This window comes from Panicum virgatum, chromosome 7N (genome assembly GCF_016808335.1).
Source record: "Panicum virgatum strain AP13 chromosome 7N, P.virgatum_v5, whole genome shotgun sequence".
Lineage (NCBI taxonomy): Eukaryota > Viridiplantae > Streptophyta > Magnoliopsida > Poales > Poaceae > Panicum > Panicum virgatum.
Genome location: NC_053151.1, coordinates 466,733 through 538,821, shown reverse-complemented (window position 1 = coordinate 538,821; position 72,089 = coordinate 466,733). Strand labels below are relative to the sequence as shown.

The window sequence follows — 72,089 nt, the reverse complement described above, 5'->3', positions numbered from 1 at the left end:
ATAAATTCATCTAAACTAACGAAAATAGCAAATCAGTTCCAGAAATTCTGGAACTCCAACACAGCACCATATAAGTAGGATACTGCACCATATCACTCAGGAATATAAATACTCAGTACAATACAAGTCATATGTTGGTCAAATAGCAAATCAGTTCCAGCATGCAAATAGTACAAATGTTGCAACATGTTACAAATACAAACCGTTCAATGGTACAACATCTTACAAATGGTACAACATCTTGGTGTGTCGGAACTACTCATCATCACTATCAACAACAAGGTTCTCTTCACCTCCACTACAATACGCCAATAGAGTGTCGTCTGCCTCGTCTTCGCTGCCATCGACCGCTATCGTAGTTTGTTCTCTCTCCATGCTAGCAAGCTCAGCAGTTTCAAACACACTTTCCACTTCGTGATCCATAGCTAAAGGCTATACAGATATATTGTCTGAAACTCCCTGCCGCATACGCACATCTTCGAAACACTCGTCATCTTGATAAGCAGGTGCCTCAAGTTCAGGAACATCGTACAAATGTCTATGGTCAAAATTCTGGACAATTCACCAATTTTCACCATACTTTGTATCTAGTAGATAGAAGACCTTTCTAGCTTGAGTAGCTAGAATGAAAGAATCATTCTTGTACCACAAATTTTGGATATTGATGCTCGTAAAATAGCCATCATTTTTTAGTTCTGTCCTCCTTCCATCCAACTTGAACCAATCACACTTAAACAACACTATTGTCCTCTCTGCACAGTTGTACTCTAACTCAATGATTTCCTTCAGGACTCCATAAAAGTGATGGCTCAAATTATTAGATGTGGCTTCTGACATTATCCCATAGTTTTGTGTCCTTTTATTGTTCTCACGATCGACAGTGTTGAAACGAACGCCATTGACTATGCATGAAGAGTATTTCTTGACTCTGAAATCTGGACCACATGCCAAGGAAAATAGATCATCATCTATCTCTTCTCCTTCAGGTGTGCGCAGCCTCATCACCTGTTAACAAAAACATATCATCATCAATTGTTACAGAATGTAAAACTAAAAACATATATGAAAGAAAACTGACATTGCTCCTGAACCAGTGGTGAAATTGTTGTCGAAGCAACCGTTCTGTTACAACCGTTCTGTTACAGGCACATGCTCAGACTCTAACTCCTCTTTGAACATCCTGAAAAAAAATAGAACAAGAAAATAGTACCTTTAATCGGCAATACAAAGTATGAGAGTAGGTATAGAAGTCAGAACGTACTTGACATATTCCTCAACTTGGCTGCAGTTGTTCAGCACGTACCACACCATTTGATCATAGCCGTCGTCATATACATATTTAGATGCGGACGTAAAATTAACGCCATGTCCAAAAACGTCCACAGTATAGGCATCTTCATTTGAGAATCCCATGTTTCTTGGTTTCCGATTGAACCTTGTTTCAACATCATCCATGTACTTTGAGCAAAATGTCAGACATTTGGACGCAACATATGCTTCAGCTATCGAACCCTCTGGACGTGCTATGTTTCTCACATAGTTTTTCAGAGTACACAGTCTCCTTTCAATTGGGTACATCCACCCATATTGCACAGGACCTCGAAGCAATGCCTCATCAGGCAAATGTACTGAAAGGTGGACCATCACATCGAAAAAGGCCGGAGGGAAAATTCTCTCAAGCTTCACAAGGATTATAGGTATTTCTTTCTTCATATCAGTCAACACATCCTTGTTAACAGTTCTGCTGCATAGTTGTCGAAAAAACTTTCCCACATCAGCTACGGCCTCGTAAATGTCCTAATCCACTACTCCTCTTATGACAGCTGCTAAAAGTCTTTGTAAAATAATGTGGCAATCCTGAGTTTTCAGACCGTGCAACTTTGTTCCATCGTCACTTAAACATCTTGAGATATTCGAAGCATATCCATCTGGAAACTTAACTTCTTCCAAAAAGGCCATAAATTTAGCCTTCTGTTCTTTTGTTAGGGTATATCGAGCATGAGGCATTCTAATTGAGTTTCCTTCTTCAATGAGATGCAGCTCTTTCTTGACTCCCAAATCCTTTAAATCAAGCCTGGCTTTTACCGTGTCCTTTGTCTTTCCTGGAATATTGAGAATAGTCCCAATCAAGTTCTCACAAATGTTCTTCTCAATGTGCATAACATCAGGATTATGTCTCAGCTTGAGGTTTTCCCAATATTCTAGGTTCCACAAACAGACCCTCCTCTTCCAAATTTTTTTCTCCTCCTGATCCAACTGCGAACGCTTCCTTTTCCCTGCAAGTTGTTGCTTCCCTGGTCTAACATCTCTAACCTTTTCCAATTCTGCTTGTAACTCCTCTTTGCTAAAACTTTCCGGTGGATCGTTGCTGTCATAAAGACCGGTATATTCATTGTTCCTTCGCAGATGATGTCCACTTGGAAGGAAGCGACAGTGTCCAAAATACCCAATCTTGTTTCTCAGTGAATACGACAAAGGCTTCTTGTCACAATGAGTACATGCAAAAAAACCTCTTGTTGTACGACCAGAAATAGTACCTAGAGCTGGGTAGTCATGAATACACCACAATACTACAGTGCGAAGGTTAAACATCTTACCAGCTAGAGCATCATATGTTCGAACCCCCTTCCAAAGCTGAAGTAAATCTTCTACCAGAGGCTCTAGAAATACATCGAAGTCCTTGCTAGGTGCTGAAGGGCCTGGAATTAGCAATGTCATTAAGAAATTTGACTCCTCCATGCATGCCCATGGTGGTAGGTTGTATGGCACGACAATTACAGGCCACATGCTGTATTTCGTGTTCATATTTCCAAAAGGATTGAACCCATCAGTAGCTAGGCCAAGTCTAATGTTTTTGGCATCTTCTGCAAAATCAGGATATTGTCTATCAAAATCTTGCCAGGCCTCACCATCAGCTGGATGACTCATCTCCTTCTCCTGAGGCTGCCGTTTCAATTTGTGCCACTGTGTTTCCTCTGCAGCTTCTTTAGAAACAAACATTCTTTGTAGCCTAGGTACCAATGAAAAATGTCGCAACACTTTCTGGGGAATTCTCTTCCTCTCAGGGTCTTTCCATCTTGACGTTTCACAGAACGGACAATGGTCAAGCTCAGCATATTGCTTCCTAAATAAAACACAATTATTCAAGCACACATGTATCGACTCATATCCAAGGCCTAAACGCCGTAGAAGCTTCTTAGCATCATCATATGATTTTGGAACCGTATTTACGGCTGGGAATGCTTTTCCCAGTAGCTTCAGTATCGCTGAGAATGCAGTATTGCTGATCCTATAAAAAGACTTCATATGCAGCAGCTTTACCACAAAGGAGAACTTTGAGAATTTGGTACAGCCAGGATACAGTTCACGCTTAGCCTCTGCCATCAAATTGGTAAGAAATGAATCATCGGCAATTCTACCTTCTTCTACTGCTGCGGTTTGTAGGCCTTCTAAAAGCTCTTCAAAACGAACAACGTCGATATCTCCATCATGACCAGCACCATCATCTGTCACATGCATCTCTACAACATCTACGTCCAATTCCTCTCCATGATGTATCCATTTGGTATAACTACTTTGCATTCCATTCATCAAAAGGTGCCTCTGTACCATGGTCTGATGCCGGTACATTTGATTAAGGCATATCCTACATGGGCATAATATTTCTTCATCTTCACTGAATTTTCCTCTCACAAATTGCATAAATTCTTCGACCCCTTTCATGTATTCATCTGAGAAAAGTCTACCATGGACCCATCTTCTGTCCATCTAACAGAACATTGCAGAAATACGAATCAGCAAATGTAGCTACCCATGGATTGAAATCGTGTTTGGAACAAGAACATGTGAGCGGAACACTAACCTTGGCTGCAGCTTGCTTGGACTGCAACCAGCGGCAGCGCCTTGCTCGGGTCACCCGGATCTGAGAAGCAGGATGTTCGCTAATCTCGGCTCACCAGCTTCTCTCTACAGCTTGCTCGGGTCACCAGCTTCTCGCGGCCGGCACTGTGAACTAAGGAGGTGAGCAGGATGTTCACTAAGGTCGTCGGCACCTCCCGCAACCCGACCGGTGAGGACCCTGCCACCGTGTCGGCGGTCCTGAAGCTAGTGAGCACCCTGTCGCTAAGCTGGGCTACTGGATTGACCAAGTACAGAATCGGTTGCATCTGGTTTGTGACTTAAAGATTCCTATGCAGCATATCTTAAGCAAATACTACCCATGTCCAACACAAAACAATCGGTTAGCGCAGTGGTGAAAACCGCAACAGGCAACTGCCGAGGTCGCAGGTTCGAAACCTCGCTAAGATGATTTAATTTTTTGGCACTTGCCCCGTTAATCGCTGCAGTAAATTGTACAAATGTCTATGGGCAAAACGAACAACAATTCGCCAGTCACAAATGCTCAAAATTCTGTACAACTCAGAAACTTTGTACAAATTCAGTTCAAACATGTCCAACTTTACGGAATGTTGCATTCAGTTCAAACATGTCCTACAAACGCCATCCAACCTTACAGAATGTCTATGGACCAAACATGTCCAACAAAAGCCGTCCAACCTAAATGACATGTCTATGAACCAAACATGTCCAACAAAAGCCATCCAACCTAAATGACATGTCTATGAACCAAACATGTCCAAACTTACACACATTACAGAATGTTGCATTGAGTTCCATACGTTGCAACCATAGGAGCAGGAGGAGCAGCTCTTGTGCCCCTTTTAGTTGGCCGTGCAGTGTGACACCCTAGGTGTCTGCACAGTAGTTGTGTATTTATTGTGTGCATCATGTGCTTGAATTGCTTGAAAAAGGATCTTTTTGTAAATATAAAGGTTATATGTGTAATTATAATTTGTTTCAAGGTCCTTTCTGCAGTTATATTTGAATAGGTTGTGAAATTATAGATTTTGTGGAGGGTGTTTTTGTAAAATGTAGTGTAATCATTACATGGCAGGAATATTTTCAATTCAGCCTAAGTTTGAAGTGAAATTGCTTTGAAAAAGACAAAATTCCTAGAATTCAAAATCCCTCTTATGTTTTCAAAATTAGCTCTTGAATCTTTGATCAAATAAATTTTTGCACAACATCAAAGTTGTAGATCTTGAAAAGTTGAACAACTTTCATGTTGGGCACTTTTTCTTTTGATCCCTATTTTAAAAGTTATCTCTACTTTACAGTTTGGTCCCTGGAAATTTCAGAAATTACATTTGGGTCCTTTTCCCCTTCCTCCAGCTCCTCTGCTCTGTTTCTCGCCGCCGCTGTGCAGTGTCGCCGCCGGCGCCGTGGAGAGCCAGCCCGGCCACGTCCTGCTTCGCGCTGGCGCCCACGCGTCGCGCTGCTCCTCCTCCACCGCCCTTTGCCTCGCGCTGGTGCCCCCTCCCTTCGCCACGTCGCCCAGAGCCGCCGCACGGTCGCCACCTCGCCGTCGCCGTGGCCCGGCCAAGGCTGAGGCCGCCGCCCTCTCCTAGCGCGCGCACGAGCCTTACAAAAGCCCCAACAAGCCATTCTACTCGCTCTTTCGCTTGCTCCGCATTTCCACGCCCCAAAACACGCCGCCGCTCCACCTTGAACGCCGGCGAGCTCAAGCCACCGTCGAACCCACCTCTCCGCAGCTCCTCCGCCCGCGTTGACACCCTAGCGAGCTCCGCCGTGAGCCCGCGCAGCTCCCAGACCACCTCCCCTCGCCCAACCCTCACCGGAGAACCCTAGCCGCCGTTCTCCTCCGCCGCCGACCCGCCTGCTCCGTCGAGCCGCCGCCTCCGAGCCCCTCCCCGCACCCCAAGACCACCCAGAGGTGCGCCTTGGACTGCTGTACCTCCCACACCCCTCTACCCTCGCCGCCGGTGACCCCTCTCGCCGGATTTGGTCGAACAACCACCGCCCCCCAGACCCGGCCAAGGACCCCGTGTTAAAAGGAACAAAAGTTCCAGGGGGCTGTCAGCAAACCCCGTGACACATATGAATAGTATCTCTAGGGACTTCTTTGTTATTTTTTGCTGAGAACTTTGAAATTTGATAGAAATTCGTAGAAAATTCGTAAAATAGCAAATCCAGTTGATCTGGAATCCTTGAGAGTAGCTCTGTGCAATAGAATCATAATAAGCTGGGTGTTTGTTGCAAGTTTTTGCTGTACAAGTTGATTTGTGTCACTAGGTAAATAAAGACTAGTAGTTTTATCTTTTTCTTAACTGATTATTGAAGCCATGTATTGCAGTGAATTTTTTTATGGTGATTTGTCCACATAACTCTAGTATTTATATAAAAATGTCATAGTCAGTTCTCATGTGTAGCTATTTCTTTGATTTAATCCATGTTTAGTAGACTTTAATTGTGATAAATAGTTTATGCTGATGATAAATCATGAAAATATTTCTGAGTGATCTTTTTGAATAGTTTATCTTGTCCATGAAGTTTGAGTCCCATGACCAGTCAGACCGGTCCAGAGCGGTCAGACCGGTCCGAAACGCCCAGTCCGGGTTAGGACTTGTATTTTGACATGGGATTTGATAGGGTTCCGACTCCTAACGGGTATAGACCTCCAAACCCTATATATATGAAGGGCCATGGCCGATTGAGGGGGATCCCAATCAATTCACACACTTATCATTTACTTTTCACCTCCAAATCCTAACTTTTCCAATCTCATCTGCTGTTCTTCGCTCATCTCTACGGCGTTCGAGGATGTTCTGAGTGGTCTGCTGACCTCAGAGCTACCCTAGATCCACGAGCTCCAACGGGGTCCCTCCCGAGCTCGAGATTCTAGGTTTTTGCCGTCTCCCTGGAGTACCGGTCTGACCGGTCTGCATATCCGGTCTGACCGGTCTGCGCGGGGAGGCTGCTGGTGTTGATCGTGTCGACGATCTTGCTGCGCGTTCTAGCGCATTCGAGTGTGTTTGGCGCAAATTAGTGTCAACAGTTTAAAGATAAGATGTCTTGGTGATTTGGTAATATAGACACTACACATGAATACAATGGGTTGTTATCCTGAGATCACAAATTTCCAACATTCTCCCACTTGATCGAACGGTTAACAACTTATGTTCGCTTTAAACTTATGTTCACACTCAGTACAACAGTAAGACCGGACCAATGCGTCGTCAGTAGTATTTAATTCACTACCGGGACTCCATTACCCACAGTTCACTGCAATACCTCGATAGAACGCTTATTACTTATTTGGGAATGATCATGTATCTAGAATCAGGTCCAAGATCGTTCACGAACATGGTTTTCATGGATTATCTGGATGTCTTTGTTGTGATCTTCATTGATGATATTCTGATCTTGTCCAAGACAGAGGAAGAGCTTGAAGAGCATCTGAGGCTCGTGTTGCAGAGATTGAGGGAGCACCAGCTGTATGCTAAGTTCAGCAAGTGCGAGTTCTGGATTGACGAGGTTCCATTCCTCGGTCATGTCATCTCCAAGGGAGGTATTGCAGTTGATCCGAGCAAGGTGAAGGATGTGCTCGAGTGGGAGACACCGCAGACGGTGAAGGAAGTCCGGTCATTCTCGGGCTTAGCAGGATATTATCGGAGGTTCATTGAGAATTTCTCCAAGATCGCAAAGCCTTTGACTTCCTTGCTAGAGAAGAATGCGGCATTTATATGGACTGATGAGCGTCAGATGGCCTTTAATGAGTTGAAGAAGAGGCTTACTACGGCGCCAGTCCTTACTCTGCCAGACCAGAACAAGAGGTTAACGGTGTACTGTGATGCTTCGAAGGATGGTCTTGGTTGTATTCTGATGCAGGAGGGCAGAGTGATTGCTTATGCTTCACGGCAGTTACGTCGGCATGAGCTGAACTATCCCACTCATGATCTTGAGTTAGCCGCAGTCGTGCATGCTCTGAACTTGTATGGGCAGCAGTGTGATATCTACACTGATCACAAGAGCCTCAAGTATATTTTCACGCAGAATGAGCTGAACATGCAGCAGAGGAGATGGTTAGAGTTGGTCAAGGATTATGACCTAGAGATTCACTATCATCCGGGTAAGGCCAATGTTGTGGCAGATGCTCTGAGCAGAAGAAGCTATGTCAACATGGCTGTTGCGCTTTCCAGATGCCTTAGGAGTTATGTGAGGAGTTTGAGCAGTTGAGTCTGGGTTTCTTGCATCATACTTCGAGTGCAGCATTCGAGGCAGTGCCCACTCTAGAGGCAGAGATCCGGCACCATCAGAAGGAAGATGAGAAGCTGCAGGAGATCCGTGAGTTACTCAAGAAAGGCAAGGCTCCTCATTTCAGAGAGGATGATCAGGGTACCTTGTGGTACAAGAACCGGATCTGTGTGCTAGATGTGAAGGATCTCCGGAAGTTGATTCTGAGTGAGGCTCATGATACAGCTTATTCTATTCATCCGGGCAGCACGAAGATGTATTATGATCTCAAGGAACGCTTTTGGTGGTATGGGATGAAGCGTTCAGTGGCAGAGTACGTGGCTATTTGTGACACCTGTCAGCGTGTCAAGGCTGAGCATCAGAGGCCAGCAGGTCTGTTACAGCCTTTGAAGATTCCAGAGTGGAAATGGGAGGAAATCACTATGGACTTCATCGTTGGATTGCCTCGTACTCAGAAAGGGTACAACTCCATATGGGTAGTAGTGGATCGTCTGACAAAGGTTGCTCACTTCATTCCAGTGAACACTACTTACTCCGGTGCTAGACTTGCAGAGTTGTACATCTCTCAAATTGTCTGCTTGCATGGTGTGCCCAAGAAAATCATATCTGACAGAGGATCTTAGTTCACTTCACGGTTCTGGGAGCAGCTTCATGATTCTTTGGATACGAAGCTACGATTCAGCACCGCCTATCATCCTCAGATGGATGGGCAGACAGAGAGAACCAACCAGGTGTTGGAAGATATGCTGAGAGCCTGTGCTATTCAGTATGGTACTAGTTAGGATAAGTGCCTGTCGTATGCTGAGTTCTCCTACAACAACAGCTACCAAGCCAGTTTGAAGAAGTCCCAATTTGAGGCATTGTATGGCAGAAAGTGTAGGACTCCTCTCTATTGGGATCAGATTGGTGAGAAGCAGCTCTTTGGCCCTGATATTATAGAAGATGCGGAGCAGATGGTACAAGCTGTGCGATAGAATCTGAGGATTGCACAGAGTAGGCAAAAGAGCTATGCAGATGGCAAACGGAGGGACCTGACTTTCAGTGTTGATGATTATGTATACCTGAAGGTGTCTCCGATGAGAGGAATCCGCAGGTTTCATATCAAGGGGAAGCTAGCACCTCGGTATATTGATCCATTCAAGGTGCTAGAAAGGAAAGGCGAAGTTGCTTACCGCCTGGAGTTGCCCACCAGCCTCTCAGGAGTTCATGATGTCTTCCATATTTCTCAGCTGAAGAAGTGTCTGCGAGTACCCGAGGAGCAGGCACCACTGGATGGGTTAGATGAGCAGGAAGATCTGACCTATATTGAGCATCCGGTGAAGATTCTGGAGACATCAGAGAGGGTTACACGGAACAAGTGCATCAAGATGTGCAGAGTTCAGTGGAGTTACCACAGTGAAGCTGAGGCTACATGGGAGCGAGAAGATGAGCTGAGAAAGACATATTCAGATCTCTTTGCTAGCCAGCCTAGCTGAATCTCGGGGACGAGATTCCTATAAAGGGGTAGGGTCTGTAACACCCTAATTTAAATTCCAGCATTTAATAAATTTAATTGGCTTTATTTAATTTTCTAAGGTTTATTATGTTTAGACTTGTATTTAATCTAATTTTTGTTCCACAAGTAATTAAAAATTTGCCTAAGTTTAACATTTGTTGTTGCATTCATGCTGGTGCATTGTTCTTTTTTTGTTTGAGTGTTAGAGTTGAATTCAAACTTGAATTTGAATTCAAATAGGTTTGAGTTGTTTAGAAATAGAAATAGAAAAGGAGAAAGAAAACCAGAAAATAGAAACCCTGAAACCAACCCAACCCAGCAAAACAGCCCAAACCCAGCCGGCCTGTTTCCCCTCTTCCTCTCCATCGTGCGGCCCACACCCGCGGCCCCGTTTTCATCCCCCGCGCTGCGCGCACTCCGGCCCACCCTCTCCCACGCGCTCAGCCCGCTGCAGCCGCTCAGCCCGCGTCGCCCGCGTTCCCCCTGACGGCCCGGCCCCGCACACCAGCGACTCCGCCCGCGCCGAGCGCGCTCCGCCCGCTGACCCGTGGGCCCCGCATGGCAGCTCTTTCCCCTTCGCAGCGCAACAGACCCGCCAGCACGGCCGAGATCTCCGGCCGCAATCTCGCCGGCTTTCCATCCCGGGTGCGCACGCCAAGACCCCCCCCCCCCGCCGCCCTATAAGTACAGCCGCGATCCCTCTGCTCCCCATCCTCACCCCTGCAGCCGTCGTAACCCTAGCGCCGCTCACCTTGCTCCGCCGCGCAGGCTCCTCTGCACCGCCGCGGACCGGCCCCGCCACAGCCCTCCAGCCCCTGCCAACCACCTCGACGCTAGGAGTCTTCCCGAGCATGTTTCCCTCGGCCTCCGCCACGACCACGCCGGAATTGCCCCAGGAACCGACACCGGTGAGTAGCTCCATCGTTCGATTTCTCGCCGCCGGTGGTCCCTGACCCGTCCTGACCCCCGGTTCTCGTTCGTAGCGCGACCCCGCATCGATTCGAGGAGATCCGAGGCCGGAGCAAGCCCTGCAGCACCACTTCCCCGAGCTCTGCACCATCCTCGCCGCCGGAGCTCGCCGCCAACCCTGCCGCGTCACGCCTCCGGCCGTTTCAAGCCTCGGTGAGCACCCCCTAGTCCCCGCCATGCTTTTACGCTAGTTGCTTTAGCCGTATCGCACCCCAGCCACCTGCACGCCACGCGCCGGCAAGCGCCGCCGCACAAACTCGCCGCCGCCGGTGCGCACGCCGCCATGGACCTCCCCGAGGCCCGCAAAAGCCCCAGGTGGACTACGCATGGCGCGTAGTCCATCCTAGACCCAGATCCGGGTCTATTCGACCCCCGGAGCATCGGTTTTGGTGAACTCCGGTGAACTCCAGCCGCGCGCCGCCGCGGGAACTCACTCCCGGCGACCCAGCGCCGCCGCCTGCGCCCCCAATCTTCTAGAGCCGCCCGATCTGAAACGTGCGTCCAAGATTAGATCTAGGATCCTTTAGATCTGAGCCGCCGGATCAAGATCCAATGGATCAGATCCGTAGATACCGGTTCGCCTGGCGCTTTTGTTAAAGACCCCCTAGGTTTTTCTGAAATCAACCCGCACTCCAGATGTATTCAAAAGTATTTACAGTTTAGCCCATATTTTATCGTTTTAACCCCTGAGCTTTCCCAAATTAGTACCCGCCGTCCAGTTAGGTCCTTTTTGCGAGTTCGCCCTCGGACCTTTCTAGTTTTTACATTTAGGCCCTCGGTTTTTGCCCAGAAATCCCCTGGAACTCCAGTTTTCTTACAAATAGGTCCCTGGACCTTGTTTTAGGCCTAGTTTTCACGTTTTAGCTCCGTTTTAAGCGTTCTTTATGTCCACACGATTGTTGTAACGCGTAGAATAGTTCTAACCTAGTTTTGTTTGCTGTTTTTATATATTGTTGTACTATTTCTATGTTTATGTTGTGTATTGTTTTTGGCCATGTGTTCATGAGTAGACGTTGAGCTACCGGAGGAGCCCTAGTACCAGTACCCAGAGCAGCCATCTTCTGAGCAGTTCGAGCAGTAGGAACAGTTTGAAGAAGGCAAGTATAACATGAACAACCTATCACTTTTAAATACATTTTCATAATGCATTTTAATATTGTATGCCTATAAGGACTTTCCTAGCCACTTTATATCCTTTATATATATATATCCCTTGGGTTGCATTTTGGTTAGTTGTGCTAGGTGCCGCGCTATAACACACTTGGTCCTTTTTAATTAATTTGATTAATGGTATATGCAACTTAATTCTGAGAGTGGCCCTCTGTGTTGGCTTGAGTGGCTCACGTCTCGTTAAAATATGTTTTGTTAGAAACATGGTTTAGGAGGCTAGCACGGTGCTTAGTGCTTGGTTGGCCACTCTCCATAAGGACCGGTTCATAGAACGACAACCTGGGACAACAGCGCTACCACAAGACTGGAATGGGACGATCTTGGCTTACTAATTAGGTCTTTTTGGTTTGGAGTAACTTACCTGCGGGGCAAAAGGGTGGTAAGCTTCAATGGTCCCTGCTCCTCCGGCTTGGTCTGTGCTTGGTTTGCACACCTGTGCTTGTACCCCCGTGAGGTGGGCCCCATCGTCGCCGATCCAACTCTTCGCGGTTACGCCTTACCAACGAGATTCTTTGTAACGGCCTCGTAGTGAGTTTGCTAGTCATCTCACCTAAGGAAGTGTGATGAACAACAGGCGTAGCTCACGACTTGTGGGTAAAGATGTGCAACATCTACAGAGTGTAAAACTGGTATACTAGCCGTGCTCACGGTCATGAGCGGCCCAGATCCTCCTTTTGATTAGTGGGGTTATCTTCCTTTGACGAGGCAGGTTTCCTCGGGTGGCTTGGTTCGGTTTGGTTCTCAGTAGTAACATGATTAATTTTGATTAATTACTATGTAACTGGGTTTATGGTAATTCATCAACTTGTAGTAATTAGCTTTAATAAAATTTTGCCAAGACTTAAAAGCTAATGCAGTCAGTCAGCCAACCTTAGAGCCTCATAGTTTGTGTTATACTTGTTGAGTACAAGTTGTGTACTCACTCTTGCCTACTCTACTCTTTTTCCTCTTGGGGATACTCTACTGCTGCTCAGTTCCTGCCGACGCGAGGGAGTTCACTCAGCGCTACCAGGAGTACGAGGACTTCTAGGCGTTCGTCTCCCAGTCGACGTCCCTGTGGTGCCCAGCTTCCGAGAGGCTTCGTTTATGTTTTACGCTTCCGCATACTCTGTACCAGATTTTTGTCATTAATGTAATAAATAGCATTCGTACTCGCTTTATTATATCTTTTACGTGATATGTGCTGTGATATACTGTTCATTCTGTTGTATATACGTGTGACTTGATCCTGGCACGTATATGATTGCTCGGTTTATGTCCTTTTATAAACCGGGTGTTACAAAAACCCAGGGCGCGAGCCTGGGCGGAGCGGCCGTCGGTGCAGATCTTGGTGGTAGTAGAAAATATTGTTCCATAAATAAGGGTCTTCGGTGCCTTCTAGCGTGCGGAGCCTGCAGGCCTCTGGCCTTGCCATAGATGCGACGATAAATGGGCCTTCCCACTTGCTGTGCATCTTGCCCTTTTGCTTGGCATTCGGTATTCTTCGAAGCACCAAGTCGCCTTCTTTGATGTTTCTGGGCTTCACTTTCTTATTCTTCCACCTTCGTGTTTCCTCTTGATATTTTCCCAAGTTGATTGCTGCTTGTATTTTGCCAGCTTCGATTGTGTCAATTGAGGGCTTGATGTCTTCTTCGATGTTCTCTGCCCCTTCGGCTGTTCTCCAGGATTTGAGTTTGATTTCCTCGGGTGTTATGGCTTCTTCGCCATATAGGAGCTTGAAAGGGGTGAACTTCGTGGTCCTCGACTCTATTGTGTTATGAGACCATATGACCCTCGGCAGCTCATCCGCCCATTTCCCCTTCGGCAGCTCAGTGATGTTTTTCTTGATGCCTGCGAAGATGATGCCATTGGCCCTTTCCACCGCGCCGTTGGACTGCGGGTGGTAGACCGACGTGAAGTATAAGTTGGTACCAAGCTGAGTGGTGAACTTCCTGAAAGTTGCACAGTCGAACTGCTTGCCATTGTCCACTGTAACCTCCTTCGGGACCCCGAAGCGGCAGACGATGTTCTGCCAAAAGAATTTTTGCAAGGCTCCTGCTGTGATGTCCCTGAGTGCTTTGGCCTCAACCCATTTGGAGAAGTACTCTACGGCCACAGCGGCGTACTTGTAGTTTCCTGCCCGCCGCTCGCCCCGACCCACATTAGGGCGTTCGCGCCCCAAGGGCTCGTGTCATTGGCTCAGCCTACCCGGCCGATGTGCCGTGGCAGGCCGCCTCGAAGCTCCCTTCCTCACGGGCGACGGGCTGAATCCTTTGCAGACGATTTAAATATGCGACGGGGCATTGTAAGTGGCAGAGTGGCCTTGCTGCCACGATCCACTGAGATCCAGCCCCGCGTCGCACGGATTCGTCCCTCCTTATGCACCATGAATTGCAGTGCTAGGTTTACAAATTTTGGCTACTATACTGATTCAGTGGTGTGTCAATTGGTTAACCAGTATATACCCTCGAATATTTGGACGGTGAATGAAATTGGTAGGTTTTAGTTTGAAGAACCAGCTTTTGCAAACAGTCAAATTTATGTTGTACGCGGATTCATTACTTAATTAATGGCTCAAAAAGCTACCATATTCAATTCCTGCAATGTGAAGTCGGCAATTATTTAATTATCCGTTAGGAGTATATATTCTTGCATTGGTGTAATATCAATGATGGAGATTAATTAAATCAGTTGATTTTTAGAATGCTACAGATGAGAATACAAAGTTTCAATATTAGAACCACTGTTCTTGATTCCAAATATATAGGCAGTTTTGCCTGTCTCTTCTGGAGGAATCCCGAATTTGGTGGTTAAACTCTACTGCGGTACTTGACTAGACGAGCAGAGCAGTAACTAGCTAGCTTACTTTAACCAGCCAGGGGGTGCCCCGCCTGCTAAGTCAACCACTTAATTTCCTGTAATTCATAGCACCTAACAGAACGTAGCAGCAAGATTAGTCTTGCTACTATAAGCATGGTAAATAAATATTAACATTGAAGCTTTATAGTCTTGCTACTATAAATATTTGGGTGCTAACAATAACTATTATAGCTTTGTGAGATTAAATTTGCGTCATGTGTTGGCTAATATATAACTGTACTATGGGCGCCCCAAATAAATAAGAAGACTTTTTAATGCCTGCTTTATTTAAAGTGCTTTTACATGAGATGTGCCCTTTTTTTTTTGGAAAACTAAGTATGGCTAGAATTTGGAAAGATGGACAATTTATATTAGCAGTTTGCCTTTATGTCATTATAGAAAAAAATATAATTACAGACATAACAGTATAGAATAAACATAGGAATATATATCGTGTCAAAAGCAACCAAAATTTATGTGTTGGTAGCACTATGCTACGCAACATATGTAAGTCAACGCTTTTTCCCTTCAATATCTGATGTTGATCATTTGCTCCAAATAAAAAATCAATCCCTTTTTGAAATCTATGCAACAAACAACTGTGACGCAAAGTTACAAACTATTTTCCAGTTATTAGTATATTTGTGGCGGTAAAATGGACTAGCCATACATACATGTGTAAAAAATCCTAGCAAATTTGTAGGGCTTTTAGGATATAATATCACATATCATCTTGGACTGTAACTTTTGAGTTCATGTAACATCCTTGGAGTGAGCTTGTGGTGGCGTGTTGTACATAAACTCACTCGATCGTCATGAACAATTGACAGGGATGTTGGGCCGCTGCATGGATTTGTATATGTGATCGCGTCGTTAAGCGAGTGAAGTCCGCGTCAAGGATGGAACGTTGTGGTGTGTGGCTTGATCACGGCCGGGCTCCTGGAAGGGACGATTGGGTCAGAGACAGAACCAGCGAAAGCTGTATAGGTGCTATGGGCAAAATGCAAGTTCAAATGCATTTCGATAAAACTAAAAAATTTCAAAGATTTTAACGAAGATGCGCACCTATGTTCTTTATCATGATTAGCGTGTGCCTCAAAACAAGATCATGACGACTGTAGTATTTGGTCATAGCAAAACATCATGCTTTTTCATACCTCTTGTGACGTTAAAAATTTGTGTCTTCCGTAGCACCACACATATGCACAGCTACTAAGAGAAATAAATAAAGCATTTCTTTTAACAGAAAATCATGGCACTAACTTGCACAATTTCAACCACAGAAACAAGGATTGTAACACGAAGAATTTGATGCTGTTGGCTACAAACTCCGTCAAAATCACAAATGGAGTCGATGACTCGGGAAAAAAATCATGGAGCATCATTATCATTTGAAAGCTGCTATTTCCTCCTTTAAACGTGTGATGATGCCATCAACGCTCATTGTGGATAGGTTGGCACTGTCTCTTACCCTAACACATACCTGCAATACACAAGGGAGCCACGTAATTCAGTATCTCACATGAACCAGCAAGAGCGCTTGCATCAATATCTGAGGATTGATATATACAGATTGTGCAAAGAAAAATGGCACAAGGAAAAGAAAACGTACATTACCAGTCTCTGCCTCTTGTGCACCTACAACAAGAATGTAGTTGAATTGGGCTAGCTGGGCTTCCCGTACCTGTAAGAAATCGGTGCATTAAGATATATATGAGCCCCGTTGCTTAAACATCAAAGACAACTTTGCTCACTGTATAGACAAGAAAAATGACATGGATAGTCCTTAATGTTATAAATGCCATTACTTAACTAACCATCTTTTAGTGCAACACATGAAAAAACATACTTGCTACATGTAATTTCTTACCTTGTGACACAGAATTTTCGTTCAATAAGGATGAGGAAACAAATATGAAAAACCAAAAGAAACTGGTAAAAGAGAATGGCTACAGGGAAGTACCTTCTTTTGGATTGTTCTGTCACAATGTCAACATGAAAATCAGCTTCATGTAGCCTGGCAAGGACCTGGTATCAGAAAACCAAAAGATCAATTAGCAAGTTTGTAAAATAAGCACAGTCAAGTTTGCCTAAGTCTGTAAAAGGGAATGTATTGGGAACATATATTACATGAAACCCACAATTATGTACCACAGCAAGTTAAACGAGCAAATGTTTGAGTTCTATTAAACAAACATAAGTCATAATCCTCATCAACCAACTCAAAGTTAGTAAATATATTTGTTGTTTGAATTAGAGACAAAAACTAAGCAATTTCACACCAGTAACCACAAAGAACCATCTAAAATACCATTTCACTGGGGAGGACCACCAAATGGAATAACTAAAGCAGTTTTTTTTTTGGTAGCATCAGCTACCACAGAGAACTATGTAGCTTAACTCAGTTTGCAGATACGAGGACCATTTACCTGTTTTCCATATTCCGCTGAACCAGAAGATACTGAGCAAACAATGACCTGGCGAGGGCTTAGCCACAAGGGCCATTTACCGTTGTAATGCTCCAAAAGAATGGCAAACATCCTTTCAACGGATCCTAAGATTGCTCTGTGTATCATCACAGGTCTTTCAAGTTTGGCTTCATCCTCGGCAGAGTAAGTCAGCTTGAAGCGAAGGGGGAGCTGAAAATCCAGCTGTAACATATAATATATAAGTTAGATACATGAGACTATTTTTAAAAATCTACAGTTAATGGCAGAATAATATTCAGGTAAACCTGTAGGGTTGCACATTGAAATTTCCTCTTGAGGGCATCAAACACACCAATATCAATTTTTGGACCGTAGAAAGCACCATCTCCTTCATTAAACTGCATTAGAACATCTACATAAGTCCTATGAATACAAGCAATGGCTAAACAATTTTGCAAAATGTATATGCGCTTCCTCGTTGTAGGACCGAGAAAGGCGACCAGAGAGGGGGGGGTGAATGGGAGCCTATAAAAAATTCCCGCAAATGAAAGCTCGGCTTAGTCCCAAAGAGCACACCCAACCCTAGAGTCCTAGGCACAGCGTGGAGTAGCTATGGAGGAGCTACACCAACACAAGAAAGCCCTACGAACGAACAAGAACCAACGGAGAAGCAAACACCGAAAAGCAGCACAAGAATCCAACGCACGGTATACACACCGGTTGAACCGACGAGCACAGGGGCACCCCGTCGGTTTAACCGGTGAGCAGAGCCTGCAGCAGAGAAACAAGAGCACCGGTTGAACCGGTGTGGATGAAATCCTACCCGTCGGTGCAACGCAATACAAAAGCGATGAAACGTCAAGCACCGGATGATCCGATGATAACAGCGCCGGAGCAATTGGGAAACACCGGTGCAGTTCACCCGAGAGACCACCAGGACAGAAAATCAAGCACCGGTTGAACCGACGCAAACACCGGCAAGCACCGGTTGAACCGACGCATATGCACCGGTGCATTGAAGAAGCGCCGGTGCAGTTGTCCAGAGAGGTACCAAAACGGCTAGGACAAGATCACCGGTTGATCCGATGCTCAACGGATTCTAAGCACCGGTGCAACGAGCCAAAGGGCCAAAACCCAACCACAGAACAGCCTACTCACCGGTTGATCCGACGCATGCAACTTGAAAGCGTCGGTTCATCCGGTGCTAGTAAAAGCAGAGTCCAGAAACCCTTTCCAGCTCGCGCCCTTTAGAAAATTCGATGATTGAGTGCCCAAATCATATTCAAACCTGGCCAAACTTTGCAGGCACCATCATAAAGACCTTATGAACGTACGCACAAAAGGAATCGACGATTCACTCCATGGTTTGAGAGGAATCAACAAAATCCCGAGCAAGAACGGGGTTTTCTCAAAACGTGAAATGCTCAAGAACTTCGATCCTAAGGAGCTCGTGAATCCTAGGAGTTTTGCACTAGGCAAGAGGACATGAATTCACCACAAAAAGCTCTAAGAACCACTACGATCTCGTGCAACAAAAGGATCCATCGCGGAATTGAAATTCAACTCAAACACGAGAACACGAAGTATTGAATTCACAAGAAATCGAAAAGCCCAGAGGGCACAAAGAGGATGGGGCCTCCTTTCCCAATCGAATTCAATACATGGTCTCAAAAATCCATCCCTAAAACCTTACCCTAAAGAAAGAGAGGAAGGAACAGAGAGGAAAAAGAGAAGACAGGGAGGGGCGCCGTGTCTGTCTTGTGCGCCAGCAGAGATACTCAGGGCGCTCCAACTCTGCCTCCCTTTATCCATCCGTGTGCTGCTGCCCTCCCTTTCTTTCTTCTCCTCCAAGTCTCCCTCTAAAGACTAGAATACCCCTAAGTGCTGAAATTAAACTAGAATGACCTTAGGGGCAAAACCGGAAAAGATACATTGAAGACCATCCGACGGCTGCGACGACTTGGAGATATTTGCTTCGACCCGACGCAATCGCCCTGACGTCGCCACGCGTCCTTCTGGAATCTTCAGGGGGGCAGTTTTGGGAAAACTACCGAAACCGAGTTCGGGGGCGGTTTTGGAGGAACCGCCAAACCTTCCCGCGCGATGTTTCCGGGCACATCCGCCAAGCACGATGTCGCCACGTGTCCGACCTCCCGCCGGAGCCCTAGCGCCTTCATCATCCAGACGCCATCGCCATCCCTCTCCGACTTGGCCGACATCGACGCATCCCAGCCGTTGGTTTTTCCCGAGCTACCAACAAACTCCACGTTGTCCCGCCTTGGCGCCAGGAGTGGATCGCAACACAGCCTAGCCGTGGCCCAAGCATCTGGACCGCCCTTCTCCACCGCACGGTCGTCCGGTCGGGCCTCCAATGCCACCGCAAGGTCTCCCGCCTCCACATGGTCGTCGAGCTCCCTGCCACCGCAACGCCGCCGCATGGTGCATCGTCACGCGCCTCGCTCTTGTCCAAACCGTCTCGCTGCCACCATGCCATCTGTGTACCTGCACACCACAGACCAAGAACCGGCGCAATCTCCACAGAGTCGCGACTACACACAGTTAGTCCGCGCCACGTGTTGGCAATCACTCATCACACCAAGAAGCAGGCCTCCACTGCCTCTCACTCGTAGAGCAACAGAAAAAAAAGGAAGCGCACTCTTGCATAGCAACTAAATCAATCAGAATCAGAGTAAGCGTGATGACAAGATTCCAATACTTTAGTCCCAAGATGAAGTGAAAACAACATAGTTGTTTAATTGTCAATTTGCTAACAGATACCTTACCCACCAACATGAAATATTTTAAAGCTCATTAGACATTACTCGTAATTTCGTCCCCAGAAATCAGCAAGTATTAATTAAAAGCCCTAGACTCTTCCCCAAGGATTAGACTTCCTAGCATCCGTGAATAACAAAAATCAAGACAAACGATCAAAATTACAGAATTTTAACAGCATAATTTACTGAAAACCCCGTTTACCGCAGCAAAATAATGAATATTGTGTACAAATGCAGGTCTAGCAGCATAATGGCTTGGAAAGAATAAGGGGAGAATGGCTCCTTCATAGTCTTTGCGTAGGTACCTGCCACGGCTTCCCAAATTCATTCAAGGCTTCTGTCAATTGTTGCTCTGCTTTGTTCCAGGTTTCAATATCACCCAAATACTTCTCTGGTCTCTGGTAAAAATGACATTATGACCAGGTTAGAGTATGAACCAAGAGCAACAAGTAATATCAAGGGTTATCTTTGAGGCTCAGAGAATTCACATTATGCCCCCAAAGATTATGTCATAATGGGCAATAGCAAAGATAGAAAAGAAATGGCCGTCACAATTTAACATGCAATTATTCAGTAATTATGAAAATAATCAGTCTTTTGAATCACCATAAGACAACATATCAATCCAATCAAGATGTCCAGAATTAAAGAGAGACATGAACATCAAATGCTAGAAGAGAGATTGGGAGATCATGCCATGAACTTTACCAACTCCATGTTACACAAGAATGAAACATACATATCTAAATACAGTTCACTGAGATAATAAAAGGGATGCAAGCAGAAACCACGAACAAACTGACATGATTACCCAGATTTTAATAGGTCTGAAAGAGAAGTACGTGATAATAACCCTAGCAACATTCATTCACAGATACATCAGTTATCTTGTGATTCAAATTCCTTAATGGTTAAGAAAGTAAATAAAAGGAAAAAGAACAAGGCTGTTCATCAAAGTGAACTTAATCATGCATATTAAAATTGCAACTTAAAGCCCCCAATCCATCATCATTTCGTGCCAATTTTCAGACATAGATTCTGGTTAATAAATGCTATCAGTATACGAAAAGAATAGAAGAATACCGTAGACAACTCCAACTCGTATATGAAGCCAAATATCTCGTAAACATGATTGATGAAATCCAAAACACCCTTAACTTCATCCTTGATCTGCAACAAAAACAAACTTTTAATAAATGTAGGCAACAATACTGGGAAAGATATCCAACTAATCCAAGCCACAATACATCTACAGTCAGAAAAAGGAAGACATATTTAACACACTATACAACTTAGTAATGCAAGTAGGGATGCAAATTAGAATGTATGCAGAGTGCTGGTCTTCACTCTTCAGCATGCAAAAGCAATTATCATAACATCATACACTTTTATATAAATTATAGCGCAATTGATTATTACAGAATAAAGTATGAAATGATTCATTCTAGAGGATAGTAAACAAGTATGGTCTATCCAAATAAAGCTTACTTGGTTCTCTCTGCAAAAGATATGAGCATCGTCCTGCCGGAAACATAAACATCAAAAAAATAGTTAGTATGGACAGAACAAAATCATTAAATATAACTGAAAACTCACAGAACAGCCTCCATACCTGCTGGAATCTCCTAACACGTGTCAAACCTGTAAGTGCACCACTAAGCTCATTTCTATGAAGAACTCCAAAATCAGCCATGCGAAGAGGCAACTCTGTAGAGCATTTCAAAAGAGAAGAAAGGCAGCCATTGCACACAACATTTGTCAAAATCAACGGATGCACAAGAATGATAAAAAAAAGGATCCACTAAAAAATCAAGATAATAAAAAAAAGGATGAATGGAATAGGAACAATCAAGCTTAATTACGCATGTGGTGCCATCTGGAGTTAGCATCAGTGACAGTACAGGCTTCTTTGGATCCAATCTAGCTTTGGTCCGAGTTTGCTTAGGAAAAAGTTTAGTATGAGTTGATTTGATTTCATTTCATTGATAGACCCTATCTATCTCATTTCAAGGCAAGCCGTGAAATTATATCCAATACAAAAATGGCAAACCCCTTGCCCTGTAAGCATTCTATCTTTCCCAACTCAGTTCATGGTTTTTGGAGTCCTGCACATCAGTTGTTTCAATTGCGGCATGCCCATAGTGTCCCTTGCCCAAGGACCATCTAATGTAGATATTAGCATGATTTGGAGTACTGAATAAAACAGGCTCAAATTTAATCTCTTCATAACTCTAGAGCTCAAGTTCTATTAACATGATATGAAGTACTGAATAAAACGGGTTCAAATTTAATCTCTTCATAATTCTAGAGTTCAAGTTCTCTTACCAAGAAAAGTACTTAAAAGAACATATAAAATGTGATTATAGAAAATCTCAAGTATTAAATGATGATGACACAAAGCACAAAAGATTAATAATAAATGCTGGCCTAACGATAACAAGAAAATATACAAACTTTGGCAGAAAACAACAGTTCAGAAAAGAAGCTTCAAGGCATTATTGTGAAAGCAGCATGACTCACTTGACATAAAACAATTTAGAATACAATATCGAATTAGGAAGAAACTCACCTCTGTATGAACGAACTCTATTATCAAACATTAGACAGTGGCCAGGGCAATTCATCGGCTTCAGCCCAAATTCCTGCTTCTCAATCTGGAGAATCGATCCGACAAGCAACCAGCAGAAGTTAGTAACTCACTGCTAAGTCTATGACATATGTAAAATAACCAACACTTATGATTCTGCTGTATCATCTGTAGATGCGCCTACCTCGAAAACGAACATGTTCTCCTTGTAGTTTGCCGCATGTCCAGAAGTTTCCCAAAGTTGCATATTGTAAATATTTGGGCTCAACACCTACATGTCAAGCATAAGGAACAGAAACAGTGAAATTGCACAACAATATCATTGAGTAAATAACAAATATACCTCTTGGTATCCTCTATCTCTATATTGCTGTCGCAAAAAGTCCATAAGTTTAGAATTCTTCTTTTCCGAGGCTGATTCTTCTTACCTGACTCCCCTGTTTGTCCATTCGTAAGCCGGCACTTCTTTCTATCTGGCTAAAACATAAGAAACATATCCTAGCACCATGTGGAAGGAAGAAGCAGCTTCCAGGGCTGCATAATTGTAAATAAATCAGCAATTCATTATTAACCGAAGATGTTGAATTGAGATATCAAAGAGAAGAGAAAATCATAAAGGAGTGCTAAGGTACAGGTACCTAAGAGGATGGAAAAAGAAGAGTTCCTGTGCCTGCCCTAGTAACCTATGATCACGTTTTTTAGCCTCCTCTAAAAAATGTTTATATTCCTGCAAAATATCATGTGATAAATATAGATGCAAAAGGTGAGACCAATGAAATGAAAAATGTAAACACATCACTCAATGGCATATTATCATGATAGAAGATTTAAAATGCCCTGTCTTGATATAATATATTCATAGAGATATTTTATCTGAGGCACAGTAGTTATTTATCAAGATCCTAGCACAGTAGTTATTTCACCAAATTAACTATGATTTATGAAAATGTCCAAAGGTGACACCTGTTGAAAGGAGGTGCACAAACCTCAATAGCTTCATCATACACAAAAGAACCAGAAACTCACCTGAAATTTCGCTACGATCTTAGGCGTCCTCAGCAGGCCCTAGGGAGATTCCGCAGCCAGCTCTGCTGCTTCCTTGTATTTTGTCTGTGCAAACAATTCCTGAAATCTTTGGACAACCTACAATACAATCAAGAATTTCATGAAAACCATACAACCTTGACACATATAGGTAACTTCAACTACACAGTCTACAACTTCTATAAACATTGCAAAGCATCAATACTTGCATGAATGCAAGGATAATGGCTCAATAAGTCTAAGAACGGAGAAATGGAATATGTATGAAAAGTAGTTTCTTTGACAAGCGCATGAATGTCTACATGTAATTTTGAAGCTATTTTTTCCCAGATGCACCGTTCATTTACAAAGGCAAATTTGGATTTTAAAAGGTCAACCTTCATAAAATCTGAACTAGTTAAATGATATGCATGCTTAGTGTATCAAAGTTGTATGAATGCATTCATATTTCATTCAGATATCTTCTAATACACCATTAGTTTTGTAGCGATTGATGATACATTGTAAGAGATTGGTAGTCAAGTACATCGCAAAACTTTCAAATCCTAATCCACATAGTAGAAACAAATGAAGCAGTACAGAAGTCAGTTATGTGTGCAATTTTAAATCTCTGGACACATCTGTGAAGCTTTGGCAAAAAGAACTCTACATGCATATAGCTCTTGGAAATCACTAAAGTACATGCAACAGGAATATTTGATGTTGTAATATAGAATATTCTTATAACAAAGTGTAAATATTCCATGTTCAAGACAGGAATATTTGATGTTTTAAGAGTTATGGAATATTCTTGGAGCAGTTCTGCATTCGTTTTTGGTTAGGAACAAAAGTTCACATCACCATACATGAGAAATTAGCCACCCTTGCAACAAAAGAACCATTGCTGACCAAAAGAACTAATCCAGTTCATATAATTTACTACTGCCAGCCGGAGCCGGATGTTGAAACAAGCAGCATTCTGATCTCAGTTTCCTGCACAATTGGCATCAGCCAAACATCCCTGTTCTTAACATCAGACCAAACAGCAAGGCCAAAACAACAACAATGCAGCTTGAACAACTGCATGGACTCCTTGCACTACTCTTCGTTGACATTGCTTGCTGACTGGCATCCCTCTCTGCCAACTCCTTCTGCATTTCCTTGAGCTAAAGGTATAAAATTAGACAGATTAACAAATCATAATGTCTACTGACTGTGAGATGACAAGATGAGAAACACACAATGTTTAGATAAGGGAAATTATAGGCTCCAAAAATACCGTATTTCCCTAACACTAAGCCATAAAAGTATAATTGCAAACTGCAGTAGTACAGTTGCTATAAACAAATCATAATGTCTACTGACTGAGATGACATCGAAGGCTGAACGCAGTCAGCTCAAACATATATATCTTAAGGTCAGCTGCAATTGCAGAACCTAAATACTAGTAACCATCTACGTATGGAAGGGGAGCACTTTTGGCTGGCCCATTAGATTTCACTTGCAGAACCTAAATACTAGCAACCATCTGCCTGTGGAAGGGGAGCACTTTTGGCTGGCCCATTAGATTTCACAGGAAAAGTGAACAAAGCTTGCATGTATTAGAGATATGTATAGCTGACTTGTCTTGTACTCTAAGTCTACTTACTCTTACTTGTACATCAAGCCGTCTCGGCTATATATATGAAAGGTCACCCACCCCCCCACAATGGGTGTGTGGTGTTTCCCCCTCTCGCTATCTCTCTACATGGTATCAAGAGTCCGGGCCCTAATTCCCTGGCTCCCAACCCCTCTGCTGCCCTAATTCCCGTGCGCCGCCACCCGGCCCGCACGTCCACCACCCCACCCGGCCGCGCCGCCTCCCTGGCCACGCCGCCCCAGGTGCCTCCTCCCTGGCCGCGCCGCCCCCAGCGCCGATCAATCTGATCCGGCGCCATGTCGACACACTGCTTACTTGTTGCTCTACGTCGACGACATCATCTTGACGGCGTCCTCGACGGATCTTCTTCGCCGGCTCACAGGGCTACTCCACTCCGAATTCGCCATGACCGATCTCGGGGATCTCCATCACTTCATCGGGATTTCGGTCACATGCTCGTCGGATGGCCTCTTTCTATCTCAGCGACAGTACGCGGTGGATCTCCTCCAGTGCACCGGCATGGCCGAGTGTCACTCCACGTCGACACCAGTGGACACTCGTGCCAAGATGTCGGCCACAGATGGAGCTCCGGTGGCCGACGCCACCCAGTATCGGAGTCTGGCTGGTGCCCTTCAGTACTTAACACTAACGCGCCACGACCTCGCCTACGCTGTTCAGCAGGTGTGCCTCTTCATGCACGATCCACAGGAGCCTCATCTGGCGTTGCTCAAGCGGATCTTGCGATATGTGAAGGGTACGCTGTCTACTGGCTTGCACATCGGTGCTGGTCCAATTTCCTCCCTCACTGCATACTCAGATGCAGACTGGGTAGGCTGTCCAGACTCTCGGCGATCTACTTCGGGCTACTGTGTCTTCCTCGGCGACAACCTGGTGTCTTGGTCCTCCAAACGACAGACTACTGTCTCTCGTTCGAGTGCGGAGGCCGAGTATCGTGCTGTGGCACACGCTGTGGCTGAGACCTGCTGGCTTCGGCAGCTTCTTCAGGAGCTTCATGCGCCTCTATCTTCGGCGACGATTGTCTACTGTGATAATGTCAGTGCTGTATACATGACAGCAAATCCAGTACATCATCGGCGCACGAAGCATATAGAGATCGATATTCACTCCATCCGCGACCAGGTGGCTTTGGGACAGGTTCGTGTGCTACGCGTTCCGTCGTCTCACCAGTTCGCGGATATTATGACCAAAGGCTTGCCTGTACAGTTATTTACTGATTTTAGGTCCAGTCTTTGTGTCCGGGATCCTCCCGCTCAGACTGCGGGCGGGTATTAGAGATATGTATAGCTGACTTGCCTTGTACTCTAAGTCTACTTGACTCTTACTTGTACATCAAGCCGTCTCGGCTATATATATGAAAGGTCACCCCCCCCCCCCACAATGGGTGTGTGGTGTTTCCCCCTCTCGCTATCTCTCTACAGGATGGGATAAGGTTGGCTTACCAGCAGGCAGGAGCTCAGGTTTAGGCTCCTCTCCTCACACTAGCTGGCTGGTGGGAAGTTCTGCCTAATATTCCATCGAAAGAACAATAAGTATAAATAACTGAAATGGCTGTAGAAAATCTAAAACAGTTTATCATCATATATGAGATGAATAAGCAGAAAACAAAACAACAGCTTACCCTTAAGACACTCTTGGGATCCTGCCTCAACCTCCAGGTAAAGAGCAGGTATTCGACCTTTTTTTCTAAGGTTGGCAGATATGAGTATGCAGACAGAGCTTCAGGCTCTTTAAGGATTAAAGAGGCTATACTATAAGTCATTTGATTAACGCCCTCAGCATCTGCAAGTTCTTTCAATGCTCTACTAAAGGCTGCATTATCAAAGGCCATGCCATTTTGTGATGACTCGGGCATATCAATGCCTGAGCTCTTCTGCCGAACCTGGCGGGAGAAGGGCCCATCAATGCTACGCCTTTTACTTGTAACACTATCGCTCTCAGTGTAGCGATCACTGTGTTGAACATTGAACTCATACGCATTAAGTGATTTTGCCTTTTCAAGATGGTACTTGCTAAAGATAAAGTTGATCTTTTCCTCATTTCTCAGGATATCTGTGAATTTAGTACCATAAACATAATTGCTTTTCTGCAATGGAAAAACTCACTTAGTGGTTCGATTATATACAGAGAAAGACAGTGAAATGTTCAGATGAGGTACATACATTACCCTTGAACAGCTCAGGATCAGAGTGGCCCATCTGTTCCATTCCCTGCAATGGAAAGCCTCACTTAATGGTTCAGTTCTATAAACGGAGAAAGACAGTGAAATGTTCAGGTGGAGTACATACACGTCTCAACGTCCAATCATGCAAATCGTGATGGTATCGTCCCCATAAATGATTTAATCGCTTAAACTGTTTAATCAGATCCGCTTTACCAAGTGGAACATCAACAAAACGTAGTTGCATGTTCTTTTCAAGCCTCGCAAAAAAAACACTTTCATTTGTTGGTTGACAACCATCCTTAACCATATTGTAACACTCATCCACAAAACAGTCCATCACTTCTTTACGCCACTTTGGTGGTGCCATGACCTCTAAAAAGGAAACAACAATGTATCATTAGGTATACCAATTTTAAGCTTAGAAACCCAAGTGTGTTATACAGGCAAAATTCTACAATATGACTTGCTACACTCAGAATTTACAAAATAACATCCTACAGTATGCCCTGCTACACACAGAATTTACAAAATATACCCATGTGTTCGACCGAGTTCATCTAGTCCAGCATTTGTTCTTTTGCATGTTCTTTTCAAGCCTAGTAAAAAAAACACTTTCATTTGTTGGTTGACAACCATCCTTAACCATATTGTAACACTCATCCACAAAACAGTCCATCACCTCTTTACACCACTTTGGTGGTGCCATGACCTCTAAAAAGGAAACAACAATGTATCATTAGGTATACCAATTTTAAGCTTAGAAACCCAAGTGTGTTATACTGGCAACATTCTACAATATGACCTGCTACACTCTGAATTTACAAAATACGGAGTAACATTCTACAGTATGCCCTGCTACACACAGAATTTGTAAAATATACACATGTGCTCGACCCGAGTTCATCTAGTCCAGCATTTGCTACAGATTCTAGCCGCACAATATTGCATATCTAGGCATGGACTAGCTAGATATGTTCAGAAATGAAACTATTGCATGGACGATGAAACTAGCCGCAAAATAGTTTCACCGTTAATTGTAGTTACCTGCCAGCCGACCCGGTAAAGACTGAGTCCGCAAAGATCTGAGCCGGGCACCGGTCCTGCAAGGATATGGTCCAGCAAAACAGAAATTAGACAAATATTAGGTGGCATACTTCAAAGTGCTGACCAGTTTGGCTGACACAGAACTGGAGCAGGAAGTCGAAATGGGAGGTGCAAGGGTGTGTGACCCTAGAGCTGTCTGGTGGCAGGACATGCTGAGAAAGGACAAGGTATCTCCACTACTAAAAAGAGGCTAAGGGTTACTTTTTTTTCGTTCGTCATCCCACCCATCGTACGTCGTCCACCGCTTGCTTCGCTTCGTTTCGTTCCGCAACCCGTTTTCATACGCCGACATGTGGCCCGCTCATCCACCCTGCCGGATGCGATCCGTGCTCGTGTCCCCACACCCGCCGCTGCCTGCGATCCTCTCCCCGCCATCCTCCCATCTCCCCTTCTCCACCTCATGCTAGGGCACCCCCTCAGCCGCCACCTGCAATGCTCTCCCATAGAGCGGCGCTGTCGTCGGATCCAGCATGAGCAGAGGCGGAGGTGGGCGGCGAGGAGGACTAGGCCGGCCGGCGCGGAAGACTCGAGCGGCGTGGGACTCGGGCAGCGCATTCCCCGGAATCAGCGCGGACGCTCTACACCGGCGCGATCGCGCGCGCCGTGGCTAGTGTCGAGAGGGCGCATGCCTTGTGCCGCAAGACCTCCGTCCCCGACGTGCGGTTCCATCACGTCGCCCCGGGCTGGGCTGTCACGACCAATCGACTTCTGCAGGTGAGTTATTGATCATGGCAAGTGGTTCCAATTTGTTCTTCATCCTTCCGTGCTTGGGTTGCTGACCATTTGTTTGATGAAATGCCCATATATTTCAGTCAAGCATAAAATTTCACAAGATCTGATAGCCACTTCATTTATTGGTGAGTTGCTAATGGTTCAATCCAATGAACAACATGAGCTTCGCTTTTGCTTTCAATTGCCCAAAATACGGTGCCTGCGTTCAAGCTTTTGTCTTCACTTTAAAAATCAAAGTCAGCCTTTCTGTGGCAGAAGGGTGCCACAAAAGCTAAAAGGTAAGTTCTATAGGACAGCGATTCGCCCGGTGATGTTATACGGTGCAGAATGTTGGCCTACAAAAAGGCGACATATCCAGCAACTAAGTGTAGCAGAGATGCGGATGTTCCGGTGGTTTTGCGGGCACACAAGGAGGGATAGAGTCCGAAACGAAGTTATTCGGGAAAGGGTAGGGGTGTCACCAATTGAGGAGAAACTTACCCAACATCGGTTGAGATGGTTTGGACATGTCCAACGGAGGCCTCCTGAGGCACCGGTGCGTAGTGGGGTGCTAAAGCGTGTCAATAAGGTAAAGGGATAGAGGTAGACCTAAACTGACTTGGGACGAGTCGGTTAAGAGAGACCTTAAAGATTGGAATATCTGTGAGAAGGTAGTTTTGGATAGGAGCGCTTGGCGACTAGCTATCAACATGCCTGAATCGTGACCTTTGTGTCTTTTGGGTTTCATCTCTAGCCTACCCCAATTCGCTTGGGATAAAAGGCTATGTTGCTGCTGTTGTTGTATTGTTTGTTGAAACTCTTGTCTGTGCCTTAGTATTGAGATGAAGTGGGAATTTCCTCAACTAATATATAGAGCAGGAGACACAAAGACATGGTGATATAATGATCTAGCTTGAATGAGGGGGCCTGCGAGTTGTTAACTCTCCCATCCCGTTATATTGAGAATTTGAGATAATGAAATTTTCCTCTGGTGCATATTGTCACTTATCTACAGAGCAAGTTGGAATGAAATGCAGTAAGTACCCACATTTATCTCTCAATTATTATTCTTTACTCTTCCACAGCCAAGTTCCATACTCTTTTTATGATCATGATGGACACTGGATGAGAAATCAACAAGGGGTAGAGGTACATTGACACAAATGCACCGTTTGTCACTCATTGAACTTTCATGAGGTCTTTGCTTAAAATCATGAGCTGAAAGCAAGGAAAGTCTTGTGAGACGCGACACACATAGAACCAAGTTCTTGGAATTTTTAAAAGCAAGGATCAAGTAGAGAATGAACCATTATTCTTTAGAAGTCTTTCCCGTTGCAACGCACGGGCACGAATCTAGTAAGAACATATTGCAATTCCTAACTATCTGTTGATTGTGGTGATCATGTCTGTGACTGGATATATAAGCTTGGCTGGTGCCAGCACCTGGCATCGGTGCAGCTCCACATTTGCCAGTATTGCTGATTGTTGTGCTAGACTCACCAAAGATTAGCCCAGCCCACTACAGGCAATACTATGTGTTCAGAACTAAGAGCTACGAACCTTCAAACAGGAAGTGTTAGCAGAAATTACTGGTGCAAGGACTAACAAAATAGGATGCTGACACAATATTATTGATTCCCGAATAATATGACTATTCATCACAATAAAACAAAAATACCACCACAGATGGGGGAAAAACTTTCATTCACACAGGGACAGGAAGTCTAGAGAACTACATTAATAAAAATCATCAAGATTGAAATAATTGGATCTTGCATGAAATAAGCAGCAAGCCAGCAAAATTCATATTAAAAAATAGTACTAGTCAACACTAATCCTTTGCTGACCTCATTTTTGCACTTTCGCTTGTAGTAAGGTTCTCGGAATGAACAGACAAAGCTGTTATCAATCCTAATCTGCACCAGTAAATCACTAGGAAACATCATGACCAAAGAACTGAACGAATGCCAGAAATCAGAAGAAGATAACAGCTATGGATAGACAAGGGTGTACTTGTGCATGATGCAGGTCTGGCTCAATGTGCTTCCTAAACAATGGAAATATGCTGTCGATTAGATAGTCCAATGAGCAAGAATCTCCAATATCATGCTGAACTTTAGAGAGCAGGCTAAAATGAACGCCACCAACCTGAAACTCATTTGCAAGGTCACTGAACAGGTAAGATTACTGTTCTGCCAGTAAGTCTTAACAAAATAACTTGCAGAGAGTGAGGAATTATCATGTTTACCACAGCAACCCGGATATCAAGCAATGATCTTAGTGTTGAATGCAGAGCATACGCACCATCGACAATCACCTGGAAGGATAACTTGTATCAGAAGACATAAAATTGGTAAAGTTTTTATAGTAGTATAGCATGCATCGCTGAGATATTGCACCACTCCAGATGAAGAAATCTTCAGTTGCCTCCATCCTGTACGCTTCTTCTCTTGAAAATCAACGAGCGGCACCATCGTATCGTTACCCTTTACAAGATCCTGCTCAGTAGACATGACCGTAAGTGTACTAGTCACCACCAAAATAGAAAGAAAGTTATCAATTAAATTTGTGCAACTAACATCTGAAAGAAATAAACCACATACAATTAAAATTGCACAACCAACATCTTAAACAAAGAGCCAACCAACTGTACCGAGTCCCAACAACAAAAGCAAACATTGGTTTTCCAAAGCAATAATGTCAAATCTGTGCATATAAAGCCCAACACCAAATCATCACTGCAAAATACCAAAACTATGGGGAGCCAGTCTCCCAAATATATTTGCTAAAACCAAAACATTACACCATAAGTCTTCGTACAGATTTGGGATGCCAAGTCTTGCAAAACTTGGACCTTTCGCTATGATGCTATACACTAAAAGATTTAAAGAAACATAAATTCACAGGTAAGTAGATCAGAACCAAGGAGAATTTGGATTTTCCATATACTGACAACCACTCTTTATTTGGTGGTCTAGTGAATAATTCCCAGCTCAGATCACACTTTCTGGATTTGCATTTTATTTACCTCTATAAGTAATATGAATGCTTATCACACCTAAATGATAAGAAACTCTAAAATGTTGCAGAACATATTCAAGCCAAAGTTCCCTCAGTACCATTGAACGTGCAGTCAGACCACAAATCAGCAATTGTGACATATGTGGCCCTGAGCCCAGCCTTACATGCAGTTGAGACACACAGGCACACAGCTAGTATAATGGAAAGAAGATATGCTAGAACTCGCAAGGGAAAAAAGGAAAGGATATAAGCTAAGTATAGGCAATCGAAGAAGTATAATGACAAAGAAGCCTCTAAGCACTAAAAAAAGAAGTGCCTAACAGGATGTGATAGGGCAATCAACACATTGCTTGTCCGTGACACAATAGAGCAGCTGATGTATCAGACACTTAATTTGGGCATCTATATGTGTTTGAGCAGCCTTGATTGAGGAAACTACAAAAAACTAAAACAAGAGTAAGATGTGCATGTAGTCACTATTTATCAACTGGCCAATAGTCGAAAACCCAAGGTTCCAATAGTTCCTGCCTTCACAGTCTAATCGGCTATAATCAAAAGTCCAAATGGTTGCTATATTGCCAAGTAGTCGTCATACAGCAATGTCTTTTAGTTCAAATTCAATAACTGTGACTCTAAGCAGACGTGGTGTTATCACTTCTCTTTCTGGAAACAACTCCATGTATACCATGCATCGCCCCATTAATTCAATTCGCCTACAACGACCACTAGTACAGCCCTACCAAACAGTACAATCGACGAGCGCATTGAAGCCCACCATTTCTCACTACACCCTGGCCCATCATTAAAGCAAGCAGCTGGTGGGCATCCAACCAATCCGACCCAAAAACCAACGGGACGAGAGGAGAAAAACCCAGACCCACACCTGAAGGTTGCGCGCGAGTGCGTCGAAATCGATGGCGTCGATGTCGCTGTTGCCGTCGTCGCCACCAGCTCCCGTGCGGTAGTCCTCCATGGAGACAATCACGACGCACCCAAGCACCGACGCCACCTTCTCCGCCAAACTGCGCAGCACAAAACCACCAACACGTCACCAACTCACCCCAAAAGTTGGCGCCACTGATCGAGGGGACCGGATGATGCCGCCGCCGTACCTGGTCTTGCCGGAACCGGTGGGTCCGCCGATGCCGACGGTGACGACCTGCCCATCCTTGCGCGCGCGCAACTCCTGGATCGCCTTCACAAGGAGGTAGTACCCGCGGTCGAATGACTGGGAGAAAGAGCGGAGGAAGATATTAGGGCGAGGAATGGATAAGGAGAGAGGAAGGGGAGAGGGTTTACCACGTGGAGGGGGAGGGACTGGAGGATGGATGAGGATGCGGCGGCGGAGGCGGAGGACGGGGAGGGAGGAGAGGAGGAGGTCGCGGCCGCCGGCCTCGAGGCAGCGCTGCACGAGGTCGGCGTCCATGGCGACGCCGCGGAGGTGGAGTGCGGAGGAAGGAAGGGAGAAGTGTTTGTTACTTGTAAGTTGTTGGAACTGCCGCAGTGCCGCTGCTGACCTGCTGCCTGCTGCCTGCTGCTCACGGTACTTTGGATCCAAAGGCTAAATTTTAGATGACTAGGTCATGTTTAATTTGCAAAAAATTTCAAAATTTTTCGTTACATTAAATTTTTGGACACATGCATAGAACATTAAATATAATATAAAAAATAATCAATTGTACAGTTTATCTGTAAATAATTAGATGAATCTTCTAAGCCTAATTAGTCTATAATTAGACACTAATTATCAAATAAAAATGAAAGTGCTACAGTAGCCGAACTTAATCGCGAACAAACACGACTAGGTGAGTGTCTGTGCGTTGCTATGGGAGAAAAAAAATTAAATTTAAAATATAAAAATCTACCAATAAATAACAATTTTCATCATGTATAATATTATCGTTCAAAACAGTATTGTGATAAATCAAATCAATAGGTACAACATTGTCACCAAGTCCAACTAAATATGCAAAGAAATGTATAATAAATTCTATTTTACATTCTTGCCTATGATACGGCTAAGATAATCTTGTACATTTGTCTATGCTCGTGTGTTTCCACCGGTAATACAAATTATAATATTATTCCAAACATACCAGCAACAACAACAACATAGCCTTTTATCCCAAACAAGTTAGGGTAGGTTAGAGATGAAACCCACAAAACACAAAAGTCACGATTCATGCACGTTGATAGCTAGTCTCCAAGCGCTCCTATCCAAAACTATCTCCTCAGAGATATTCCAATCTTTAATGTCTCTCTTAACCGACTCGTCCCAATTCAGTTTAGGTCTACCTCTACCCCTCTTTACCTTATCGACACGCGTCCGGTATCGCGAGTTTGAGGTGGCAAAATACCCGGTTTTCGAGTTCAAGGTGGAAATGTAAACTCGACCCATAGTTTAGAGAGGTAAATAAGATTTTTTCCTTAGTGGGAGGCAGAGTCTCTCCTACCACCGATGGCCGGTGGCAGCATTAAGAGATGGGTATTCAAAATTTCAAATAGCGCAAAAAAATTGACAGTTCAAAGTACATATTAGTAGCGCATAATTGAGTATCGATAATATAAATTGTTCAACATATAGATAATAGACGTACTAAATGATCAACATATCAAAATATGAATATCAATATGGGGGAGAGGTCTAGGCTGATTTTTGGGTTGTTTGGCCCATTTTGAGAAGGGGCTTGATGTCAATTTTTTGTTCAATACACATACAGATATTTTTAAAAATAATAGGTATTCAATGAATACCCTTGAATACCAGGTGGACCCAACTCTATGGCCTTGACTGTGGAGGGGATCCGTTCGTCGGCTCAACTTGTTGGCAATGAAGTAGCATGCATGTTGTCGCCGTTAAAATCATTTTTCGTGGCAAGGGTGCAAGGGGGAAGATGGGAGAGACTAGGGAATCTATTCAACACCTGCGACTGTGATCCGCGACATCGCTAGGATCCGCCGCCGCCGCCACCTGGTTAGGGTTTGGGATTGCTGCGTTCTAAGGGGATAGATCTACAAAGGATCGTCGGGAGGTTGTCGGATCGACAGTGGGGCTGGTCGAAATAGCTGCGAGGTGGGACGGCGAGGGCACAGCCTACCGGGGCAGCGAGAGATGGTGGCCGGACTAGGTCGGTGGCAGGAGAGCTCGGACCAAAAGTGGAATGGTGAGGAGATTAGCGGCGGTGGTGGATGACGTTGACAGAGGCAAAGAGCGGCGCCAGAACAGGGGGTGCGGGGGGAGGGGGCAGGGGAGCAGTAGCGGGGGTGGTCTTCTGCAACGGCAGTGTGGCTACTCACGCATGCTAGAAATAGACCACTCGGAGAGGTGGCTTTATAGACGGGAGATAAGTGCCGGAAAAGGAAAGGTGGGAGAGAAGGTGGCGTGCGAGCATGGCATGTAAGCAAATAGTGCAAGTGAGAAAAGTTTTTAATTTTTATTGGAAATATTTTCTACTCTTAGTGTCAATTTGTTTCTTTCGACGGTTTATGATGCAGCTGCACCCTAGATACTCATGCTGCGGATGTTGCGTATGGTTTTGCCCGACTAAAACTATTAAAGTTGTTGTACCTGTCGTAGTTGCTGATGGATTGCTACAATCATAATCGCAACGCCGCTATAGTTAGATCGTTCTCAACAGCGCTGGTGAAATCATTACTGAATTATGTATGGAAAATCTGGAATTGTGCATGGAAGGACATGGGAGAAAGAGATAAAAATATCGTTTACTCAATGTTCAGCTCTTGTTGACATGCTAGCGAGCTTCTTTTTCTCGGTCTCTCACTCTCCCTCCTCCATATATGACAAAAGGATATCGTCAGTTGTTAGAGAAATTCTTAGCAACTACTAAATTAATCACAATAATATGTACATTCCTATCTTTATAATGTATAACATGTGGATGAATATGAATGCAGAGGCAGACGTAATATGGATTTGAAGCGTTTCCAATTCAAATTATTCTTTAGTACATTCAAATTATATGGATTTATATATAGGAATGACCATCAATTACTAATGTTTCGAATCATAATTGTGTTTCAATATATCGAATATTTAAGTTGTCATCAGATCTGTATGCCCTAATAAATAATTAAGAATTAGGTTTTACATATGAATACAATCCAATCGCAAAGCAAAACTTCTTAAAATCCAAAATACCCATTCAACATGCTCCAGTCTCGACCGCGTAGCACGGCAGCTGCACCTGCTCGAGACCTCGAGCCCAAAGCACACTTTGCCCACGCGGGCACGCCTCATCGAAGTCTTCCTCGGCACATCCCCGCGAGTAGGGGTGGAATCGAGCCGAGTCTCGACTTTTTTCGAGCTTTCTTCGAAATCAATATATTCGTATTTATTATAGTCTCCCGCGTTGTTTGATATGCAACTTCAAATCGAGCATAACGAGCCGAGCCGAGCCGAGCCGAGCCTGCCAAAATTGACTTTTATTCCAAATCAACTAATCTTTATTTAAAAAAAAAACGAATATAATCGGAGCAATTTTGAAACGAGCCACCGAGCCAGCTTAACGAGCTTTTTTTTTTTTCCAGCCCTACCCGCGAGGCCCAAACCAAACATCGACCGCACCGGCACCGCACGTCTCCTGTCTCCGCCCCACCTTCCCAAATCAAACCCCCGACGAGGCGCTGGCCCCTTCCCTCGTCGCCGCCGCCGCCGCTCCGTCTCCCCACGACCGCGTCGATCCATCCCTGGCGCTAGCTTTTCTGCACGCCCGCCTCTCGGTGCTCCACTGACCCGGCTCGATTCGCGCCAGGGACGGCTGCTCCGTCGCCGTTGTAGCCCGCTGCTGGGGGGGGGGGGGGGGCTCCGCGATCGGCTGCTGCTGGTGTCAGGGTCTAGGGTTTTGCCTCCACCAGACGGAGGTGGAGGGTGCATTGGTTGGCGCGCGCATGGGGATGGTGCCCAACGGGCTCCTGCCCAATGCATCCGCCGGAGTGACGCGGCGGCTCGACCCCGAGCGCTGGGCGGTCGTGGAGGGCCGCACGGCGGAGCTGATCGCGCGCATCCAGCCCAACGAGCACTCCGAGGGCCGGAGGCTCGCCGTCTACCACTACGTGCAGCGACTTATCATGAACTGCCTCTCGTGCCAGGTATTGTACCTGGATACCAAAGTGGTCCGATTGCTCCCCGCAGGTAGTAATAGGGATAGTAGAAGGCTCTTGTATATGGTGGGGGACTGGGGAGGACTGATGTGTGGATGGATAGATGAGACTGTTAAAATGACTAAACTAAATGGTTGCTCTGCATAGAGGGCAATAGTCAATATGCGATACTTCTCATTCTGTTTCTCAAATGTTTGTCTGGAGCGAGAGCTCGTTGGAAATGGTGGCCTGTTGTTACAGAAGCAAAGGAGGGGTGCTGGCAGTGTTTCAAAGGCGTCGCCTAGGCGTCCAGGCAGACCCAGCTCGCCTTGGGTTAAAGTGGCGCCTTGTCGCCTAGGCGCCGCCTAGGCGTCCAGGCATACCCAGCTGGCCTCGCCTCGCCTTACCGCCTTTAAAACACTGGGTGCTGGTCACATGACACCCATGCTTGCACATCTGATATTTGACAACCTGTTTAGAATCATCAAGTTTCAAACAGTGGGGATGATTGGCAAAATAAAGTCAGTTAGGTGAAGAGTAGGAATAGAGATTCTGGACATTGTGTAGTCGAACTGTATTTCCGTATTTATATGTATTCCTGTGACATGGATGTTAGAAGTATTGTAGACAGCCCACTGGGCCTTGGTTTTGGCTGCCGCACAGGCCTGTTGACGTGCATGCACCCTAGGGGTGCTTAGACTGATCTCTAGATTAGGCAAGGATGTCCTAGGGTTATGGAAACTAAACCAATCAATGGAGGCTGTACAATAATCCTAACAATGGGGCGTTGCACACTTCCAGTACCATGTTACTGAAGTTTTGTCGAACCACAGAGCTGGTCTCTGCCAATAGTATAAAATGAAAAACTTGCATGTCTTAGCCAGAAGAGTTCTAGTAATTCCTGTTTGGTAGTCATAAACCATAGCAATATGTGAATGCCAATCATGGCTTGTCTGGTGGGCATTTGGTATACCGCCTAGCAGGTGTATTGAGTCACCACTTTTACCTTATTTCATGTTTCTTGGATTGGATGATTGAAATAGACTTTTCTGTAAGTCTTATGCATGTAAGGGGAATTTTGCCCTAGCATTTTGGAAGATCCTTGTCCTTATCTTCAGTGTTCAATTATTCAGTTGATTAAATGTGCTTGACAGAGAGTTGATCTTGTTATCTCTACAGGTTTTTACCTTTGGTTCAGTCCCTCTCAAGACTTACTTACCTGATGGAGATATTGATGTCACTGCTTTTGGTAATAGTGAAGAATTAAAAGAGATTTGGGCAAACCTTGTCCGGGATGCATTGGAGCGTGAAGAGAAGAGTGAAAATGCTGAATTTCATGTAAAAGAAGTCCAGTATATTCAGGCAGAGGTATTTTTCCCTATGATTTTGGAGGATTATGCATTTGAAGACACTTCTTTTTACATAACATGCACCCGATGCCATTTTCTCACTCCCCTACCTTATCTTATTTTTGGGATAATGACACCCTTAATGATTTGACACTTGGATTATTTTTTTCATTCATTTGTGTTTTTTCATGTATCCTGCACAGGTCAAGATTATTAAGTGTATTGTGGAAAACATTGTTGTCGACATCTCATTTAATCAAGTTGGTGGACTATGTACACTTTGTTTTCTTGAAGAGGTGTGTTCTTATTTTCAAAATCTAGCTTTATTTGTATATGCAGACAAGTTGGTCAAAGTTTACCATTTGTATGTTAATACTGTAAGAAATTTATATTGAGTTGAATAACTGTGCTTGTTGCGTCTAGTACCTTGTTCAAATATGCTTGATTTTTCTGTCTGTACCTCTTCTAATGTTTCTGCATTTCAATAGATCGACAACTTGATCAGCCGAAATCATCTATTCAAGCGGAGTATCATATTGATAAAGGCATGGTGTTTCTATGAGAGTCGTATTCTTGGAGCTCACCATGGCCTTATATCTACTTACGCATTGGAGATGCTGGTTCTGTACATATTTCATGTATTCAACAATTCTTTTACTGGACCTCTTGAGGTGACTTACTCTCTTGTCTTTCGGATATCCTGACATGAAGCCAATTCTTATTTTCTGTTTATGCATGTGCTGGTTTTGTACCGTTTCTTAGAATTTTTCAGCAACTTTGATTGGGAGAAATTTTGTTTGAGCTTGTGGGGCCCAGTTCCTATAAGTTCACTTCCAGATATGACAGGTAATATATACCTGTCACTTTGTTTTGGTAGATCAGTGGTTGTTGTTTTTGATCATTAATGTTATATCATGCAGCTGAACCTCCGCGGATGGATAGTGGTGAATTGTTGCGGAACAAGTCCTTCCTGGATACCTGTAGTGTTGCGTATGGAGTTGTGCCTCGCACCCAGGAGAATAAGGGTCAACCATTTGTTTCCAAACACTTCAATATTATTGATCCTTTACGCACAAACAATAATCTTGGAAGAAGTGTCAGCAAAGGTACCTTACAAACCTACTTTAAATCAATTTATTAGTGAATTGAACACAATAATCTTTGCTTTTGTTACGTTCTATGGGATGTTTTATCTGTACAAGAACAACAAAAATGTTTCACCTGTTGAGTTGACATTTTGTTCTGCAGGCAATTTGTTTAGAATACGCAGTGCTTTTGCATATGGGGCGAAAAGGCTTGGAAAGTTACTTGAATGTCCTAAAGAAAATTTAGTTATTGAATTGAATCAGTTTTTCACAAATACATGGATAAGATATGGGAGTGGTAGTCGTCCTGATGTGCCTACCCAAAGTCTGGTTGATGTGCAGCCTATGAAAGTTGTTCCTACTGTAGTGTCAAACAGTCACAAAAGTGTAACAGCATTCAAGAAAAAAGTTGAAAGTCCTAAGCTTCTTGCTAATCAGGACAATCTTCATGCAGATCAAGATAATCTCACTGGAGTTTGTCATAGTTATCCTGATCCTTCTTCTCAGTCAATACAGAAAAGTGACCTACATTGTCATGCTCCGCCAAGAACAGTTAATCCTTCTATTTCTCATGCCCAGCACCATACAGTTAATGAAGCTTCTGAGATAGTAGCAGGGCCTGATTCTTTTCAAACACAATCACAAACTAGTCAAGTAGAAAATGATGTTTATCCAACTCAAACCGGCATGCCTAATCCTGTGTTTGCACCTTTTCTTATTGGTTCCCCACAGCAGAGGCAAGCTGATAGCTCTGGACTGACTGTTCCAACAGGTCCACCAGTTCCTTTTGTTGTGCTCCCTTATGCTCCACGGAATAGCGATGGTTGTGGTCCCCAGTTTGAGAGAAGCGAAGGAATTGATCAGCTTTCTGCCAATATTGCGGGTCAAAGTTTTAGTTTGCTCAATGATGTTGACCAACCAGATTCCTATGCTACCTCAACAGCATCATGCAGTACTATGACTGAGCCATCCAGGGAACACAATCCTGACATCTTGAGCAGTGATTTCATTAGCCATTGGCACAATTTGCAGTATGGGCGACTCTGCCAGAATGCTCGTCCTGTAGGTCCTGTTCTATACCCTTTTCCGGTCCCACAAATGTATTTGCAATCCCATGGTGCATGGGATGGGCCTGCAAGACGTCCTGATGCTAACTGGGCACAGATGGTCCACCCTGGTCAACGATTATTTCCTGTGATACCTCTGCAACAATCTACGCAAAGAAGTACTGGCGTTCTCCATAACTATGGAGAAGATGCACCAAGATACCGTGGAGGCACAGGAACCTACTTTCCAAATCCTGTAAGAATACAAAATATCTTTCAGTGTCTTATCTCATGCTTAGACAACTTTTTAGTAATAGTATATTAGAAAAATGGAAACTTTACAAGCTTGATCATTTATGGTATTATAAGCAGTACATTTTTTATATGTGGGTAAGCAACACCAACGTAACTGTACTTGTCAAAAGTTTGTACTGATTTAAACGTTGATGCATGGGCGGTTTTCCTACTGAGTTACTATAAATTATTATCCGATGTAGCCAAATCCTTCTTTTTCATGGAGCGCCTCTTTAAATGATTCAATTGCTAAACCGAAGATTGTAACTATTCATAGTTGGATTCTGCTATATCACTTTGGTAAATTTCGAAGTTTTTACTTGCTAATAAGATTTTTAACTCTACCTGTTAGATTCATGGAAAGATTCCCTTTACGTCGTAATGTATATCATAGAGCTTGGGCTCCAGAGTATGGACACAAGCAGCAGACTGTTTTCTGTCATGTTGCTATCTTTGAGTCGCTTATTGGTGAAAATAAGTCTGTGCTACCTTGTTTTAATTATTATAAGTCGGAGTAGTTCATTCTGAAGCTCGTATGCTAGAAACAGTTTTGTCGGATCCAGCTGTGCAATTATCCTGAAGCTTGTGCTAGAAACAATTTTGGCGCTTTGAGCACTATAAGGAGTATGCACAGATGCACTCCAGAAGTCCAGATAAGCTTGTGAGTCAGTCTTGAAACGGACTGAAATCATAGCATCATAACTTGGCATTGAGGGCGGAGCTTCTTTATGGCCAACCTAGACTGCATCCCCTTCATTGTAACAACTTCGTAAAACAAACAGTAATATTTTAGCCAGCTCATTAATAAGCTTCAAAATTTTGATGATAAGATTGTCTAGGCCCTAGCCACATTGATAATGATTTGTAGCCCCATAGGGATGTGCATGGAGGTCTTAAACTTAATGCAATGTTTAGAGTGTTTAATCATGACAAAGAATCATCAGCTATGTGTATTATGTCTAATTGTGGGATATGAAAAAAAATTAATGAGTTATTTTCATAATTGAATTAAGATATATTTGGAATATGGGTGCGGTAGGTTTTCTTTATATAGTTCTACCTTCTCTTCCTCTAGGCACAGTGATTTCTTTTTTTTTTCAATAGAGATTTATTAAGCAATGATTTATGAAATTATTAGTGTGGACTGCGAAATACTAAGCCGTCAATTATGTGGTTTCTGTTCAGAAGGTTCCGTATAGGGATCGGCACTCAAATTCAAGAAACTACAGAGGGGGTTATAATGGTGACAGGAGTGATTATGGTGACAAGGAAGGAGGCTGGATAAACTCAAAACAACGAAACCCAAACCGCAGCTATGGACGTAGCCAGTCGGAGAGGTCTGGCATGCGGTCTGATAGGCCAATGATGAGAGTCAGCCTGATAGGCCACGGCGAACTTATAGAAATGACTTGTACAGGCATGAGGCAAGCTCTCAATATCTTGTGCAGGGCCAATCTTTTGGATCCGCAAGCTCTATGCACAAACAAGGGAACATAGCGCATGAAGTTTATACACCACAATCTACAACTTTAAATGGTACTGGTGCTTTATCTGGCCCTCCAGGACCACCATTTTTTATGGTGTACTCCTATGAACCAAGGCACAAATCCTGGTGCATCCTCATCTGAGCCAATTGAATTTGGTTCTCTTGGGCCACTTCCCGCAGCAGATGGTGATGACATACCACGGTCAACACATGAAGTGATGCCTAATGGGTTTTATGGGCAAAGGCGTGGTCCATATAGGGGTGGTTCCTCTCATTCCTCTCCTGATCAACCGTCCTCACCTCAGCCCAGCAGGTAGTGCTTGTTACTATATTCTTTGTTCATCACTGTTTCTATTTTCAATGTTTTAAGTATGAGCAGTCTGAAAAATCCAAATCATAAATGTATAAGTGTTAGAGTAGAGACTATTGCCTATTAGTCTAGGGGTCCTGGTCATTAGTCTGACTAGGTACCGGCCTCCTTGATGTGCGCTCAGAGTTGGGGCTGCGCCATCACAGGCCATCACGCCTGGCAATCCCCATTGACTATCTCTGATATTGTTCTATAAATCAGGAGATAATCATGCGGTGACTTGCCTGTATATGTAACGTACCCTCTCGTTGGAATACAGTGAATCATATTGCGTGAATTCCCTCGCTATCATGGTATCAAGAGACCGTCACGATCCGTGACCTCTCGCTTCCGCTCACCTTACCCTAGCCCTAGCAGCCGCCTCCCCTCATGGCGCCGCCACCTCCCCAACCACTGGCTGCCGCTCACCTTACCCTAAACCCTAAACCCTAAACCCTAAGATCACTGCCGCCACTAGTATGCTTGTATATATAAGCAGAGTAAATGCATGATAGCAGTTGCCACTAGTAAGTTATGAACTATAGCTGAAATTAGCAGACAATGAATTTACATGCTCATGTGTTGTAGAATGTGGATTGAAGAGATAGTCGGCTTCATATTTCATGTGATTGAGGAAAAAATAAAGGGTAAATAATATAGTATATGCAAGTCACAGAAATAAAGTTAGGTATTGTTTAATTTAATTTTTGTTTCTCCATGGACCTTTCAGAGTTTATACTGAAAATTGATAATTCTTCCATGATTACTCAGTCCATTATTGTTATGGTGATAATGCCAGAAACCTCAAATGTATATATTCTCAATGTGTGCTCATTTTCTGTCGCCTGTAGTCTTCATTAAGTCCAAAGTATTTAATAGTGTAAGTTTGTTGAATTGGCACCCATAGCAGTCGGTAGTAATTAGTTAAATTTTTCTTGGTAACCAGTTTCAAAGGATGAAATTAACGCATAACCGTGTTAAACTAGCACACATCTGGGAATATGTTTGCAATGCATAATTATGTCATCAGCCGTGCAATTTGGATCCATGAATTGATCTATGTATTTACTTTTAAGTATTTAGCAGCATTTGCTGTTACCAAGCTGAAATTTATTTCTCTGTTCACTTTGAAGGTAGTTGAATGATGGCATGGTGACTTGGTTCTGGCATTGAAGCCCTGCGATAGTAACATTTTGCTCCACTACTCGTGATCATGTCCTGCACGGGTTCAGATGGTTAGGCCATCAGCAGCCAACAACAAAAACAAGAATGTGCTCTAGCTGGTTTTCATGATGCTTTCTGATTTCTCACAAGCACTAAATAGTGAATACCATCAAAAGAGTTTACCAGTCCCAGTAGTTATGAAGCTTCCTGGAATCGAAGCAACAATCTTCAGAACAAAGCATGGAACTGTAACACCCAGGAATTATGACAGTCTTCTCAAGAATACGGTATTAAGTTGAATGGAGCAGAAACATTTCTGCATCAAAATCAAATAAGATCTTGAAGAAGCACTGGGTTTTAACTACCATGATCGGGGCATTATCTGGTGATTTGTAACTGAAAGATATTAATGAGTTCTCGTTTCTAGGTAGGATCAAGATCATGTAACACATACAACAAACTTTTCGCTTAGGTGCACTAGGAGTTAGGTGAATCCTAGGTGACATTCTCGTTGTGTTTTAGCTGGAGGGACAATACTCTCACGCGTAAAAGATGATTGTTTTTTTTTTGTTCCATATGTGCTTTAAAAAGATGATTCTTTTTAAAGGCTTTGTTGTTGTTGTTGTTGTATGTGCGTTCAGTGTGTTATAATTTCCACCAGTAGTGCTGCCTGGGTGCATTCCAATGCATCAATTGCTTTTAGGGTATCTTTTGAAATTTTGACAGATCCAATTTGACTGGGTTTCTGAACAGAAACTACCATTCTGTTCTGTGACCGTAAAACCTTAGAATATTATACATCAGTGGTGGAACCCACGGAGGAAGGTACGAAGAAGATGACTACAAGAAGCCTAGTGGGCATTCTGGGGGGAGATATGAGGATGAGGGGTACAAGAAGACTAGTAGCCACAGTGGAGGGAAGTATGGCAAGGAGAAAGATGACAAGAAGAAAAACATGGTGATGATGAGACAGAGGGTGGTGGTATTGGGGATTACCTGAATCTGGCACAGGGTTTCATGAACAAAAAGGATGGGGGAGAGTGAGGGTGTCATGGGTGATTACTTGAAGCTTGCAGAAGGGTTTCTTGAGGAAGCGCCGCAGCGGTGTGATTAATCTTTTGCCATGTCATGGTTTGGGAAGGACTTGCCTGTGTTCGGTCAGTCCCTTGTCCTATTTAATATTTGCAAGTTGTGGAATTTTCAACAGTTTCCAGTCTATGACTATGATATGATGTAATGACTTATACTTTGCTGCTTTCACTCTTATGTTCTTGAAGTAGTTGTTTCTTCCCTCACTTGTGAGTAGGACCTGCTAGGCTGCTAATTTATGTCAAACGTTGATGGTTTTGGCTATTTGTGTACTGTTAAATGGTAGAGCATTTGGCATTAGTAATTTACTACCTAACTTAGAAGTACAAGTCAATCAATTTTCACTTAGACAAAAGGCAAAGTGGATTACCGAAATTAGATTCAGCTGATGTTATGCCATCGGGTTAATCAGTGTCACAATTATAGAGTTACGACTTTCCCAAATTTCATGGTGTCGTGGTGTGCAAACCCACAGCCGGGTGGCGGAATGCACCCGCCTAAACCCTAAGGGAGTATGAACTCGAGGGGCAGCTAGGCTTAGTTCGATCTCTGGAGCAAGAACACAAGAACACTCGGATTTAGAGTGGTTCGGGCCGCCGGAGCGTAATACCCTACGTCCACTGTGTGTTGTATTGCTCTTGTGTGGGAATGAGTCTATCCTCTGCGAGAGAGTCATGGAGAGAGTCCTCCGTCCAGGTTGGATATTGGCCTCTGCCGGGGCCTTCTTCCTCTTTTCTAACGGGCGCCTCCCTTTTATAGCTCAAGGGAGACGCGTACACGAGCGTTGGACCCCGACAGGTGGGCCCAACGTGGATGTATAGTATACTGCACAGGAGGCATTAATGGTGCTTCAGTGGCCGAGAATCTTTTCCTGGATAAGCTTCGTCGCCCTGTAGTCTCTCTGACCGAGGAGAGGAACACCCCGTCCCATCGGCATGGCGCCTGTTACGGTAGCGTAGCTTGCGGCGTAGACGGTTAGTCTACCGCGTAGGCGTCATGATGGACGAGGCTGGGTCGTCATTTCCAACTGGCGTAGCAGACTGACGTGCGTGGTGTGGGCGGCGCCAGCGGCGGCACTGTGTGCCTTGGTAACGCGCGAGCAACAGCGCAGCCTGGCGAAAGCCACCTCGGGCCCCACGTGGAGGTCCCAGACCACCTGCTGGGGTGTGGGTCCGTGGCCACAGGTGCAAAGCGTTTCCACCTCTGGGACGTGTGGTGACACCGGATCCGTCCCCAAGCGGGAAGCGGGTCCGGGACCGTTGGCCCGGTGAGATGGAGTCGGACCCTAGGGGTCCGACCGCTCAGCTCCTTAGGGCGTAATTACGGATAACTACGCGAGTCTTGGCACAGTAGGAGTGGGTACCCTAGCTGCAGGGTACTGACAGAGGCCCCCGGGCCCGCCTTGGGTGAGGCAACGAACCCGCAGGTGGGGCCACTACTGTGAGCAACTTGGCTGCTTCTGGCGCCCAGCGGTGCGCGCCGTAAGGGTCTTGTCCAGCGCCGTGCATCCATTGGGTCATCTGCTGCGTCAACACGTTTGGACCTGCACATGACTCAAGGTAGATGCTTAGTAGCGTGCCCACGGGTCCCTCTCCGAGCCAGCCCCTAAGTTAGAACGAGGTCCGGGCCTCTAGATTCAGCAATTCCGGGTACTAGGGCACTCGTTGCAGGGTGACGAAGTGCGTAGGCTTAAGGTATGGAACCAGGCTAAGCGGCTACACGGGCCTTCGAGCCACCCCAGGGAACTAGTACCTCTTCACCGGACCAGGTTCCTAGTGAGCTGGACCCCTCTCTAGCAGAGGGAGTCAGCCTGCTGCACCCGATCCTTTGAGATATACAACCGGTTCTATCAAGCAGAGTCTAGGAAACCACTCCTTAAGCTAGAACGAGGTCCGGGCCTCTATACACATCACTCCGGGTACTAGGGTGCTCGTAACAGAGTGGTGAAGCGTGTAGGCTTTGGGTACGGAACCAGCTAAGCGGCTACACGGGACTTCGAACCACCCCAGGATACAAGCACCTCTTCTTCTGAGTGAGTCTCTAGGGGTCCGGCCCCCAGTCCAGTAGTAAGGGAGGTCCCGGACCGGGCGATAAGGCGGTTTGCTCAATTCGGACCGTAGCAACAAGAGAAAGGAGCCGCATGGGGGTTAGTAGAGAGAACAGTTCGTAAGCTGGAACGTGAAATAAAACTTGACCCAAAGACAGGACTGGGAGCAAATCTTTCCTTTGCAACTCGATATACATGGCTTGCGCGATGGAAGCCAGAGGTCAGATTTACAAGGGCGGACCTTTACGGCTCTGGGCCGCACGTAGGTACCTCATCATTACAAAGGAGAAAACGCTCTCAATCCTGCCTAGGGGTAACTTACAGCGTAGTCCTGTAAGGCATGCTCGTTGCTGGCCGGGGTGGTACTGTCATCTTGGGAGTTCCTCTCAGTCATCGGAGACGAAGGCGTCCTGGACGTGCTTGTACAGCATCATCCAGTATCACCTCGGGAGCTTGCAGGGCCCTTCCCAGCACAAGAACTGTCTCATGCTCAGATAGCATGGGAACAAATTCTTTGGCTTTGAATGGGAGTGGCCCAGGCGTCGCCGGCTGCCGTCGGAAGCCAGCCCGATGGCCGCTCAGAGTGAGCTGAGGCCGGCTTGACACCCTGGCACAGCGGAAAGGCGAGTGCTCGTTTGGACGAGCACGGAGCGTGGAGAAGGGTGGTCGTTCGCCGGCTCCACCTCGGCGCTGGCACAGGGCCCCCGCGCCTCGCGGCGGAGGCCGGGGCCTGTCTGCAGCATTACCAAGAGAGGCTTGGGCCAGGCGAGGGAGAAGGCGACCGATATCTTACCTGAGTCACTGCCGTCGGCTCTAGGCTCCATTCTTGAGAGGAAACCTTGAGCCGACGTCGTGCCGCCGCAGGGTAACCCCGGCGGTTGCTTGAGAGAAAACCTTGAGCCGATGCCAAATGTAATAGGGTGACGCACAGCAGGTGTCACCGCTGCGCGCCACTGCGCCGGCTCTGAGGTGTCGTGGTGGCGACACACAGCAGGCGCCGCTGCCGAGCGCCGCCGCACCGAGGGCACTGCCGCCTCGGTGCCGGGGAATGCGGCGTGGGTGACGCCATGCCTCTCTCCATCTTCTCGTTGTCGTTGCAGAGGATGAGCTCAACCTCAGAAGCCTAGTGGTGAGCGGAAATCTGGCCTACGCCTGCGCGAGGTCCCCTTCCTAGCGCGCCAAATGTCGTGGTGTGCAAACCCACAGCCGGATGGCAGAATGCACCCGCCTAAACCCTAAGGGAGTATGAAGTCGAGGGGCAGCTAGGCTTAGTTCGATCTCTGGAGCAAGAACACAAGAACACTCGGATTTAGAGTGGTTCAGGCCGCCGGAGCGTAATACCCTACGTCTACTGTGTGTTGTATTGCTCTTGTGTGGGAATGAGTCAATCCTCTGTGAGAGAGTCCTGGAGAGAGTCCTCCGTCCAGGCTGGATATTGGCCTCTGCCGGGGCCTTCTTCCTCTTTTCTAACGGGCGCCTCCCTTTTATAGCTCAAGGGAGACGCGTACACGGGCGTTGGACCTCAACAGGTCGGCCCAATGTGGATGTATAGTATACTACACAGGAGGCATTAATGGTGCTTCAGTGGCCGAGAATTTTTTCCTGGATAAGCTTCGTCGCCCTGTAGGCTCTCTGACCGAGGAGAGGAACGCCCCGTCCCATCGGCATGGCGCCTGTTACGGTAGCGTAGCTTGCGGCGTAGACGGTTAGTCTACCGCGTAGGCGTCATGATGGGCGAGGCTGAGTCGTCGTGTCCAACTGGCGTAGCAGACTGACGTGTGTGGCGTGGGCGGCGCCAGCGGCGGCACTGTGTGCCTTGGTAACGCGCGATCAACAGCGCAGCCTGGCGAAAGCCACCTCGGGCTCTGCTGTGTCAGAGCACACTTACGTCTCCCGCATTGAATGCGGTAGGTGGGCGAGTCTTCCGGTGGAAGCCTCGCGTCCGCAGGCGCGGGCCCGCGCCTGCGGACACGTGGCGGCTCCGGACCCCTCCCGAACTATTTGCTGAGCCGAGAGCTCACGGGGTCCGGATAGGCACGTGGAGGTCCCGGACCACCTGCTGGGGTCCAGGTCCGCGGCCACAGGTGCAAAGCGTTTCCACCTCTGGGACGCGTGGTGACACCGGACCCGTCCCTGAGCGGGAAGCGGGTCCGGGACCGTTGGCCCGGTGAGATGGAGTCGGACCCCAGGGGTCCGACCGCTCAGCTCCTTAGGGCGTAGTTACGGATAACTACGCGAGTCTTGGCACAGTAGAAGTGGGTACCCTAGTTGCAGGGTACCGACACATGGCATGGAGATGAGGCACAGCTGAACTACTGAAATCGGAAGGACCTTCACAAGCATGAAAAGCATCTTCTTATTTAACATCCTCTAAAACATTAAGTGGTTGAACAACTATGAACCTGTTGTGTCCTATCTGCCCAACAGTTTTTGATCTCCTATGACTCATTCAGACTAGCACAAAGTATCCTTCTACAGGGTCAATCTTTCTTGACTGATTTGACCCAACAAATTTCAACAATATAGGCAATAATAGTAGCTATACTAACCACACCTATTGCCTTTAATTGCTCAGATGGTGGGGTTTCTTTTTTTTCCCAAAAGGAAAATTTAAGCGATTTCAAGTATTGTTATATTAAGATGGTACGATAATGCTTGAAAAAATTTTGATACGAAAGAAAGATAAGATATGTACTATAATGGTATCAATCGGTAGACTGACGGCTACCTATATGCCCAGGTAAAAAAGGCCTTGAGTATATGTACCAATCGTTAAGATGCTGCTGCAACTAATTCCTATGTTGTAGATTTCTGGACGATAATAGAGGTTGCTATGTACTGTATAAGATACCAGTAAACCACCATGATTCAACATATGACCTCCTTCATAGACCATGGTGCTTATGGGCAGTCCTCAGCGAATAACTTTGTCAGGATGAGAATTTTAGAACGAGGTTTCAGAAAAGGTGCAGAAGGTCCATCATCCACAAAATTCGTAGGTTAGAATATGGCCCGGTAGGGTTGAACTCGATGGATGTAGATCCAATCGAAAGTCTTAAATAGATTATTTGAATAGGAGATTGTTAATTTAAGAGAGCGTACAATCTACTGGCAAATCAAGCGAAGATCTCTCTAACAAGCCAATTCAAGCCGGTATAATCGAAGATCTCTCTAACAAGCCAAATGAAGCTGGGATTAAGCGAAGTAGAGGATAAAAAATGATGGCAGTGCAAACAAAAACGTCACAGGACCAGAACAGCGGCACTTGCAGAGACATCCTAGAAGGACTATCAGCAGAAAGATTATCACAAGTGGAAACTTAACTGACAGCTGCATAAAGCGCCATATGATTTTACAGAGATGCACTGATCGATGTTGTTAGTGTGGAAAATTGCGGATGATGTTGTGTATCTCTGACAAAAGTGCTCTCTGCTCGGGCAACAAAGCATTTCTTTCGCGGTGATGGCAAAAACTAAGGTCAGCATTTGAATGCCACGAGGAATGGTGCTCATTGTGATTGCTGGATTGGAACTTTGCTCTCGACCATCCAGATCGGAAAGTAGTTCTTACGTGGGAACCTGAGGTTACCCTTATAGTCTAGCTGGAAAGATAACAGATTGTGCTAGGGGTATGAAATGAATATTGGCAGCTGGACAACAGGGACGGAAGTTTGATAACAATCTAGTGCTCAATTTGACCCTTAAATTTTTTAGCTCAAAATTATAAAATTAGAGTATGGTCCTTTTAGGACCAGACCTTTAGATTATCTAAGCAAAATTTGACGACTCTTTACCACTCCTAGTTAAAACCAACAATGCAGTTTTCTTGCACACTATAAAACATAGGGAACATTCTTCACAAGCACTGGTGGAGCACGGTGGTGCCCATACTGGGCTCCCCCCCTCTCTGTTCTGCTGGCTACTTCTCCAACCAACCAATAATATTTTTCTCTCACAACAAAGCAGCACCACCCACCAGTATATTTATAGTTATAAGCTAATAACACTTCGTTTAATCTAGCACTTATGTAGTTGTTCATTGTCAATGAGTAATTTGGCCCCCGTTTATTTCAAGTCACGCTCCGCCACTGTTCACAAGGTTGAAGGATTACCAGCATATAGAATAACTAGCATAGTGCCCATGCATTGCTACAGGCAGTGGCGAAGCTGCCTTGTGCCACCGGGGTCGCCAGACCCCGATGGAATTTGCTAAATTCAATGGAAACATACTGTTCAGCACTATTCATTCATGTGTAAGACCTCAGTGTCTAAGGGAGCCGACCTCGGTGGTTCCGTGGTCTGGCTTCGCCCCTGGCTACATGTAATATTGCTAGACTCGTAATAGGATTTCGATTGATAGATAAAAAAACATTACTTGTTTTAGAAATAGTAGAGAGAGAGATAAAGATAAATTATTTTGATTTTTTAGATATAAATTAACCAAAATGCCATGCTGGTTGCTCGCTCCGCCACTGTTCACAAGTTTGAAGGATTCCCGGCTTATAGGATAATCAAGGCCTTCTTCTCTTCTTCTACCTACACTAGGATTTAAGCATGAATTCATCAATCGAGTAACAAAGCAAAACTTCCGAAAATCCTCGTTCCACGAGCATCCAGTTCCGACTGCGTTGCACGGTTGCTGCTCCCGCTCGAGGGCTCGAGGCCCCGCTCGAGCCAAAGCACATTGCCGGCTGCCTACGCGGCCACGCACGCCTCATCGAAGTGTCTGAGACGCTCCTCAGGCCTCAACACATCCCCACGAGGCCCAAACCAAGGGAAAATTTGTTGGGGGACACTCTTCAAAGGTGGTTTTTGCCTTAGGACACTAAAAAAAATATGGTCTTTGCCCAAAGACACTGAAATTTTGTGGCCATTTGCCACAACACATCGTGGTTCCCTCCGTCTCCCTCGCGTCACTGCCGTGCCTCCATCCTCTTCCTTCTGCAGCTCGTGCCGGTGGCGAGGAGGAGCCTGCCGCCGCCCCTTCCCACTGCTGCCGCCGCCCCTCCTTGATGTTGCCACCGCACCTCCTTGATGCGGCCGTTGCACATCCCTGATGACGACACCGCCGCACCTCCTACCGCTTCCGCGCCTCCTTCTTCCTCCTCCTGCCAGCAGTGTGGGCAGGGCGGGGGGCTCCGCGGTCAGGTGCGGCGGTGGCCACCTGTTATCGCCATAAATTAACAGGATTAATTTATGGGCCGAAAGCAAGATGGGCTTAAAGCAGAAGATTAAGAAGGCTTGTAAATCGGCTCCTGCGTGAACATTTGGGCCACATGGGCCATGTATTTATAGAATTAGTTCAAGATTAGAGATAGAGTCCGATCGGGACAAGATTAGTTTAGATTGTTTCCCAAGTCTCCGGACTATAAATATGTACCCTATGTTATTCATAAAAAAAACATTATCACGTCTCACAAACAACAATCTCGGCGCATCGCCATCCCTAATCCTAGGGTTTCATCCAAGTAAGCGCCATGCTGCCCTGATCGCGTCTCGCGATTAGGGCAGCGTTGTTCTTGCTTTTGCCTTGGTATTACTCGTACTGAAGCATTTTTGATGGCGAGTAGTACTAGTTATCTCGATGTTCGTAGCATGGCTTTTAGTAGATCTGTTGTGCTTCGTTGCTTATCATCTACGAATATCATGTTGTCTCTGTGCAGTCACGTTTCAATCTTATGCTAGTTCTTGTCGCATAGAATTAGTTGCACAGAGACAACATCCTGCTTCTTTTATGTCTAGTAGATCTAGTTTGTTATGGTTTGCTCTTATTTCTAAGAGTTGGCGTAATATCTGCTAGGTTAGGCCTTGCAAACGGGTTGGATGATCCGGTGGTGTACTAGATGCTTTATCTTAGCCTTAATAGGGATTGTTCCGGGATTCGGATCTTGCTAGTTCTTAGGCCTCTGTTTTGGGTTTTGGTTTAGTTATCTGTTACGTTCATTAGGCCCAGTCACGTGTAGAATGTTCCGATCTAGCAGTGAAGCTTTTACCATCGTGGATTAGATTAGTTAGATTTAATTGAAGCAGCTTTACAGTTATTCCCTTTATTTATCAATATCCGGATGCAAACAGATCCAATCTGACACCGGGACTCGATCGGCTCTTTAAAGCCGATGCAAGAGTCGTCCCGGGGAGCCGACCACGGCTCGGACTTACGTTTCCATGTGTTTGTGTATGCAGGCTAATCGTTGCAAGCACGTTCGCACCTTTCTGATAGGGTATAGGTGTGACACCTCCGGTGTTTAGCACTGTTTAAACATGCCATTAACATCAAATGACACAGTAAACCCTATTTTGGTGTTGAATTGAAAGCCGAGTTCCGTTTAAATACACCAAAAAGTCAACTCCCACACCTTCGCTCAAATGAAGTTTTGCCCAACACAAAAATTTTAGAGTTTGACAAGATAAACAACTTTCGTGTTCAAAGTTTTTCGAGTTACAACATGAAATTTGGAGAAAAACCCCGAAAAGCAGTGGGTTCATTTAAACGTGAACTCAAATTTTTAACTTTCAAATCGTTGCTCAAACAAAGTTGTGCCTGAAAGGAAAGTTGTAGGAAATTTAATTTTGAACAACTTTCGTGTTCAAAATTTTTCGAGTTTCAATTAAAAATTTCGAGTTTGGGCTAAGTCAAACCGTGGACTTTTAATTTCTCTCTCCACTCCCTTTTTCTCTCTCCTCTCTCTCTCCCTCGCTGACCCTCCCCTCTCTGCTCTGTGCGCGCGTGTAGGCACTTGAGCGCGCCGCCCGCGCGTGCCTCGCTGCGCCACTGACCGCGGGCTCGCTGCGCTCGCGGCCGCCGCGCTCGCGGCCGCCGCGCTGCCTCGCCGCGCCGCTGACCCCTCCCTACCCCGCTCGAGTGTGCACGCGCCCGGACGCCGCTCGCTGCCGCGCCCTGCCCGTTGACGCACACGCCGCGACATGCGCTCGGCGACGTGCCGCGACGTCGCCGTGGCACCCAACGGGCCGGCCGTGCACCTGCCGCCCGCACGCCACCCCGCCATCATCGCCCCGCCCCCGCTACGTTGCTGCCTCGCCGCGCGGCCACGCCGACGCGCCATAAACGCGCGCACAGAGAGCCACGGACACCCTCGCCGCCGACGCCCTACCTCCCCCCCGTGCGAGCGCCCAGTTCCCTCCTCGCGCCCTCACTTCGCCATTTAGCTCGCGCCGCGCGTGTGCTCGCACGCCCGCACCCCATTCCCCATGCCTATGCCCCACCCCTTCGCCTAGAACGGCCAGCACCGCCGCGCCTCCATTTCCGCCCGCCGAGCTACGGCTCCCATGGAGGGCCTCACTCAGCACTCCTCCACCCCCACCGAGCACCCCACGAGCTTCATTTCACCCCCAAGCAACTCCCAGGCCCGCCCAATTCCACCCGGAGCCTCCCAGTGCCGCGGAACACCGCCGCCGCCGTCGTGAACACCGCCGGCCGCCCGCCCGCCGCGGAACTCCCTACTCCGCCCTGCCCCGGCCCAAATCAACCCCCATTGCAGCTTCCTCATGGCGCCGTGAAGCTCCCCGACCTGCCCTTGCCCCTCCTTTCGCGCTGGAGCACCGCCGTCGCAGCTCGCCACCGCCGCCGACCGTGCTGCTACGCCGCCACCCCTGCTCCGGCCATCCCCGGCGACCACATCCCCCACCCCTAGATAGAGCTCGGTGAGCTCTCACCCCTGGACCCCATCCCCGCCGCCGGCGAGCCTCCTCCTCGCCGGGAAAACCCCGCCGCCGTCTCCTCTGTCCCCAACTCCGGCCAGGGACCTCAACGCGATTAGTTTTAGGTTTCCAGGGGTCTCTTTGCAATCTGTGTTGTTGGTTTTCTAGATTTTCCAGTGAACTTGTAAATTCGTTTAAAAATTGTAGAAAAATCGGAAAAATGCAAACTCAACAGTTCTGGAATCCTTGCAAAGATATCTACAACTTTTGTTACATACACTTTTTCATTTTCTCAATAGTTTTTACTTCATTTAAAATACAAAGAAAATGTACTTTATATTAGATCTCAAGTTACAAGCATGAGCTATTAGCCATTTTTGGTCAGTGGGTTACATGTTAGATGTTTAACCTTGTGTAAAAGTTTCATGGGCAGTTTACAAGTCTAGCTATCATTTTATTTAACTCTTGTTGTATGCCTAGGAGGGATAGTTTTATTTATCCAAGTTGTTATGATATGTTTCATGGGTTCAAACTTTTACAGTACTTGTATTTTAGTTCCAAGAGTCTACAGAAAAATTTGAGAATTTTGAGTTAAGTCAATCTGGATCAAATGATTTTTGGTGAGGATAGCTACATTAAATCATTAAAAATAGTTTCTTTACATGAAAAATTCTAATAATTTTTCTAGGGGTTAAATTTGAGTATATAACCGTGCTGGTAAAAGATAAGGCTTTGGAACTTGATATAACAGTCTGTAGAAATTAGTTTTGATCCATGCAGCTATACTTTGCTCTATTTGTCATGCCCTGTAAAATGCTTGTTTAATTGTGAAAAATTTATGGAAATCTCATCTTTAGGTAGACAACACTCAATTAAAATTTCATTACCAGTGCTTGCATAGTTTGACCTGTAAAATTCATTTTTGTTTATAGCAGTAGCTGTTTATTTTATTTTTCATGGTTAATAGGCTGCATGAAATGGGATGAAAATTTCACAGTAGGCAAGCTACCCAGAGGTGTACCTTGCATAAAAATTTCAAACCCAGAATCTCTGTTTAACTTTATGTATGATAAGGACATGCTTAACCTAGTAATAAATGAGAAAAATCATCTCTTTTGCTGCATAGGGAGAAAATGGTAAAATCCACCCTAGTTACTTTGTGAAGTCAAATATAACGATTATTACTCTATAAATGATTGCCCAAAATGATGTAATAGAATATTTTGCAAATCATCTTAAGTTGCGTTGGATTACAACTCTATAGTGAAGAATTGAATAAATCGTTATCACTAAAGTAACTCACGCTTATGCATTTCATATAGATTCGACTACTCTCCCTGACGGTACGTACGAGTTGGTGCCGGAGTCCGAGAGTGAGCAGCGAGAAGCTCAAGTTAATCTAACTGAAATCACTGAAGACCTAAACCAGAGTTCAGAAGAGCCCAAGGCTAGCTCCGCTCAGGAAGGCAAGCCCCGGAGCATGTCCTACCTATTCTAAATTTATGCAACTATTATATTCCTATTTATTTGTGCATTTAAGTTGCAGGAATTGTTTGGAACCTTAGTTGCATGAACCTAGGTACCTATGCTTGAACACTAGTATGTGTAGGTCGCTAGTTGGCTATGCTAATGGTTCGGTAGAAGTCGAGTGATTTCCTGTCACTCGCGAGCTTATAGGAGTTGAATGACTACTTCGCACTGTAATATAAGGTTTACGGGCGGGGTTGTGGTACTCATGATATCCTGTCTGTTTAGTGAAAATGGATAAGGCCGCGGTGTGTGGTAGTGGTGGTTAAGCGTTTGAACGTACTAACCACATGCCGAGAATATGGTAATCGGTAAGCTTAAGTACCTGATGGAACCGGCCGTGGAACATACTCCCCACTGTCTGGTCTATGGTCACGCACGGGTGCAGGGCACCCTAGGGCGGTGGGCCTGTTTCATGCCCGGGGAAAAAGGGGAAAAGTCGCGTGGGTGATTGCATTTCCCCATGCGTGTGTTTAGGTCTGCCTGGCCAGGTTAACAAATTCGATTCGAATCGTCCGTCTCTCACGGATATTGAGACTGCTTAACCCTTTTGCCACATAGAGTAAGAAGTGGAATAATGATGATGAGAAATATGATTGAATGATGAAAAATAATTGTTTCTCACCATGTATGTTTTAGGATAGATGCTAATGTAGAATGGTTAATCAAACTAGAACTTGAGCGCTAAAATCGGAAAATAAGGACTCACTCTTTCTTGCTTTCCGGCAAAGATAAACCCCTCAAGCCAAAAGCCTTGCATGTCTAGTTAGAGGGCTAGTTATATCCTAGTCGGGTAAGCCTTGCTGAGTATTAGTATACTCAACCTTGCTGAGTATTAGTATACTCAGCCTTGCTTGTGACTCCACTTTGTTTTCAGGTGATACTTTTGAAGATCAGATAGCTAGTTTGACTTGGCCGTGTGTTTTACCGCCTGGTTGGTCGGTGGAGTGGGATACGACTCCGGCCAACGATGACAATGCCGAGTGATGTCATGTACGGGCTTCATCATGACGTCATGTATTGTCCTTTAGAACTCGTTTTATTTCCGCTGTAGTGAACTCTGAACTACTTTCTTTTCGAACTTCAATTACCTTTCGGAGTTTCGAAACTGGTTTGTAATAATTAAGTTAAGACTCTGTAATGTATTGTATCTGTGAAATGTTGTACTCTCTGCACTCACCTTTGTGTGGGTTGCATGTAAGCTTTGGGTTCGATTGACGCTCAGGTGGATTCTTCGGGACTTTACCCGACAGCACTGCCGAATTACTCCGTTTGAAGTGCGGGTTAGCCGGGATTATCTTTAAGATGATGGTTAGCGCACTTGAGCCAGATTAATTAGGGCGGTACTGCCACAATAGGTCAGGTGGCACGCCCTGCGTCTTCAACAAGCCGCGGCGTGTGCAGGAATTGCGGGCCGTCGACGAGGGAGCAGTGCCGGCCAGCACCTCGGCAACCTCCCGGCTCTTCGTGTTGCCTGTCGCTGCTCGTCGGTGGTTTTTGACCGACAACACATTCTGGCACGCCCGGTGGGACACTTCTCGGCAACAACGTCCACTGCAACAATGTCTGGAGCTCAAGATCAAGAACCCGCTCCCAAGCCCAACACGTATGAAGAGCTCCCTCCTGAACACAAGAAGAAGTATGATGAGATCAAAGCTCTGTTGGAAGCCGATCTCATCGGCTCTTTTGAGAGAACCCAGAACCACGGCATTAAGTGGAAGGGGTTCTCACTTGAAGGCGCTCTCGATAACGTAGATTTGTCTGTACCATCAGAAGAGCGCACCAGGGCCCTGCGCCAGGAGATGAACTACATGGTGGCCCATACGCTTCATCGGCACTCTCAGAGCCTGATGAACGAGCTCGAGCGCGTGGCGCATTGCGTCATCCAGGAGATAATCAAGAACTAGTACTCTCCATCGGGACCAACCCTGGGAAGTCACACAGAGGAAGCTGCACTGCATTCTAGGCCGCTATTGCCGTTCTCATTTGCGGCTCCAAAACCACAAAATTCGCCGATCTACATCGTCCACAAGATCGGCGGTGATCCTGGAGAAGGCCAATTCCTCACCGAGCCACCCACCCCGCATGGCTATACGTGCGCCTACATCCCTGACAGCGTCAATCCAACACGATCGGTGCAGATGGTAAACCCAGGAGCTTCTGGAGCAGACACGGAGAAACAAGCGTGGTTGGCAAAGTACGCTACGGGGCCGAGTGCTGAGCCATCGGCCCCAGGAGTTCTTAGTGTGGAGCAGGTCAGTGCAATACTGAGAGACCAGTTCGACATCCTGCCCAAAAGGAAAGCGATCGGCTATTTCAAGCCGTATCCAAATGACTACGACTTGATCCCGTTGCCTCCCAAGTATCGGCTTCCTGAGTTCACCAAGTTCAACGGGTCAGAAGGAGCCAGCTCCATAGAGCATGTGAGCCGATACTTAACGCAGCTTGGGATGATCTCGGTCTCGGATCCGCTGAGGGTCCATTTATTCGGCCAATCTCTTACAGGCCCAGCTTTTGGATGGTACGCGTCATTAGCCCCAGATTCGATTCGAACTTGGAGGCAGCTGGAAGATCAGTTCCATACTCAGTATCACTCAGAAGCTGCTGAAGCTGGAATTGCCGACCTCGCCCAAGTCAGGCAAAAGCGAGGAGGGACTGTGTCGGAATACATACAACGCTTCAGAGAGGTCAAGAATCGGTGCTACTCATCGCGCATCACAGAGAAGGAGGCAGTCGATCTGGCAGTGCTGGGACTAGCTAAGCCGATCAAGGATGCAGCTTTCCAGTTGGAGTTCACGTCTCTGGCGCACCTGGTGCAGAAGTTTACTGCATATGAGCTTTATCATCCTGAGCTGTACCAGGACAAGTTTAAGCGCCATGTGAACATGGCCCAGGCGGATGAATTTGATGACTCTGGCGAGGAGCAAGAAGTGGCCGTGGCAGAGTGGACTCGGGGGGCAAACCATGTCCCGTGCAAGAGGGTCAAACAGCAGGGGCTTGTGAAAGGCTTCGACTTCGATGTGACCAAAGCAGAGCAGATATTCGATCTGCTCCTCAAAGAAAAATAGCTGAAGCTCCCAGAGAATCACAAGCTACCGACGGCACAAGAGCTGCAGGGAAGGCTGTACTGCAAATGGCACCACTCGTTCACTCATGTCACGGGTGAATGCAAGGAGCTGCGTCATCAGATTCAATCAGCTATTGAGCAAGGCCGATTAATCCTGGCCCAACACACGATGAAGGTTGACACGAAGCCCTTCCCACAAGCTAACGTGGTGGAGCTGTCAGATTTCGGATCCGAGGGCCAGAATTTGGCATTCCAGATCAACATGGCGGGACCCATGCGCCGCCATGACAAGCAGAGGAGAGAGGCCGCTTCTGGCAAGCGGCCGCAGGATGAACACTAGCTGGAACAGCAACATGTGACTGAAGAGCAAGTGCGTCACATCTGTAATCAGCTTCCTGCTTCTAATCGGCTTCTGGAAAAGTACCAGTACCAGGACAAGTTGCGCCGCTGATACGAATCGGAAGAAGATGAGTACGAGCACCGCACAGGAAGGACACTGGGGAGACGCCAGGCTATACGCGACCACTGGCATTGCCCGTTCTTCAGGTACTGTGGGAATTCCGGCATGAGCCGATTGCCTACTATAGATGATTGCTTGGAGTGCAGGCCACGGAGACGCCAGCAGGACGAGACATTGGTGTTCCAGCGCTTAGGGCCCAGAACACGTCATGATGACCATGTGAGGAGGTCATCCAGGGGTGATTCCGAGCCAGAAGAAGACAAGTACCATCGCCCACGATGGTGTCCCGACGGGCTTAATCGCTCGAAGAAGCGCAGGGTACAGCGCTTGCGCAATCTAGAAGAGGCAGAAGCAAAGTACCTTGACGTGCTGAGGAAGGCGAGTCCGGATCTCGCGGAACAAGTCAAGCACCCGCAAAGGGTGGAAAGGCACCCTCCAAGAAAAGAGTGGCGCCCCAAGCAGACAAAAGTCGATGAGAAGCCATCGGCTGATGTGAACATGGTGTTCGTGCTCCCATCAGAGTTCCGGGCACCTCAACCGGAGGATTTGCCTGTTGCGCAGTTGGATCTCGGCCCACAGCCGATCATCTTTGATAAGCCCAAGGAGAAGAGCTACAAGCACTTGAAGGGATTGCATCTCAAGGGCTTCATCGATGGCAAGCCTGTGAACAGGATGTTGGTCGACACTGGCGCCGCAGTCAACCTGATGCCGTACTCTGTGCTACGCCGATTGGGTCGTTCTTCCGCCGACCTAATCAAGACCAATGTGATGCTTAATGTCTTCAACGGACAACCATTAGAGGCAATGGGGGTTCTTAATGTGGAGTTGACAGTGGGCCACAAGACGATCCCGACTTCATTCTTCATCGTCAACAGCAAAAGTACATACACGGTATTGCTCAGGAGGGATTGGATTCACGCCAACTGTTGTATCCCTTCCACAATGCATCAGTATCTCGTCCAATGGGATGGCGATGAAGTGGAGGTGGTCCGTGCAGATGACTCCAGTGAGGTCTCGCTCGCAGACATGAACGCCTGGGATGCGGAAGGGCAAGAGCCGATCTCAGGGATCGCCCTGGAAGATTGTGATCGGATCGAAGCGACAAAAAACGGACTGAGGTTGGTCTTATCCACCGGCCTCACAGAGTAGATGCATCCTGGCATGCTACGGGGTGTAATAGAGATAAAGAGGCCGGTCCCAGCGACCGGCCCCAAAAAATAGAAAAATCCTGTTTGGGGTAGGAATTTTTACATCATGTACATACGATGGCCTGCTCTGGCAGTTGGCCACTCATCGACTATTTGGTTCCGGATGATGATGGAAGTATAGAAGCGGCCAGCCCGTGCGGTTGGCCAAATAATTTTTCTTGTCATCTCCCTGTGTTTGCCGCCGATCTTGTCGATAATGAAGACTCACCTGCGTTCGCAGCTGGTTTTTCAGACGATGGCAAGCTAGGATACGGGTTCACGTCAGCTGACGATTTGGAAGAGGTTGACATCGGTCCTGGGGATAAGCCACGGCCGACATTTATCAGTAAGAAGTTGGATCCGGTCTTGTGTGAGGAGATGATTGCATTGCTGAAAGAGTACTGGGATTGTTTCGCATGGGACTACACTGAAATGCCCGGTCTAGACAGAAGCATCATTGAGCATCGGCTCCCGCTCAAGAAAGGGTTTCGGCCGTTTCAGCAACGAGCACGTCACATGAAGGCCGAAGTCCTAGAAGAAGTCAAGAAAGAGGTGGAGAAGATGCTGGATGCTGGGTTCATCAGGTCGTGCCGGTATGCAGAATGGATCTCTAGCGTGGTACTGGTACAAAAGAAGGATGGCCGATGGCGTGTCTGCGTCGATTTTAGAGATCTCAACAGAGCGACGCCAAAGGACGAATACCCGATGCCTGTTGCAGAGACATTGATCAACGCAGCTGCTGGCCACAAAATGATGAGTTTTATGGACGGTAATGCCGGCTACAACCAGATCTTCATGGCCCCAGAAGACGTGAAAAAGGCCACGTTTAGAGTACCAGGCGCAGTCGGTTTGTTCGAGTACTTGGTTATGACCTTTGGACTGAAAGATGCCGGTGCAACGTACCAACGTGCCATGAATTACATTTTTCATGATCTCATCGGCAAACTGGTAGAAATTTATATTGATGATGTCGTGGTCAAATCCAAATCAGCTCGGGGACACCTAGAAGATCTGCGTCGAGTTTTGGAGCGGACTCGAAGGTTTGGGCTCAAAATGAACCCAAAGAAGTGCGCTTTCGACGTATCGGCTGGTCAATTCCTGGGATTCCTGGTGCATGAACGAGGAATCGAGATTGGCCTGAAGAGTCAAGAAGCTGTGAAGACGATGAAGCCACCTACTACGAAGAAAGAGTTGCAGAAGCTCATCGGTAAAATTAACTTTGTTAGACGATTTATTTCTAATCTGTCTGGGCGCATTGAACCGTTCATGGGTTTAGTGAAGATCAAATCAGATGATGAGTTTCGCTGGGGGGGCAGAACAGCAGTAAGCTTTCGATGAAATCAAGGAATATTTGTCAAAGCCCCCAGTGTTGGTTCCTCCTCAGCAAGATAGGCCGTTCTACGTGTACCTATCCGTGGGTGACACTTCTATTGCTTTGGTGTTAGTCCAGAAGCACGACGGCCAGGAGAGGGTGGTTTTCTACCTCAGCAGGCGCATGTTGGACGCAGAGACCAGGTATCCTGAGATCGAGAAGCTTTGCCTTTGCTTATTCTTTACATGTACAAAGCTTCGTCATATTTTGCTCTTGGCGGAAACAATTGTCATATGCAAATCGGATGTCATAAAGCACATGCTGTCGGATCCTGTCCTGAACCGCCGGCTTGGAAAATGGATGTTTGCATTGTCAGATTTCGATATTCGGTATCAGCCTGCAAAAGCGGTCAAAGGACAAGCACTGGCGGATCTTGTTGCAGACAGGATCAGCACTGATATTGCTGCATTATTTATTCGTGCTTGGGCTATGTTTTTTGACGGATCGGCTTGTGATGATGGATGTGGTGTGGGAATTCTGTTGGTGTCGCCTCGAGGGGCAACTTACTCCATTTCCATCAGGATAACTGCCCCATGCACCAATAATTTGGTGGAGTATGAAGCCGTTCGCAAAGGGATGGAACTGCTCCTCGAAACTGGTGCAGAAGCGGTGGAAATTTTTGGAGATTCAAAGCTGGTGATTTCTCAGCTCACGGAAGAATATAGATGTGAGAGCGAGGCTCTTTTTCCATTATGGATGCAATGCCGTGAGTTGATGTCACGATTCAGGTACATCAATTTCCACTAGATACGCAGAACTCTGAACAATGAAGCCAATGATTTGGCACAGATGGCTCCTGGGTACAAGGAAACAGCCGATGGAGTCGATGTGGAGGTTCAGTTTCTGGAACCCGGAGACTGGAGAGCCGATATCTTCAATTATTTGAAGGATTCGGCTCGGGGGGCACCCAGAAGGATAAGACTCAAGGCCATGAAGTATGTTCTGATAGGGGATGACATGTTCTACAGGACCTTTGAAGGACTACTGCTCAAATGTCTGGGACCTTCATAGTCGAATCGGCTCTTGCATGAGATTCGTGAAGGAGACTGCGGTACTCATCAATCGGCTCATAAGATAAAGTGGCTGATTAGGTGATCGGGTTATTACTGGCCCACTATGCTTGAAGATTGCTTCAAATATTACAAAGGATGTCAGATATGTCAGAGGTTTGGGAAAATTCAGATAGTGCCAGCATCAGTAATGAATGCTATCATCAAACCGTGGCCATTCACAGGTGGGGCCATGGACATGATTGGTCAGATCAACCCGTCAGCTAGCAAGGGTCACCAATGGGTCTTAGCTGTTACAGATTATTTCACAAAATGGGTAGAGACAGTGCCCATGAGGTCAGTAGCGTCAAAAGATGTGATCAGCTTTGTCAAAGAGCACATCATTCACAGATTTGGGATTCCTCAGACCATTACGACCTATGGAGGATCGGTCTTTATATCGGAGGAATTCAAGAAGTTTGCCGATGACATGGGAATTAAGCTGATCAGATCATCTCCATATGATGCCCAAGCTAATGGACAAGCTGAAGCATCCAACCAGAGCCTCATCAAGCTCATAAAGAGAAAGATCGATGAATATCCCAGGCGCTGGCATGAGGTGTTGTCAGAAGCTTTGTGGGCCTATCGTATTTGATCGCATTGTGGTGCAGCAAGGAACAGTAGAAAAAGTCAGATACCGCCCATGTTCAGCTGGACCGCTAGGCAGCTGCGGCTGCCTTTTTCCCCTGTAGCAATTGCGCTTTTCACTGTAGTAGTACCAGCTGGTACAGTCCCGTGCTCTCAGTAGCAGCGCTAGCCGCGGCTGGTAACCAGCGAACCCAACAGGGCGACTATATGTGAGGCCAGGAAACACATGTCCTTCGCGTACGCTGCTATGACCCATCAAACCTACTGTCGGTGGACGCTGCTACGATCCATCACTGCCGGTCGTTGGACCGCAGCGCGCGGCTTAAGCTGCTGCTGCTGCTATCACCCGTCAAATAAATCTGCTGCCGGCCTTTGGATCGCTGGTACAATGAGCTGCATGCGTTTGCCTCCACGCACTCTGCTAGGACCTATCAAATCTGCCTCCACGACTCGTTAAAGCTGTCCAGTTCTTAGCTGTTGGAATATAGTTTAAGCCTATTACTGTCTGAGTTTTTCAGTTTTCTGACAGATTTCAACCGTTTTTTACATGTCTGATAATTTTATTAGGATAGCTTGTATCTGTTTTTCAACTATCGGCAAATAGTAGTAGCTGCAACAACTAACACACATTTTTTGCATGCGTACGGAGAAGATTCGGTGCGTGAACCGTGGCTGCCTGGCTGGTGAGGCGGCACGTACTGTGGCAGGTTATCGGAGGAGGATAACCTGTCTGATCGGAGAAAAGGCCGGCATCTTGATGTAATATGATGGTTAATTTGTGGGCTACGGCTTGTGAGGAAATCGTGTTGAAATAGCTAAATGCATGCATCTTTATGAAGTAGTAGAGAAGAAGGCTAAACGCGTGCATATTGCAGCTGTCGATCTACTATGGCTAGGGGGTTGAAAGAGCATAAAGGCCGGAAGGAGAAAACAAAACAGGAGAAGTTGAACATGCACTCCCGTCAGGCTGAAAACCTGTTCACTTGGACCTAGAGCTCTGGGCTGCTCGGGGCCCCCGGCCCGGCCACCTGTCGTGTCAGGACGGACACGTACGACGACTCCGGCACAGCCCGAGGCCTGCTCACGCGAGATCGGCTGCCCGCAGGATCTTGGCGGCAATCCGCCGCGTGCAGCCACGCGGCGGCGCTTGGGTTATGTTTGGATGGTAGGGTAAAGAAGTAAAATGGATAAATTTGTCTTCCATTTATCCCTAAAAATTCAAATATATAGGATAAATGTGCCCCTTTACCCATTTGCCCCCTCTTTACCCCTAGAGGGTGTCAAATTGGGGTAAAATTGGGTACATGAGAGGCATTGATTGCTATTTTCAACAACTTTTATTCTCATTTTACCTCTAAATCCAAATATCCCATGGGGTAAATTAGTTAGAGGCAAATGTGAGGCGTAAAACATTTAGCTTTGTGTAAATCTTTACCCCTAAAATCCAAACAGGGCCCAAACCAACCCTGCGGTAGAGTAGCAGGTACACACTCAGACTGAACTAAAAAAGGAAAAACTAACACTCAGACTCAAGGGATATGCCGCCCAAACTAAATTTGACTACTTCAATAACCCGTGTCACGTTTTGACAACGGCCACAAAAAGCTTGATTATTTTTAGATCTACTCCCTCCATTCTAAATTATAATTTATTTGATTTTTTTGACCTTAAGTTTGATCATTTATTTTATATTAATAAAAGTTTTTTAAAAATAATTTAAATTTGACTATATTTGTAAAAAAATTAAATAAGAGAACCGAGGGAGTAAAATTTACATCAAGCCCGTCCAATAACCCCATCAGACGGCCAATTTAGATCGCATTCGAGCTCGGACCGCCCACTATTTTTGAAAATGTTCAGGCTAGACTCGGGCCGACCCGTTTTTTACCTGGACCACCTCAAAATGACAATCGGGCCGGCTCAGCCCGTAGTTCTTGGGCCGAGCTGTCAGGCCGGGCTCAGTTTACTCCAGTCTAGTATGGCCCAAACCAAACACCGACCCGCACCCTTCCCAAACCAGCCCTCCTTCCTCCCCTCTACACGCCGACCAGTCCCCTATTCATCACCGCCGCCGCCGCCGCCGCACACTCTTCCCACGACCGCGTCGATCCATCCCTCGCGCTAATATTTCCGCCCGCACGCCACGTGGGGCTCCACCAGCCCGGCTCGATTCGCGCCGGGGGCGGCTGCTCCGTGCTCTGAGCCACCCGTCGCCGCTGTAGCTCGCTGCTGCGGTTGGGGGGTGGGGTGGGGTTGCTCCGCGCTCGGTTGCCGCTGGTGTCGGGGCATAGGGTTTTGGCTCCGCCAGGCGAAGCCCGAGGGTGCATTGGTTGGCGCGCGCATGGGGATGGTGCCCAACGGGCTCCTGGCCAATGCGTCCGCCGGGGTGACGCGGCGGCTCGATCCCGAGCGCTGGGCGGTCGCGGAGGGCCGCACCGCGGAGCTGATCGCACGCATCCAGCCCAACGCGCACTCCGAGGGCCGGAGGCTCGCTGTCTATCACTATGTGCAGCGACTTATCACGAACTGCCTCTCGTGCCAGGTATAGTACCTGGTTACCAAGTGGTCCGATTGCTCCCCTCAGGTAGTAATAGTGTCTGTTTGAAGTAGAAGGCTCTTGTATATGACGGTGAGCACTGATGTGTGTATGCATAGATGAGCCTGCTATTGTAGAACTGACTAGAGTAATGGTTGCTCTACAGAGAGGGCAATAGTCAATAGGTGATGCTTCGCTTTCTGCTTCTTAAATGTTTGTCTGACCTACTGAAGCTGATTCTGGAGAGAGATTTTGTTGGAAATGGAGGCTTGTGGTTACAGAGGGATGATGGTCACTGACTCCCATGCTTCCTGATCTGATATATGACAACCTGTTTATAAGCATCAAGTTTCAAGCAGTTGGGATGGTTGGAAAAAAAAAGTGTATTGGGGAATATTAGACATAGAGATCCTGGACACTGTGTAGTCGAACTTTATTTACTAATTTTTTGCGCATTCCTGTGACATGGGGTGTCAGTGTGTCACACGCATCCACTACCATGTCACTGAGGTTTTGTGGAACCACAGAACTAAACTCTCCCGGTAGTATGATATGAAAAACCTGCATGCCTTAGCTAGAAGAGTTCTAGTAATTCCTGTTTGGTAGTCATAAATCAGTAGCCATATGTGGATGTCTGAAAATTCTAGCTTGTCTGATGGGAAGCATTTGCTATACCTTCTATCAGGTGCATTGAGATAGCACTTTTACCTTCTTTCATGCTCCTTGGATGGTTGAAATAGACTTGTCCTTGATTGTTATGCATGTCAAGGGGAATTTTGCACTAGCATTTTGGAAGTTCCCTGCTCTTATCTTAAGTGTTCAATTGTCCAGTTGATTAAATGTGCTTCACAGAGAATAGATCTCTTTATCTCTACAGGTTTTTACCTTTGGGTCAGTCCCTCTCAAGACCTATTTACCTGATGGTGACATTGATGTCACTGCTTTTAGTAATAGTGAAGAATTAAAGGAGATCTGGGCAAACCTTGTCCGGGATGCATTGGAGCGTGAAGTGAAGAGTGGAAATGCTGAATTTCATGTAAAAGAAGTCCAGTATATTCAGGCAGAGGTATTTTACCCGGTGATAATTTCGGAGTGTTTTTTTTTTCCTTTTGTTGCTAACTATGTACATATAGTACAGTTTCATTTAGCATCGTTCCTGCATTTAACAGTTTCATTTAGCACCGTTCCTGCATTTATGACTTTACGATTGAGTTGAAGTTATTACCAGAAGTTGTGACAGAACAGAAACTAACACAATATCTCTTAAGCTAAACTTCAGTTTAGTAACATGCTATTGCTCCTTGAACACAGTTCTTGGCACAATATGGTTGTAGCAAAATTGCTATGCTATTACCAGAGGATTATGCATTTGAAAACACTACTTTGCACACAAAAATGCATCCAATGCCATTTTCTCCCTCCCCTCCCTTATCCTCTTTTGGGGATTGTGGCACCTTCAATGATTTGGCACATGTATTATTTTGGTTTTCATTAATTTGTGTGTGCCTTTCTCATATGCACAGGTCAAGATTATTAAGTGTCTTGTGGAAAACATTGTTGTCGACATCTCATTTAATCAAGTTGGTGGACTATGTACACTTTGTTTTCTTGAAGAGGTGTGTTCTTATTTTCAAAATCTAGCTTTATTTGTATATGCAGACAAGTTGGTCAAAGTTTACCATTTGTATGTTAATACTGTAAGAAATTTATATTGAGTTGAATAACTGTGCTTGTTGCGTCTAGGCACGGGCGGGTGGCCGGGCGGCGGTGACGGCAAGGGAGCGATGAGCAGCGGGGAAGGAGCAGGAGGAGGCGTGGGCAGGTGGCCGAGCGGCGGTGACAGCAAGGGAGCCGTGCGAGGCTGCTGCGGGCCTGCGGCTGCGCGAGTGGGGATGAGAGGGTGGCACAGCTGAACGGAGGACCTTTATATGAAGCGATTGAGTGGTGTTGTTAGGGTTTGAAGGTATCGGACAGGTATCCACAGGTATCCCATGATTATCCGATTTATTTTTATTATTTGAAAATATCTAAATAGTCCGATACTTACGGGATACGTATCCGGGAGTATCCGTGGAGTACGGGTATCCGATACGGTATCCGATACCGGTACGTGAGTTTTGCGAAGTATCCGCGTATCATAGCTGACGACCAAGCCGCGTCTCCGCTGGTGATCATCCCGTGCTCCAAGGCTTGATCAAGTGGTCCGGGATGCCAGCGTCTCTCGCCACATGGGAAGATTTGGAAGCCCTACGTCAGCGCTTCCCACTGGCTCCGACTTGGGGACAAGTCGGCTCTCAAGAGGAGGGGGGTGTCAGCAGCCCCGGCCCATAGGAGACCGGCCCAAGAACCAGGCGGCCCAATAGCAAGGTTACCGGCCCAGAATGGGTACACTAGGCTAGTATATGTACTGAGAGATGAGGAGTGAATAGACAGAAAAATGATGTAACAACTAAACCCTATTCCTCTATCAATCCGACCTCCGCCGCCACGACATTCTTGCTGCCTTCCCGAACTCCAGTTCTTCCTCCTACTCCCCGCTACCCTTCTCGATCCCTAACACAAAGCTGCACCGAGCAGCGGCCATGGTGAAGAAGCCCAACGGCGTTGCCAAGGCCACTGCGGCCTCTGCCGGCGCGGCGGCCGGGCCATCCAAGGCGAATCCGTCCACCCCTGGGTTGATTAAGACCTCGAAGTTTAAGAAGCGTAAGGTCAAGGCCAACCGTGAGAAGGCAGCGGCCGCCGCTGCAACCGTTGACCAAGTCGCATCGGTGGGCGCAGTCACTGCTGGTGGCGATGCATCTGCATCGGCGGTCTTACCGCAGCCATCCCATGTTGCTGAGGCATCACCTGTGGCACAAATGCCAGAGTCAGCCACTACTGCTGAGGCATCACCTGTGACACAGACGCCTAAGCTAGCCACTACGGAAGCATCAGCTTCGGTGGCAAAGCCAAAGCCAAAACCCGCTGATGCTGATGCTGATGCTGCGGCTGCACCTGCCGCAAGCAAGGGCAAGGGTGTGGGTGCTGATAATAGAAGTGGTGATGGAAGGATGAAGAGCAGAAAAGTGAGGACTAGGAATGGCAAGGGGAAGGAGGTTGAGGAGGATGGAGGAAGTAACGGAAAAGGGAAGAAAGCTGCTGTGGGCAAGAAGGAAGAAAGGGGTGACAAGAAGGGTGCAGGGTTTATATTCATGTGCAATGCAAAGACTAAGCAGGAGTGCTACAAGAACCGTTTGTTCGGGCTACCCAGTGGGAAGATTGGAATGGTCAAGAAGATCAGGCCAGGGGCAAAGCTGTTCCTGTATGATTTTGATTTGAAGCTTCTGTATGGTGTGTACAAGGCAGCATCAAATGGAGGGATGAACCTTGTCCAAGAAGCATTTAATGGGAAGTTCCCTGCACAGGTAATTCGGCTTTTCCATTTCGTAGATTTGTTTGCAGCGAATGTAGTCAAGTGATCTGCTTCATTTTGATCAGTCTATGATAGTTCAGAAGGATGCATGGGAATAGGGTTGGCCTGTGGTTTCAGTATGCTAAGAATAGTGGACATGAGTAGATATGTTCCGTTTGGTCATACTAGCTATGGCATTTATGGATTTTAGATGTTGGTAAATTTAGTTCCCAATCTGTGCTGTTAAGCTTTAGAAAATAGTAGTAATGATAGGTGTGCGCCTTTATTAGAAAAGCAAGTGCTTTTTTAGATGTAATAGATGAATTTTTGTATCCGTTACAAATAGTTTGTCACTATGCACTAGAGAGAATTCGTTGTGTGCTTTTTGCTGTTGACAGGGGTTAACTATGGTTCAGGCTGGCCATTATCAAATAAAAGTTTATCCTACAAACCTGATAGCAATATATGGCTGTAGAGAAAAATTCCCTGCGTTTTTAGTTTCAACTTAGTATCCCTAGTACATCACTTTATGCTGTCTGATTGTTGTATTGAGAACTGAGCTAAGTCTATTGTTTCTTCGCTGTTTCCAACTGGTGAATTTCTGTATCTTTTACGCTGGACTGTTCTGCATTGGATCGATACTCTTTAGTTAGTAGTTTTTAGAGATGTTTTAGGCTGTGTGTTTTTTTTGCCTCATCAAAGGTCATGGAAGTCTCTCCCTCTCCCTCCCCCTCTCTTTACGATACATTGGGCAATTTTGGCAGCTTTTGGATTACTAAACCCAAGATGAGCAAGCCCACTTCATTCTTCATTGAGTTTGTATTAACTACTTGGCATTGACAACTTCATCGTGAACTTAACTGCTTTTGATTATGTGATGTTCGTCATAGCTCAGCTCATCCCTCGTAGTATTGGGAGGCGTAAGAGATACTCATTAGTTTTAATAATTGTACCGGAGCCCACATGATTGGAGAATCACAAACGTGAAGCGGTTGGATTTGGAGAAGATAAGAGGATTTCGGTGGTGCTCGCACCAGACATGGAAAACTTGTTGTCTAGCTTGTCTTGGCAAGCCAAAGCAATGAGGCAAAGGCTGCAGATGCAACTGTGTTTGGTCAATGGTTATTAGGGGAAATTCAGTAACGCATAAAACATGCAACTGCTAGATTGTAAGGAATTGAGGTGTTAGTGAGTTTTTGAAAATACGCCCAACTTGCTAGTGTTTTTTTTTCCCTGCAATTTTCTGATTTGTATTGGTATATTTAGTTGACTTCATGAACATGACCCTATAAACCTTTTTGGATTTTGGATGATTTGTAGCGGAATCTCCAATTTTTCCCTTTCAGAATTTCCGTGGTCAAACATTAATTCTCAAGAACGATGTTGCCTCTGCTTTCTCAGTTCAATCCAAACTCTGCTTCCCCATAAGTTGACGAATAATCTTAGCACTTGGCCTGACCTAGTATTATAAACCTTACAAGAACACATGCTATAGTAGGTGTTGAATATTTGTTATTCTTGTATTATAAACTATGGTATATGTGTAATGCAGGTTAAGTTTAAGATTGAAAAAGATTGTCTGCCTCTCTCTGAGAGTAGTATCAAGCATGCTATTAAGGAAAATTACAGTGCAAGGAGCAAGTTTGACCCAGAGCTCACTTCAAAACAAGTGTCTTGGAATCGTGCTACAAATTTTATTACTGTTCCGGAATTTTCATACATAAATGCTAATATATTTTTAATACTATGGATATGTGATACTATGCAGGTCCATAGGCTACTTGCGCTGTTTAAGCCTGTCAATGTACCTCAGTCTGCTCCAAATAATCACCGTGGAGAAAGGCGCCACTATGAAGAACGAAGGCAGCCATATCATTATGAAGAAAGTGCCTTCATTGCCTATCGAAGAAGTGCGTCAACCACGGTTTGATGAGGAAAGGCGCCCTGCGGTTGTACATGTTCCTCTTGAAGATCCATATAGGGAACCACGCTTTGCTCCACTTCCTGTTGAGTCTCAGCTTGGCCATTCTTTGGCTGGTGGTCCGGGTGATAACCACAGATATTATCAACCAGCTGAGCCTCGACACATTCCTCTTGCTCTAGAGCCTCGACATGTTCCGCTATCCTTAGAGCATCACCATGCGCCTTCTGTGCCAGAGCTTCGACATGTCCCAGCTGCTTATTA

The 72,089-nt window shown here is 45.9% G+C and overlaps 1 protein-coding gene and 4 pseudogenes across 1 annotated transcript; 2 read left to right on the top strand and 3 right to left on the bottom strand.

Annotated features, from left to right (window-relative positions):
- Window positions 1-15,800: 15,800 nt before the first annotated feature.
- On the bottom strand, window positions 15,801-26,763 carry LOC120681697 (annotated as a pseudogene).
- Window positions 26,764-26,951: 188 nt separating this feature from the next.
- Window positions 26,952-36,318, bottom strand: LOC120682909 (uridine-cytidine kinase C-like). Its single transcript, XM_039964928.1, has 11 exons — window positions 36,266-36,318; window positions 33,360-33,606; window positions 33,173-33,288; window positions 32,944-33,082; window positions 31,439-31,537; window positions 31,288-31,356; window positions 31,053-31,187; window positions 30,887-30,955; window positions 28,269-28,324; window positions 27,223-27,270; window positions 26,952-27,146 (listed from the first exon to the last, which is right to left on the bottom strand). The coding sequence occupies exons 1-11, from the start codon at window positions 36,316-36,318 to the stop codon at window positions 27,104-27,106; spliced, it is 1,074 nt and encodes a 357-aa protein (XP_039820862.1). The 3' UTR covers window positions 26,952-27,103.
- Window positions 36,319-36,672: 354 nt separating this feature from the next.
- On the top strand, window positions 36,673-44,508 carry LOC120681667 (annotated as a pseudogene).
- A 5,677-nt stretch (window positions 44,509-50,185) lies between these two features.
- On the bottom strand, window positions 50,186-54,075 carry LOC120682908 (annotated as a pseudogene).
- A 14,775-nt stretch (window positions 54,076-68,850) lies between these two features.
- LOC120681677 overlaps window positions 68,851-72,089 on the top strand; it is a 4,149-nt pseudogene continuing 910 nt past the window's right edge.

Coding starts and splice junctions, on each gene's coding strand:
- LOC120682909 (XM_039964928.1), bottom strand. CDS start 36,318: ATGAGGCGTGCCCGCGTGGGCAAAGTGTGCTTTGGGCTCGAGGTCTCG. Junction 33,083..33,172: donor ACCGGTTCCGGCAAGACCAG/GTACGGCGGCGG, acceptor TGTGCTGCGCAG/TTTGGCGGAGAAGGTGGCGT. Junction 28,325..30,886: donor AGCGAAAGTGCAAAAATGAG/GTCAGCAAAGGA, acceptor ATATCCTTGCAG/GACCGGTGCCCGGCTCAGAT.